The sequence below is a fragment of the Hermetia illucens genome, chromosome 2 (genome assembly GCF_905115235.1).
Source record: "Hermetia illucens chromosome 2, iHerIll2.2.curated.20191125, whole genome shotgun sequence".
Lineage (NCBI taxonomy): Eukaryota > Metazoa > Arthropoda > Insecta > Diptera > Stratiomyidae > Hermetia > Hermetia illucens.
The window spans coordinates 25995050-26061999 of record NC_051850.1 but is presented as its reverse complement, the minus strand read 5'-3'; the positions used below and the strand labels follow the sequence as shown (position 1 = coordinate 26061999).

Sequence of the window (66950 nt, the reverse complement as noted above, 5' to 3'; positions counted from 1 at the left end):
CTTTTTCTTCAGCCTTTGTCCCGTTCACAAGCGGGGTCGGCTCGTCGTGATCGGCTTCGCCATTTGGCTCTATCGAATGCCTGATCTGGGTGCAATCTCGAGGCTTTCAAATCCCCATCCAGCGTATCAAGCCACCGTTGCTTAGGTCTGCCTTTTGGTCGTTTACCATCGACTTCGATGTTCAGACCAATCTTTGCAAGTGAATTCTCGTTTGCACGAATTGCGTGACCATACCATCGAAGACGCCTCTCTCGCAACTTTTCCACGATCGGTGCAACCCCATAACGATCGCGGATATCCTCATTTCGGATGTGATCTAAACGTGTGACGCCACTAGTCCAACGTAGCATCTTCGTCTCCATTACCGCGAGACGCCGTTCATTGTCTTTTATGGTCGGCCAACACTCAGAACCATAGAGAGCGACTGGACGGACAACATTGCGGTAAATTTTAGATTTGAGACGTTCGTTGATACGTCGATCACAAAGGACACCAGTTGTGGAACGCCACTTCATCCAGGTTGCGTTAATGCGTGAAGCAATTTCATAACGCAGCTCTCCATTGGCTGATAGCGTTGACCCGAGGTATTTAAATCGCTCAGATCTGGGCAGATCACTGCCGCTGACAGTGATTGTGCCTGTTTCATGGGGATCGGTCGTCAAAAATTCAGTTTTGTTTAAATTCAATCTGAGACCGTGTCGCATGAGGCGATCATTCCATTTTTGAACAAGTTGCTCGAGATCATTTTTGCTATCAGATGCTAGGAAAACATCATCTGCATAAAGCAGTGTGTAGGGCGCTGGACGTTGGATATCCCGTGTGACGGTGTCCATAACAAGGACAAAGAGGAGTGGTGAGAGGGCACTTCCTTGATGAACTCCAACAGAGACACGAAGCGGTTTTGATACACCCGCCATACTTCGAACTTTACTTTTCGGATCGTGGTAGAGCAATTGAACCCAGCGCACGAGTTCTTCTGGCACGAAGTGTTGTCGTAAAGCATACCAGATGAGTTCGTGTGGTACACGGTCAAACGCTTTCTCTAGATCCAGAAAGGCAATGTAAAGAGGGCGATGCTTCTCACGGTGTTTCTCCATGAGTAACCGTGCAGCGTGTATTGCGTCAGTAGTTCCGCAGTTCTTGACAAATCCGGCTTGATTCACGGTTATTTCAACGATTTCGCGAATACGGTTGTCAAGAATGCGTTCAAAAATCTTCATGGTATGGGAAAGTAACCGTATCGGACGGTAATTTGAACATTCTGCTGGGCTACCTTTCTTTTTCCATATTGGAACAGTGGTACTTTCTTGCCAGTCAGATGGTGTTCTTCCTTCCTGAATAACCCGGTTAAAGAATTCACTGAGCCACGGTGTTGGGTCCCAGCTCTTCGCTTTCCAGAGCTCAGATGCGATGTCGTCAGGTCCTGTTGCTTTCCCCGATTTCATTTGTTTTATTGCCTCCTCGACTTCAGTTGCGCTGACTGGTGGAACTGCTCCAAATGTCGGCAATGATTGTGGAAGTGGAGGATGAGCAAATTCTTCAGTTGAAATCTGCTCGAAGTATTCTCGCCATCTATCCGTCGCGGCTCGACGATCAGTAAGCAAAGTACCGTTCTTGTCATTAACACAACAGAAGTGTTCGATATCCTGTGTGCGTTCATCACGGCTTTTAGCTAGTCGGTACAAATCTCTCTCGCCATCCCGAGTGTCCAGTTTATCGTAAAGATTTTTGAAATGGTTCGCTCGGGTGACAGCGACCGCTTTCTTTGCTTCCCGGTTGGCATTCTTATAAATTTGCCAATTAGCAGGCGTTTTATCGTCGAGAAATTTGTGGTAGAGGCGTTTCTTTTCACGGACCTTCATTTCAACATCATCATTCCAAAGCCAAGTATCTCGGTTGATGTACCGCTTACCCGGCTTGGTGACCCCGAGGGTTGCAGAGGCCGCTTTGTGGATCGTGTCTTTCATTTGGTTCCATGATTCTTCCACATTCGTAATGGTTGGCAATCGTATGAGTGAGACCGTTTCTTCGTTCTTCTCACCAAATCGCCACCATTTAATGCGCGGCGGGCCAGTGCGTTCCTCACGCCGTTTTATCGGTGGCTTAATTCGCAGGACAGCAATCAACGGCCGATGTTGAGGTGCGATGGTCTCATAGGGAACGACTTTGCAATCAGTGACAGTGGTAAAATGTTGACGTCTTATGAGAATATAGTCGATTTGCGTTTTATTGTTCCCACTATAAAATGTGGGAAGATGAGACAATCGTTTGATGAACCATGTATTCATAAGTACAAGGTCATGGGTGTCCGCAAAATCGATTATACGCTCGCCACCTTCGTTGCGCGCTCCGAACCCCTTTCCCCCATGGCACCTGTTACCGTCTGCCTTTTCACCCACATGACCATTAAGGTCGCCGGCAATGATTATGTAATCGTCAGCAGGCACGTGACAAGTCTTTTCATCGAGAAGTTGCCAGAAGGCATCTTTCTCGGCATCAGGTCGGCCTGTCTGTGGTGCATACGCGGTGAAGAAGTGAATAGTGCGATCAGCTGATATAATGGTGAGCTTCATCAGCCGATCATCAAATCGTTCGACTTCTTTAATGGCATCACGGAAACCCTCTGAGATGGCAATGCCAACACCATATTGAGTGTGTGGGTTACCAAAATAGAGAAGTTTGTAGCCATTTTTACCGCGTTCGCGTTCAATGTCGCAGCTTTTGGAACCAGACCATCGGGTTTCTTGCAGAGCGCAGATGTCAATGCACCTTTTCCGAAGGGCTCTTGCGAGTTCCTCGGTCTTTCCAGTTAGGGTACCAACATTTAGCGTGCAGACACGTATTTGTTTTGTTCGTTGTGTGCGGACTAACTTGCTTACGTCCTGACGCCGTCCATGCGTCAAGAACCCTTGCCCATTTCTCGACAGGACCGGGGCCCGTCCTGCCGCGTCGACTGAGGTGGACGCCCTAGCATTTCTCCGAGGCCTGTGACTTAATCCGATCATCATGTTTGTAACGACATTCTATGCATTTTCTTGGTCGACCTGTCGCGGGGCCTGTCACCAAGAGAGATCAGGTAGGATTTAGTATAGTAGAATAACTCCAACTATACTCTATTTATCCCTTTCCCTGATCTCAGCATTTTATTTTTGTTTTACTGAGGATAGTACAGAGTACGTTGCCTCAAACCCTCCTCCTTTACCTGGGCTTGGGACCAGCATACTATGTTAATAGCATGGCGGAGTTAGGATGAGAAATTGCAATATTGCAATATTTGATGAGAAATTGCAATATTTCTGATTATTCTCTGTTGAAGATATCATTAAGGCATAAAATTATTTCTTGGATAGGAAAGTTATCACAGGAACTCCTTTGAATTACAAGTATAGCTGAAAAGAAGCGAGGGTGATATTACACATTTTTAAAAAATAATTGTCAGTATTTATTCATGAATAGCAGGTGAACAGGAATTCGTTGTGCCCAGCTGTATTCAGAGAAATATCAGTAGTAGTAGACCCCCTCAGGGGTGATCAGCGGTTTTTAACGGGTCGCCCACGATACGAAGAGCGAGGTCATGAGGTGCCCGAGTAAATAAGTCTGACCCCTTGGCTGGCAATATACTTGCATCCTAGGTAGTAGCCTCACAATGCATCTTTGTGAAGAGCGTACCGTGAATAACAGGTACACGTCGAGAAAAACTGGGAGTCCTCGGAGCCATCGTTAGCTCTCTGCCGACGTCGATGGATTGATGTGAGCCAAGGTTATAGTTGTGACGTCCATCAATAGCCAGCCCCTTCGGGACCCAAGTCGGGTAGTGTGTACTTACCCGGTATTAGTAGACTGCGTTGCCCTGAGCGAACGCTGATCAGTCAGGTCTCAAGGAACTGGGGTAAGGACTTTTTCTCCGAGGGTACTCGCATTTTTGACTATTGCAATTGAGAAAATAATTAAAAAAATCGACGAAATATCAGGAAAGGAGGAAAAACAAACTGCATTTTGACGCAGCATGAAAATACGTCGCTCATCCTGCAGTGTCTCTGTTCCGGAAAAAGCTCATTCAGAATCGCTAGTCCTTAGCAGGTGGATTCAGACATGAACCGAGTGGAAGTGCAGTCGACTGTCCTAACTAGAGCCGAAGAGAAAAGGTTCATCGGAAAATGGGCTACAGTATTAAAGTGTATGCGGTCGGCAACGTTCTTCCAGAAGAACGTTATGGAACTGGAGGGATTAGTGGACCGCATCTCCTTCTACAGGCAAACATGTACAGCAGCGGAAGACGCTCGAAAAACGGAAACAGCCATACTTCCTACTGAAAATACTGTAAGCGCCAAACGGATCGCAGATAACCCACTGCAAAGCTAACTGGTGAAAAAGCGAAAAGACGCGATGACGCGATTGAAGGAGACTTTATCCAAGTAGTTTCCAGAATTCAAAAAAAAAGAGGCGAGAAGAACACAAGGAAAGAACACGCTACGCCGCCAAAAGTCCGTCTGTCCAAAGACAAGGAGACTACAAATAGAAAACCAGTAACAGAGAAAACGAGGAAACAGAAAAGGACCAGACCGTCGGCTCTGCTCATTAAGCAAGGCGTTTATTATAATGAAACCCGACAATGGAGCAGAAGTCTTCCATACGGAAAACAAAGAGTGGCGGAGTGCCCGTTGAATTAGGCACTACCATTGATCTGAGCCGGGGCGGGGGAACAAAGGGTTAGCACGTGACTAGTATAATCTGCATACGACTAGGTAAAGGCTTATCTAGCGCTATCCAGCGAGCAATACCGGTGTCAGGATCCAGCTTCAGAGCACCTTAACCATCTGGGTTCGGGACGGGATTCGATTTCATGTACCCGCCCAAAGCCGAGGGAATGGCTTTGTCTGGATTCTGCGTTTAGGAATAACGTGTTTTAGGCGCAAGCTCGATACTCCGGAGGACGCCATTCCGAGCATGAAGGGCGAATCCTAGTAGGCGGTACCTTTAATACCACGGCCGAGGCTCCAGAGGAAAACCGGGCTCGTTATTTTAAAAACCTGACCCACGCAGGAAGCATTCCTGATATGATAATGATACTTTTCATGGAAACACATAATCCAAAGCTTTGGCATTACGATCATCATACACCTTCCATTCGTGCAATCTTCGGGTCTCCTCAGCTAATACAAACTACAAATACTGGTTTGTCTGACGTTGTTTAAAGTACACTAGCAACTGTTAACGCGTTCAATCGACATACATCATATTCCATCGTAATGGACATAATACCGATCTTTGAGGTACCCTTCCCGGTTACCAAATATTCAACTGGACTTATGACAGTATCATAGAGGAGCTTCGTATCTGCGAAATGATGGTTCGGGTGTTGATATGGCAATATTTTTCGTATCGCCCTGATGCCTTTTGCTTGCAATTGAGTCCTTTGCCAAATGGACCATTGTGGCAACTATAACGTTGCCTCAACTATCATAAGATTAGGAACAACATTTTATATATAACGCGCTTCAACAACTCTCCAATACTGTCCAACCAAGAAAGAGGGTGGTGCGAGGATAGCTCATCATGTCGTTTCTCACTCTTTGGTAGCAGCACCAGCGTTTCCCTTTTTGGCTGACTTGGGAAGACGGCCTCGTCTAAATAAGTATGTGAAGCAAATGAAATACTCCAGTTTTGCTTTTAAAGCCACTGTCAGACCTTTGTTAAATATTCCATCTAACCCAAGCGCTTTGTTGGCTCTTAACGATGGCAGTGATAAGCTCGTCCTTTGTCACAGTTGGAATATCCTCTGGACGATGTTGTACTAAAATCGTAATAGTATATCAGCGCGAATTTTATATATGCTCCTTCTTTGTATGTTGTTGTTGAATGTTGACTTATAGGCATTCACAACACAGTCGCCTGATTTTGGAATTGCACCAAGATTTTGGTGTTCAGTTGCGCCTCCGCATAGAGGTATCACAAGCAGCACGTTGCTGACAATGTGCCAGATTTTTCTTTCTTTAAATATGTTAGTGAACATTTACATTATCAGATCTTGCGCCATTTCCGTCTGGTCTGTCTATCACACACCCCTTTTTCAGAAACAGTAATACCTACTGACACGAAATTTGCCCCTTGACGTGAAATATTGTGAAACAATGTCATTGTCCCACGCTGAGCAAAAGTGTTGCCCTGATACTATTACTAACGAAAAACGTGGTAAGCGCACAGGTCAGTTGCCCATAGACGATATGATCAGAAGACAGACATGGCAGTGAATAGGTCACACATAAAGGAGTGGCGATAATTACATTACTAGCTACACCATGCAGTGATTGTAAGTGGAACAAAAACAAGGTCCTGGGAACAGAATTATCTCAGCATGGTTGCCTCTAACAATTTTGACATCAGAACGCAGGCCCTCATTCTCGAAGATCTTCCATCGAAAAAGATTCAAGACCCCTTGACCCATGGTTCTTGAACCAGAAGTATATAAGGACAGTCCTGCAACTTTGCCAGCTTTGCCGCCAGTAGATAGGAGATAAGTGCAGTCTAAGATGAAAACCGCCGCTAATTGAAAAGTCTGCTGCATCTCACCGGGGTTACCAGCTTGTCTTCACGTTGCTCCGAAAGTTCGGCTTTCTTGCGTCCGATTTCTCTAAATATCGTCACACTTGGTGGTGTAGCAACGTCCATGTCCTCATTCCCAAGAAAGTTTGCCTTCTTTCGTGGTGCCTTCCGTTGTCGTCGGCTGGGAGCCCTCCCCCCAGGTTCACGGTGTCCGGGCTGCTTGGATCTGTTTCTACATACCAGCGTCAGACCAGTTGCGTCCACATCACCAGCTCCCTTTTCTGCGGTTTTTCCTGGTACAGGCGGAGGAGATGGTTCTGACAGTCAAGTGTGTAGAGTTTGGCAACAGTGTCACCGACAGGTCGATCGTAGTTAGGTTTCCAGTTCGTTTCATTAAGGGAGTTGTTGTACTCTCCTTTCTAGCTGACCGCGCCATAAAAGTACATATGAGCTACATGTTTTTCACAGATTTCTCCGTGCGGATCATCAATTTGGTGAGGACTCCAAAATTAGTGCCTCGGCCACGATCTGATTTCTAAAAGTCGCGGGTGGATTCGAAGTCTGTGACTTCTTACTACTTGGAGAGTTACAATCCTTTGTTTCCATCTTCATGTGTTTTTGGACACCCTTAGTGTAGTAGTAAAATACCACAGGTTCCCTCACTACAACAATGTGGTGTCCGAGGGGGAGCTCCACGGTAAGCACCTAGCAATCTGTGTGCAAATCAATGGATTGTAGAATTTCTAAAATAATTCACTTCAGAACCTTCTACCTCTCCAAAAGGTTTAGCAATGAAGAAGGAAGCAAATAATAATAACACCACACAACAAGCCTGACATGCCGTTAGTTAACGCGACGGGTCGCTCCACGTGTATTATTGATGTCGCTGTCCCCCCATAATAGCAACATTGAATGGAAATACGTGGACAATAAGGCGGACAAACAGCCACTGGCTCGGGAAATCAAACAAATTTAGCGTCTCAAAAAGATGGTTGTGGATCCCATAATATATTTAGCTACAAGTATCAACAAATCAACCACGGCTTCCCTTGATGCCCTGGGACTTTCACACAATCTGGTTCAAACCATGCAAATGTACCACATTCTGCGAACGTGCTCGATGTTGCGGCTAGTTCTTGGTCACCACCACCAGAGCCCCTGTATATTTTAAGTAGGTAGGGTCGTCCTAGCCTAAAAGCTTGGCATTTAGTGTTAGTATTAGGTCAAATCCGGCATCTGCCGAGATTGTGACAACTAGGAACTATCAAATTTTAGCAAAAACAGGAAACGTCGTCGTATGATTTACATTTAAAAATAAACTAACAAATATTTATTATATACACCATCAGGGGTTGTCAGCGACCTTTAACGGGTCGTTTACGATACGGGGTGTGACGTCCCCGAAGTGCCCGAGTACGTAGTTCTGACCCCTTAGCTGGCAGTATACCTGCGTCCTAGGTAGTAGCCTTGAGAACGCCTCTCGATGAAGAGCGTACCACGAATGACCGGTACACGTCGGGACACACTGGAAGTCCGCGGACCTGTCGACAGCTCTCTGTCGACGTCGATGGGATGATGTGAGCCTAGGTCTGCCAAGGTGATAATTGTGACGTGTATCAGCAGCCAAAGACACCCAAAGAAAGAGTAACCTTGTCAAGCAGCACGACTGACGGTGCGGGGACGGCAACTCCAATATCCCGTAGTGCCCCTATTCCGAAAAAACGCCCAGCCACAATCGCTAGTCCTGAACAAGTGGATTCGGACACGAACCGAGTGCAAGTGCAGTCAACCATCCTAGGTAGAGCCGAAGAGGAAAGGCTCATCAGGAAATGCGTGGCAGTGGTGAAGCGTATGCAATTGTCAACGTTCTTCCAGAGGAAAGTCAGCAAATGCATCTATATCGGGCTGATAAAACTGGAGGAACTATTGGATCGCATCTCCTTCTACAGGCGAACATGGAGAGCAGCGGAAGACGATTGGAAACCAGAAACAGTCGCACTCCCCGATTAGAACGTTGCTTACGCCAAACAGACCGCAGATGGTCCACTGCAAAGCAAACTGGAGAAATAGCAGAAAGAGGAGGATGTGCCTGAAGGAGACTTTAATAAAGTAGTTTCCAGGGTCTCAAAAAATAAAGCAAATAAGGATAAAAGGAAATAACTGACTACACCACCAGGGACCCGTCTGTCTACAGACAAGGAAGCTACAAAGGCCAGTAGCAGAAAAGACGAGGAAACGAGGAAGTACTTGACCGTCGGTTCTGTCCATTAAGCTGATGGAAGGCAAACCATTTGTGGAAGTCCTTAGTGAAATCCGCTACAAGATCAAACCCGAAGACAACGGGGCAGAAGTATCTTCCATACGGAAAACGTGGAGTAGCGGAGCCCTCGCCGAACGGGACCCGAACACCGTTATTGGGGGAGAAGGCTCTTGTTTCTAGCCTAGAGCGCATGTGCTTCCTAGAAATCTGGGATTTTGACTGCCTCACAGAAAAGGTCGAAGTGGAGGAGGCGATAAAGTGTGAATTTCTAGAGGTAACCAATGCCCGGATAGGCATCACCTCAGTAAATGCTCGAGGATAAAAATTCGCCGTGGTGGAAGTCCCCGAGCAATATGCGAGGAAACTCTATATTGTATCGGTAATATGCAAGGTACGAATGTGGATAATCCCTGCCAAGTGCTTCAGGTGTCTGGACTATGGACACACGCCAGCAATTGGTAAGGGACAGGACAGGAGGATAGCATGCCGGAGTTGCAGCCAGGTAGGTCACCAAACGAAGACCTGCATGAAAGCGAAAGTTGCCTTCTCTACAGGGATCGTGGCGGAAGACCCTCGCACACATTGCGGGCTCGGGAAAGTTTCCAATCGTTAGGGCGGAACTGGAAAGGGCTAGGACGCGAATGACATGATCTGCATTTTACAAATTAGCATACACCGCAATGCAGGCCCTCTCCAGTTGGTAGCGCAGTTCGCTGTAGAAGTAAATCCTAATCAGCGAGCAATACCGAATCAGAGACTCGGCTCCATGGTATCTCGGCTTCTGGGTTCGGAACAACGTTCGACTTCGTGTTCTTGCGAACGCCGAGGGAATGAGTTTGTCTGGATTCGGTGTTTAGGGATAATGTTCTTAGCGGCGTTTTCCTGACGCCGAATGAAACGATGCTGGACTTTCGGCGTCGGCTTGATGCTCTGGAGGACGACATTTCGAGCACGGAGGGACGAATCCTGGTTGGTGGTGATTTTAATGCCAAGGCCCTTGAATGCCTCAATCAAACTCCAGAGGAAAGCGGATTTTAAAAATTACTGCGAGAACCGGGCTTTTAGTTTTAAATACTGGATCCGCGCCAATGTTTCATCGCCCAGGCTGTGAAGGAAGCATTCCTGACATCACTTTTGGATCGGAATCTCTGGCATCATCGGTGAACGGCTGGCGAGTCCTGGAAGACTTTTCGGCAAGTGATCACCAGTACATCGAGTTCGAAGTGGTTGACGTTACTTGCTGGCGAGCATCAACCCGACACTCCCCCTGCCTGTGGAATGTCGTGAAGGTGTGGTGGTGGTGAAGTCAGAGTTCCCATTTGCATACCGACCGCTCTGTATATTTGATACGGCCGGGAAAGTGCTCGAAAAATTCATCAAGAGTAGACTCGCTGAAGCCATCCATGCTGCCGGGGACTTATCCCCAAGTCAGTTCGGGTTCAGATCAGCGAAATCCACAGTGGATGCTATTATGGAGGTCGTATATGCGGTTCATCGAACCAAGACACACAGCCGCCGATCTCGACGGAGAGTGCTCCTCATAACACTTGATGTCAGAAATGTCTTCAATTCCAGAAGATGGACAGATATGCTAGGCACATTAGAAAACTCATTCCACCTCTTGCCGAAATTGAGGGATTATCTTGCTTTATGAGACGCTAGAGGGCCCGAGGAGGATAGAAATGACGTCGGGAGTAGCACAGGGATCCATCCTAAGGCCGGACCTCTGGAACGCTTTTTACGATTGTCTGCTGAGACTCAATATGCAGAAAGTGTCGCGCCTGATAGGTTATGCAGACGACATTGCGGCACTTGTTGCCGGACGAACTGTTGAACAGGCGTAAAGTAGACTTGGCATATTGATGCAACGGGTAAACAGGTGGATGACTGCCCATGGTTTTAGCCTTGCACTGGAAAAAACCTTAACCAGAAAGATAATCCCGACCCTGTGTCCTATTCCGATCGGCGAGTTGACTATAGAGTCAAAACCAGCGGTTAAATACCTTGGTTTGATGCTTGACTCGAAGATGAAGCTGGTGGACGACGCTGAATACACATTTTTCTCTTGCAAAAGGTGAGGCGGCTTTCGTCAGCAGCTTTATGCAGACACAGGGGACTTCTTTCCAGACAACATTGTCAGAGAGATGTTGAAGAGCGCTGGCAGCTGGAGTCGTGTTGCATATTATGTTCGAGCTGTTCTGATTGCGAAGAAGATTGAACTCGACCGGCGGAAGGACCGGATGGAAAGGGGTTCCTTGAACTAACAACTCCATTCCTCCCATTGGCGAAAGGGATTCCCTGACTTGAAGGCTCCCAAAGCCAGGAGGGCGGGAGGGCTAGCCCGAAGTAATGTATTCTCTGATGACAGGGAGGTGTTTAGTTGGTAGCCCGACAAACAAAAAAAAACCATTGTTAGTTATACCGGCCGCGATTCCAAGCGGGTTACTTGCTTGGGAAATGCATGTAGAAAGCAAATGGCCTAATCGACAACGGGTGGACGACATTTGGGTGTAGCAAAAATGAAGCAGTGCAACCCCCCGTAAATATGGTAATCTTCTTCTTTTTCTTCAGCCTTTGTCCCGTTCACAAGCGGGGTCGGCTCGCCGTGATCGGCTTTGCCATTTGGCTCTATCGAATGCCTGATCTGGGTGCAATCTCGAGGCTTTCAAATCCCCATCAAGCGTATCAAGCCACCGTTGCTTAGGTCTGCCTTTTGGTCGTTTACCATCGACTTCGATGTTCAGACCAATCTTGGCAAGTGAATTCTCGTTTGCACGAATTGCGTGACCATACCATCGAAGGCGCCTCTCTCGCAACTTTTCCACGATCGGTGCAACCCCATAACGATCGCGGATATCCTCATTTCGGATGTGATCAAAATGTGTCACGCCACTAGTCCAACATAATATCTTCGTCTTCATTACAGCAAGACACCCTTCGTTGTCTTTTATAGTCGGCCAACATTCAGAACCATAGAGAGCGACAGGACGGACGATATTGCGGTAAATTTTAGATTTGAGACGTTCGTCGATACGTCGATCACAAAGGACACCAGTTGTGGAACGCCACTTCATCCAGGTTGCGTTAATGCGTGAAGCAATTTCATAACGCAGCTCTCCATTGGCTGATAGCGTTGACCCGAGGTATTTAAATCGCTCAGTTCTGGGCAGATCACTGCCGCTGACAGTGATTGTGCCTGTTTCATGGGGATCGGTCGTCAAAAATTCAGTTTTGTTTAAATTCAATCTGAGACCGTGTTGCATGAGGCGTTCATTCCATTTTTGAACAAGTTGCTCGAGATCATTTTTGCTATCAGATGCTAGGAAAACATCATCTGCATAAAGCAGCGTGTAGGGCGCTGGACGTTGGATATCCCGTGTGACGGTGTCCATAACAAGGACAAAGAGGAGTGGTGAGAGGGCGCTTCCTTGATGAACTCCAACAGAGACACGAAGCGGTTTTGATACACCCGCCATACTTCGAACTTTACTTTTCGGATCGTGGTAGAGCAATTGAACCCAGCGCACGAGTTCTTCTGGCACGAAGTGTTGTCGTAAAGCATACCAGATGAGTTCGTGTGGTACACGGTCAAACGCTTTCTCTAGATCCAGAAAGGCAATGTAAAGAGGGCGATACTTCTCACGGTGTTTCTCCATGAGTAACCGCGCAGCGTGTATTGCGTCAGTAGTTCCGCAGTTCTTGACAAATCCGGCTTGATTCACGGTTATTTCAACGATTTCGCGAATACGGTTGTCAAGAATGCGTTCAAAAATCTTCATGGTATGGAAAAGTAACCGGATCGGACGGTAATTTGAACATTCTGCTGGACTACCTTTCTTTTTCCATATTGGAACAGTGGTACTTTCTTGCCAGTCAGATGGTGTTCTTCCTTCCTGAATAACCCGGTTAAAGAATTCACTGAGCCACAGTGTTGGGTCCCAGCTCTTCGCTTTCCAGAGCTCAGATGCGATGTCGTCAGGTCCTGTTGCTTTCCCCGATTTCATTTGTTTTATTGCCTCCTCGACTTCAGTTGCGCTGACTGGTGGAACTGCTCCAAATGTCGGCAAGGATTGTGGAAGTGGAGGGTGAGCAAATTCTTCAGTTGAAATCTGCTCGAAGTATTCTCGCCATCTATCCGTTGCGGCTCGACGGTTGGTAAGCAAAGTACCGTTCTTGTCATTAACACAACAGAAGTGTTCGATATCCTGTGTGCGTTCATCATGGCTTTTAGCAAGTCGATACAGATCTCTCTCGCCATCCCGAGTGTCCAGTTTATCGTAAAGATTTTTAAAATGGTTCGCTCGGGTGACAACGACCGCTTTCTTTGCTTCCCGGTTGGCATTCTTATAAATTTGTCAATTAGCAGGCGTTTTATCGTCGAGAAATTTGTGGTAGAGGCGTTTCTTTTCACGGACCTTCATTTCAACATCATCATTCCAAAGCCAAGTATCTCGGTTGATGTACCGCTTACCCGGCTTGGTGACCCCGAGGGTTGCCGAGGCCGCTTTGTGGATCGTGTCTTTCATTTGGTTCCATGATTCTTCCACATTCGTAATGGTTGGCAATCGTATGAGTGAGACCGTTTCTTCTTTCTCCTCACCAAACCCCCACCATTTAATGCGCGGCGGGCCAGTGCGTTCCTCACGCTGTTTTATCGGTGGCTTAATTCGCAGGACGGCAATCAACGGCCGATGTTGAGGTGCGATGGTCTCATAGGGAACGACGACTTTGCAATCAGTGACAGTGGTAAAATGTTGGTGTCTTATGAGAATATAGTCGATTTGCGTTTTATTGTTCCCACTATAAAATGTGGGAAGGTGAGACAATCGTTTGATGAACCATGTATTCATAAGTACAAGGTCATGGGTGTCCGCAAAATCGATTATACGCTCGCCACCTTCGTTGCGCGCTCCGAACCCCTTTCCCCCATGGCACCTGTTACCGTCTGCCTTTTCACCCACATGACCATTAAGGTCGCCGGCAATGATTATGTAATCGTCAGCAGACACGTGACAAGTCTTTTCATCGAGAGGTTGCCAGAAGGCATCTTTCTCGGCATCAGGTCGACCTGTTTGTGGTGCGTACGCGGTGAAGAAGTGAATAGTGCGATCAGCTGATATAATGGTGAGCTTCATCAGCCGATCATCAAATCGTTCGACTTCTTTAATGGCATCACGGAAACCCTCTGAGATGGCAATGCCAACACCATATTGAGTGTGTGGGTTACCAAAATAGAGAAGTTTGTAGCCATTTTTACCGCGTTCGCGTTAAATGTCGCAGCTTTTGGCACCAGACCATCGGGTTTCTTGCAGAGCGCAGATGTCAATGCACCTTTTCCGAAGGGCTCTTGCGAGTTCCTCCGTCTTTCCAGTTAGGGTACCAACATTTAGTGTGCAGACAAGTATTTGTTTTGTTCGTTGTGTGCGGACTAACTTGCTTACGTCCTGACGCCGTCCATGCGTCAAGAACCCTTACCCATTTCTCGACAGGACCGGGGCCCGTCCTGCCGCGTCGACTGAGGTGGACGCCCTAGCATTTCTCCGAGGCTTGTGACTCAATCCGATTATCATGTTTGTAACGACATTGTATGCATTTTCTTGGTCGACCTGTAGCCTGGCCTGGCCTGTCACCAAGAGAGATCAGGTAGGATTTAGCATAGTAGAATAACTCCAACTATACTCTATTTATCTCTTTCCCTGATCTCAGCATTTTATTTTTGTTTTACTGAGGATAGAACAGAGTACGTTGCCTCAAACCCTCCTCCTTTACCTGGCCTTGGGACCAGCATACTATGTTAATAGCATGGCGGAGTTCCCCGTAAATATGGTAATGATATAATGATAATAAGGTCCAAAGAGTCAGTGGGCACAAAAAGCCATCCCTGCATTTATGGAGTGAATTGAGCATAGACTACAACGCAATTCCTGACAGGCCATGATGCTCCAGATTCCGGGCTCAGAGGAAGAGAATGAACGAGATATTGAAGGCGAGCCTATCTCCTGAGAGCACGGTTGTGAAGCCAATCAAAAGAGGAATCAACTGACTTATAAGTTTAAGTGCAACTATAAGAATTGAGGACGAAATGTTAGTGGAATGAGAGATGAGACGAACTCGGAATTTCGATTTATACTTAAATAATGGTCCCGATGAAGAAAGGTCGGAGAGACGGGAGTGATTTTACCTGAGTGCCCCAAGAAGTCAAAACACTTCTTAAAGTTTCGAAAAGTGGAGAAAAGCGGTCGCACAAGATTCGGACCTTTTATTGGATTGACGGCGGCCTTTTATTCTTGAAGGTCTCTATGTTAGCCATATAAGTCATTGCTCCTGGTGTACTAATCCTCAACCATATGTGTTCATAAATATATGAGTGGAAATGGAATGATTTCTTCTCGAGAAAATTCATTAACCAAAGCAAAAGAAGTACAAAACAACCTGCTGGGAAGTAGCTTGACAAACTTTCATTATTATAAAAGTTTCTATAGGCATCAGTCCAACAAGGAGGCAATAAACGATAATCTCCAACTTGATCTCGCTAAGAATTATTTGCATAAACACTAAGAGTGTTGTTTCATTTAATCTGTCCGAGCGTTACGTTATCATTGAGCAACACAAAAAGCCAAAAGTCATGAAAAAGTTAAAAACAGTCGGATGTCCTTTCATGAAAGAAAAAATGAGAATTCCAGACGAAATAAAGAAGTAAAGTGAAGCGTTAAATGTCGTCCGGTCTTATTAACGTCCTTTAGATATCATCTCAAAATGAAAATATTAGATTAGATGTGAATGGGCTCGCTTGGTTATTTCAAGCATTTCATCGTCTCCATAAAGAAAAGCACGCGAATATCCTTCTTAATGTTTTGTCCCTTCGAGGACAAGTAGGAAATATGCTTCACGGGACTTTTCTCTGGCCGCGATGACACTGCTATGAAAAAGGTGCGGGGGAGTTGATAAGAATGCCAGCGATCCCTTTTTTATTGTCGCGCTAGAATTCACTAAGTGTCCTGATAACGCTCAACAGCCCCAATTTATGACTCGAGGCAAAATTCTTATTTCGTTTTAATTAAAACGTAAAAGTAACTAATTATTTTGTTGAGGGTTCTCTATGCTAATCTAAAGTCATCGATTTTTAAACTTGAAAACCATGTTGTGTCGCCGAGGGAGAGGACGATGCAGGATGCCACTGCCCGTGGAGACGACATCGACAGACAGACAATGCTGCACGTCATGTTGTGTATATCGCGGTGGAAAAGTAGGAGAGATTCACCGAACCAGGAAAGGTCCTGGAAGATATAATCGCTGATACCTCTTCCTTGAGCCTAGGGAGTTAAGATGGTCTTGGAACATTGCTCCAGATTTGATATGCCCTCTTCAAGAAAAGTGTCTTCCCTGCATAGTAGACAGATTTTGAAAAAGAAGCGAACACCACACAGCGCAAGGACACGTTACCCTACACCTCAGAAAGGATAAAGCAAAAGTTCGAGCATGGCAAGCGATTCAGTTATGATGTTATGATTGGGGATGATGCCCCACTGTTTGACATTAGTGAAATTGCCAGCAATTTCGTCTCCTTAATTGCGGTGTACATCTGTGAAGTACCATTTCAGATAATGTGAGCAAACTTATGGCGCGCGAAGTGCAACAGTAATTTAGAACTTGTGGAATTTATTTAGTCGAATCGTAAAGTTTGTCTCGTTTTGATCTCTCGCTAAATGATTTTGAACCACCTGAAAACAATGGTGGCTCTGATGGAATGACTTTTTGCATCAGCTATTCTGGGTTGTACGGACACCTATGGAGGTATATTGCCCGAATACTCGGTAAATGTCGCAAAAACAAGGTGGGAAACATCTCGCCTTACAGCTCAGTTGAGGCTTGCGCCTATCTAGCCAAGCGGCTAATTACCTCGGGGATTAACGAGCTGAATAAAATTAAATGGAAGCTGGAGCGATTTCAATTGTCGGTTACGTTACCAGCGAACGGACAAGTAATTGTCGAAAGACATATGAATGCTGAACTAATTGCGCTAATGAATGTAATTTACGGTTTTTGATTCATAAAAATAAATGGAATTGTGAAAGTAATAATGCTAAGAAGTTGAGGTACTCAATGGACTGTGATTTGGAGTTTATACGAGTATTCCATGAAATGACCCACTTATTTCTTTGCAGCAGCAAATATTGGAACTCAAATTGTGGTGACTTTTACTAAATATCGGAACGCGCTAATAAAGAATAATTCATACGAACCGCCCACAAGCTTCAAAATGGTTTTGATCATTATTAGGTCCTGAAAAGGTTTTTAGATACAATTCTTATCGAACTATAATTGCATTTTGGAGTCCGCATAAAGCCTTGATAAACTTGTCAAGCTAACTGAGCAAAAATTGCAAACGTTCATATAGAACTTTCAGGGTCTCAATTGTGGATAATGACGAAACTCCTGAAAGGGCTCTGGTAAGCCTCCCTGTAACGACTAGTGGTAGTATACGGTATCTAAATTACTAGGTAGCTTTTTATTAAGGTTTTGTGTAAAATGAAACCTTATTAAAGTCGTTTTACTGTTTGTCTGTCTGTCACACGCATTTTTCTCGGAGACGGTTATAGCGATCGAGGGGTCAAGCAGGATAGACTGACGCGTAATATAGCTCCCTCAGGCCAACCTATCTCTCTTTGAGGGTGAGCTGTCTCCGCTCTAGAGCAATGTGTGGGTTTTCAGGGCCCAAGTCTCTCGTCTACCAAGACCGTTAGTGAGTGGTGATAGCCACACCCTGTACGAGGTGATCATACTATTAACAAAACGCTATGGATCTAAACTGGCGAGTCGAAAAACACCTCCCCCAATCCAGGGTGTAATGCGAATGGTGCCCATTGGATAGTTTGCAGTCAAGGGTAATTGACTGTATTCGAATGGAGCCTCACTGATACCTGGTCGCTTCAGTGAGTAAGTCAGAGCTTACCGTGCTACGGGGGGCTCCTAACCCCCATACTCGTGGGAATCGAATGACTACCCGTATTAAAATAAAAAAAAAACTACAGGAAACCGCACACAACTGGTTAACCTGGCAGAGGCACATCTCCAAAATACTAACAGCCAGGTGATTACACCCAAGAAGGGAGAAGTTGGGATGTCAAGCAGTGAATCCAAGGTCAACATTGGTATGCTGCGTGGACAGCAACCAACAAAGGCCAGTCCTCAAAAAGCAGGGACCAACAAAAGCACGTCTGAGATAAATATACCAGACATCAGACATCAAAAAAGAGACAGGTCTCAGTGGCGCAGCTACTAAACAGTACCTGTGTTACCTGAAGGAAGGCCTGAATCCAGAAAAGGCCTTTAAGAAGGCTCAGGATAGACCTAGGCCATCTTCATCGGAGCCAAGAAAGCGGGGAGCAGCAGAGATTAGCCCGCATGAAAGGAAAGCTCCCAAAAAATTCAAACCGGAACCCAAGAAGGGAGAAAACTCGAGCAGGCCAAGGACAAAGGCAGAAATCAGGAAACCTGTCATTAGCTATGCTAGTACTGTCAAGGGCATTCGACTGGCCATGTTGCCAAAAATGTTTCCCGAGCAAATACTCACCCGTGAGGAGCAGGAAACCATTAAAGACCTTGTTGTCAGACAGATGTGGGTGGATGGGCTGCGAAACTTGTGTTCAAGGGGCACACTTTCGACCAGATCATATACTGATGGACTGCGCGACGGAAGACACTACAGGCTAGGACCATAGTTACTAAATTGTCAGGCTGAAAAGGAGCAGAACTGTCAACATGTGTTGGGGATGACAAACCAGGAGCACACATCGTGACAATTTTTCTCGAGAAAACCGCAACAATAGAGACGGAAGATCTCATGGACCTCCTAATCGCTCAGAATAAGGATCTCCATACGTCATTATTGAGAGTCTTCAGATGCAAGGTGGAGAGCAAGGGTAGACTTCTCATGATCAGGGATGACCGATCCCTGCAGGCAATCAAACGTCAGAATTGCCATATCAACTACCGATTTGGCAACATACGTGTGCACCGGGTGAAAAACATACCGAGGTCTCGGAAGAAATCTCGAAAACCATAGAGAAGGACTGGATCAGCTAGGAAAGTAGACCTGCTGCCCAGTGAAGAGCAGAGCCTTGACGACCTAGACCTAGGACTTCTAGAGCTCAGAGTGGATAACGACGCGCAGAAAACCGCCGTGTCGGAAAAGGAGGGCGATACTCCGACAGTGGAGAAGAGCTCCAAACAATAACGGAGTCAATGGCCAGCACTAAAATATCCCAGATAAGCTTCCAAGATGCGAAAGCGGTATCTGCGGTAATTGCAAGAGCAAGTTCCAAGGAGAACTTTGGAATGGTGTTGGCTCACTGGGTGTACCGAGGGCAGATTCGCGATCTGTAAGGAGGAAGTATGCAGGTAATTTGGGACTCTTCTCGTGAAAAACCAAGAGCTTGCATAATTCTTAAACGTAATTTAATATATATATGTTTTTCAGAGTTCCTGACCGGGGACCTTGTGACTATCCAACACCCTAGCTTTCTGGATGGGCAAAATGCTGGAGAGTAGGCAAATAGAAGTACCGACAGGTATAAATTCTATTGTCATTAATAATACTCAAGGTTGTCCACATGGCGGGGTACTATCACCGCTTATGTGGAATATATTAGTGGACGAACTCCTGGACTTGTTAACAAATACTGGAATGGGGGTCCAGGGTTACGCGGACGACATTGTTTTAATCTGTAGGGGCAAATATGAGGATGCTATATGTGATAAAATCTAAACTGGACTAATGATTACTAGTGCCTGGTGCAGGAACGTGTACCATTCACTAGGAAACTTAAGCTTGATCACCTGAGAGCCTTATGGCTTACATGAAATGGAGGTGAAACGAGAACCAGAGGTCAAATATTTGGAAATTACGGTAGACTAAAAATTACTCTTGAAAACACAGGTAGGTCCATAGCAGGAAAAAAATAGGGTTGCAGCCCGAAGATATTACTTTGAATATACACTGGAAAAGTAAGGACAATGATTACCTATGGGACGGTAATCTGAGCAGAAAGAACTGAACTCAGCACACAAGCCAGGCAGTTACACAAACTCCAAAGACTGGCTCGCGTGTGGATCTGTGAAACAATGAGGACATCCCCAATGGCATGCCTAGAGGTCCTTTCGGAATTAACCCCTCTCCATCTACACATACAGATGCAGGCAAGAAGGGTAATATTCACGATGGCGGGGAGTATCAGTAAGACGTGGAGCTGCCTTAATCGAAGGAAGATTGATATTCTTTCTAGGCGGTGTCCCGAATTATCCATGCCAAGGGATAACATGACACTTCGTTAAGGAGTTTGAAATACGTTGAAGTAACAAGGCAAACTGGGAGAGCGTGGCTGTGACGTACGGGTTAAACCAGCAGCTGATTACATGGTTCACTGACGGATACGTCCCAGGGCGAAACGTGGATTGGTACCCACGATGGAGCATAAAACCTGGGAAACGCCTGCTGAACCAATACAAACAGCTCTACTACTAAACCCTATCTCTACCTCTACGTAGTAACCGCTGGGAGCTCTTTCTTAACGAAAAGCTGCAGACGGAGAAACTATACCAACTGATAACCCTACATGGAAAACAACTTGTTACGAAGCCACAACAGGAGCCTCGGACTGGACGGATAACACAACGATGAACGTACTTTCTTATGGATCGTGCTCTCCCTATACAGACCGAATGCTGCTGAGCAGTTAGCCGATACAATGTCCCAATATAGGGCTGATGTAACAGCGTTACAGGAGATGCGTTGACCAGGGACCGGTTTCCTGAAGAACAGTCGCTCCACCATATATTATAACGGCCATCCAGTAAACCATGTGCTCGAAGTAGGTTTCTTAGTCAGCCAAAAAATGAAACCTGTTGTTATCGGCTTTGAAAACATAATCGAACGGCTATGCATTCTGCGTTTGCGAGGCAAATTAACGTTCTCGCCCCTACAGAGATGCCTGCAGAGTCGGAGAAGGATATCTTTTACGAGGCAGTAGAACGAACCCTCGAAGCCTGTCCCAGATATGATATCAAAATCGTACTCGGGGATTTTAACAGCCAAGTAGGGACGGAGCCCGTATTTAGGCGATACGTTGGCTTTCATAGCTTACATCAAAATACAAATTATAACGAACTGCGGATTATTCAATTAGCAGTGTAACACGAAATGATTGTTGGAAACACCTAGTTTACGCGGGAAGCGGTCCACAAACAAACGTGGGCCTCTCCAGACGGGACCACATTCAACCAAATTGACCACGTATTGATCGAACGCCGCCACCTCTCAGCCTTGATGAATGTCAAAACATATAGGAGGCCAATATAGACTCCGATCACTACCTCGTTGGCATAGCGCTCCGAGCTCGAATAACAACACCACCCAGAATTCCCTCTGACAATCAGGTTAGAGTTAACACTGAAGCCATCCACAACACAGCCCTCTGCAACACCTATAAGAGGGAAATGGATGCCGCAATAACCGCAATCAACAGAGATCCTGGAGATGAGGCATCAACAAAAGATCTTCACAATCTCCTGAAGAACGTTATCATAAATACGGCCACAAACATACTTGGCCTCGGCTGCAAAAAGAGTCGGAACGGCTGGTTCGATGATGAATGTAAGCTAGCAACGGAACGGAAGAATGCTGCATACCGAGTGATGTTGCATTCTCAAATGACGCGGGCACGCGCGGAGACTTATCATGAACTCCGTCGAGCGAAGAAGCGACTTCATAGACGGAAAAAGGAAGCCTAGAAGAACTAACAGGTCTGTCAACTCGGAAAGCACAGAGAGCACCCGCACCAGGCGTGCAAGTTAACAAGTCAGTAGGATAAAGCCTTATACACCTCGATGCTCATCCTGCCGAGACCAAGAGGGAAATCTGATTCCCGACAGAATGGGCATATTGGAGCGATGGATCTCAATCCATCGCTCTTTGATGAAGTACTGAACAACTAGAACATCAGCGAGTTGGAAGTTCCGCCAACTGAGGACGACAGACAAATACTGCTACCACCAAGTGTAGAAGAAACACTCCGTGCATTCATCGGCTTAAAATTCATAAGTGGCTAGGAGCCGATGGAATTACAGCCGAATTGGTTAAATATGGAGGTAACCAAGTACACCAAGTGGTTCATCAACTTGTGCTCAAGGTATGGGACAGCGAATGCCTGACGATTGACAAAGAGGCATTATCTGTCTCATACATAAAAAGGGAGATATCACATAGGGCAGCAATTATAGAAGTATCACGTTGCTGAGAACCATCTATAAGATATTATCCGCTATCTTGCTAGGCCGGATAGCCCCATACGCTCAGAACATCATCGGCCCATACCAAAGAGACTTCACTCCACGCAAATCAGGAACAGATCAGATTTTCTCTCTGCGGCAAGCGATGGAAAAACTGTTGGAATATGGACATCAGTTGCACCATTTTTTCATCGACTTTAAAGCCGCCTAAGACAGCATAGTCAGGGTAAGACTATACACGACCATGAGAGAATTCGGATTCCCGACGAAATTGATAAGACTGACTAGGCTGACCCTGACCAATATGCGAGACCAGATAAAGGCAGCAGGATTACTTTCAAGACCATTCGACATCAACAACGACCTACGACAAGGGGATGTCCCATCATGTGTTCTCTTTAACCTGACCCCGGAGAAAGTGATCCGTGATGCTGTGGTAAATGCGGGGGGTACGATTCTCTTTAAGGCCACCCAACGAATGACCTATGCTGAAGATACCGACATCATAGGAAGAATGACCCGAGACTTTATCCAGATCGAGCAGGCGGTGATTGGCGCGAGATCTTGGGTTGCACATCAATTACGGCAAAACAAAATCTATGGTGGCGACGTCAGCACCGAAAACCAACCAACCAACAACACACAATACAACAAACCGCACTGGTCAAACGGGAAAAATAAAGATGGGAGACTACAACTTTGAGACCGTTGATAATGTCTATAGTCGAAAATCACAACCGATAACAGCTACGAGGATGAAATTCGCGCACGGTTGTTCGCATCCAGCAGAGCCCATTTCAGCTTACAAAAAAGCTCTCACTGTACAATGACCTTGCCAGTTCTCATGTATCCCTCGGAGACTTGGGTTCTTAGCAAGAAAAATTGCGAACTCTTGGCCGCGTTCGAGAGAAAAATCCTCAGAAGAATTTTGGCCCCTTAAATGAGGATGGACGATTCCGTAGCCTACATAACGATGAAATCTATGAGCGATACCATGACCGTCAGGTTGTGGATAAAATCCGGCTCAATAGGTTACGGTGGGCGGGTCACTTAATCCGTATGGATGAGGATGATCCAGCCCGGAAAGTCTATAAGGGCAGTATCTATAGTAGAAAAAGAAGACGAGGCAGACCCTGCCTGAGATGGAGCGATAGGATGGGTCAGGACGCTAGGCAGCTTTCAGGGATATCGAATTGGTGGACCTCGGCGCAAACCGGGATGTCTGGAGTTCTTTATTAATACAGGGCTAGACTGGATATCGGTTGTTGCGCTGTTGATGATGATGATGATGTGCATTAATTAGATACGTTCGAGTCAATATTAGCATTTACAAAGCGGCAATATTAACTAGAATCTGGATCATTTTGATAAAATTCCTGAAAAATTTGAATAGCATGGGAACAAATTAATTGGCTCTCACCTATAATGAAGAACGGCATCCACTTGAATCACAAGGTTTAAAGAGCAAACCTAACCCGGCAGGGAATATTTTCGAAAACATTGCTACATGTATACAAACCAATTATTAGAGGAGCAGATAATATAAGCCACGCGGAAGTTTATCTGATTTAATAGAAACATTACAAAATTCTGTCTCATGCCGACATAAAACCGCAATATCCACTTTTCACGGTGTGACTGCAAAGCAACAAATAGACGAACTTTCCCAACTAACTTCACCAACATGTTGCTTCTAAACCATAATGAGTGTACGTGTCTAACAAACCACGTCCTTCCTCCAAACGATACAGTACATTACAGACTGAAATTACCGTTCTCTAATTCAAATTAATAAATTAGTATTTTAATATCTAAATTGGTTCCTGACAGCATCCAATACGCTTCCATCCTACTTCCTGACTAATGCGGTACGTGCTTGATCCATGTGACCAGAATTAATTAGGGCAGACTAGATGACGCGGAAAAGAGAGTCCAATGTTTTTTACAGCTCTTTACCACCCTTACTCTAATGCGGTTTGCTCCAGCATTCTAAACGTCGGTTTGCTCTGCAATTGGTGAAAGTCTGTTCCTGTGAAGTTCGTAATCGCAACTAAAACGAGCGTAGCATGTGGTCTATTTAAAACAATGTCAGCTTCTGCATATTACATTCAACACCACGAGAACAGCAACACAATCCGAATTTTTCCTGTGTCCTGTTGTAGGTATGCCCGGTGAATATAAAACTTATTTTTGTGTTAACATATGCTCGTCGAGACGATTGAGGAAAAACGAGAGCGAACAAATGTCATCCAGAATGGAGCATTGTAGGTAACTAACAGCGAGCACGTTGTTCCTGCTTTTTTGAGGCAGGAAAGGGGGCTCATGAGAATGGGACTGGATGTCCAATTTTTATCTTTCATTTTCACAAATTTTGGATTCTTTTTCCATGACATGCATATTAAAGATTCACCCGGCATGTCACATGCAGAATGTAATACAAACTGAATAACATTTTTTACATGTGCAACTTTTGCAACACTTTGAGAGTGGAAAAAAAAATGCAAATTATCCCTAAATTGAAGCCCATTAAGTTCTGTTGATGGGTGATGTTAAATTAATTTTATCTAGATGCCAACATGGAATTATGATTTGATGAATTTAATGGTGTTGAAGAGTTGAATGGCACTTCAGTCTCTTGTTAACATACTTTTTTCATGGCTGATGCCGTATTCTGTTCCTTGAAATCTGTTCAGGTTGAAATCATTATATGATTTGGTAAAGGAGGAAAAGTTGCTATTAGCACACATAAAATTAGTTCAGAACGTTGTGCGAATAAACGGTATCAACAGAATAGCCAGTAAGTAGAATGCAAATCACGCATTGAGTGGACGCAGCACTAATCAATCGCATTAGAACTGTATAAATGCGAGCATATAGTATATAGGGTAAGTTTTACTCTATCTAACTTAATCTTCAATGAAGCTTTCAATTAAACAATAGCTACAATCCTGAATAGAGAAAAAAGTGAGAAACAAACGACAATGTACCAGCCTCCTTGTTATATTGAGTGCTTTTGTACTTTACACAAAAAGATACAAATCCATTTTGATCCACCTCATCCATAACTCCCAAGAATAGAATAAAACACCAAATTTGAGCTTTTTAAATTTCAATCACATTTCTATATTAGAGTAACTTGTTTCACACGAGTCAACCACTTATTCATATTCTCTGTTAAATTCTTCGCGGCGGCTGGCATCCTCCTTATCGAACTGCAAACGGCAACATCGGCAATGGATAGTTGATCACCAGTGAAGTACTTTTGCTTTTGAAGTCGGTTATTTAGTGAGCGCAGTAGAGGTTGCATTGACTTAGCTGTTTGACAACGTAACAGTTGGTAGCAAATATCAAGGATAACATCAATATCATTGCTATAGGTGGTATCCTCGTATCGATAATCCTGAGGACCGACGCGGGCTAAATATCGAATTATGTTCACCTCACCGTAGATGGGGACGTACATTGTTGGTGAACTTATCATTTCAGTATGTTCGGCTGGAAAGTGAAAGAGAGAAAATTAGGAGTAAGTACCTATGTTCTTTGTGAAACTATCCTAAATCACTAAACTAAACCCATGAAATTTTCTGATATTAATTTAACGACAAAGTGAAATTTAATTTAGCCTCGTAGGAGTAACATTACACTTATGTGCCTACACTTATAGGCAATATCTCAATAAATATCCACTAAACGATCCTAGGCCTAATTTTTGAAAGTGGAAATTGTCGAAGTCACGCGAAGCGGTTGACTCTAGAGAAGGAAGCAACATGACCTATATCTTATTTACTTACTTAATCTAGCTAAAAAATGAGTAATTCTAGTCTTCTTCGCAACTTTGCTATATACGGGCGATCTTGGGAAGTTGGCGTACAATATTGGTGTGACTAGCAAAGCTCCGCCCAACATTACTTTATCGCTTGATGTTTAAGTAATAACACCAGGTGCTCGACTCTAATTGATTTCTGTTGTATTAGCTGATTCCCAAATTGAGTTTGTTGCCGAAGCCGGGGAAATGCACTATACATGGGACCTCAGTCTACATAACGACGAAATCTGTGAGCGATACCACGATTGTCTGGTTGTTGATAAAATCCGGCTCAACAGGTTGCGGTGGGCGGGTCACTTCATCCGTATAGATGAGGATGATCCAGCCGGAAAGTCTATGCCTGAGCGATGGCATAAGCCAGGACCCCAGACCGTTTTGAGGAACGTCAAATTGGTAGAGCTATGCGCAAAACCGGGACGCCTGGAGTTCCTCCTGGAGGCCTAGACCAGATACCGTTTGTTACCCCGTTGATGATGATGAATTTGTCCTTTATTCAAGTAAGTAATACAGGTTAACTCTTTTCAGTCACCTCGACAGACAAGTAATATTTATCTGAGTGTAATTACGCGGTATTTTTAGCGATTAAATTATATGAAATAATTAAAACTTGCTGTTCCTATTTGCTAGTGTTATTTATTGATATCGCAGAGAGATCGAAAAACACTACATTATGGACACTGCAAGGAAGAATGGGTACATCAGCACCACCATAGATAAGATGATCAGGAACGTATTAACCTCACTACACTGTGCAAAAATCGACTCCTACCACATTAAAAATGTCAAGCGTCTTTCTCCAATCTGTCCAAGCATATAAAACGCACATTAAAAAAATTCAATATACAACTGGTAGGATCAAGTCGTATCTACTAGCTAAAATCTCAACTTGCTAGAGAGAATGACCGAAAAACGGTAGAGGAGATGCGCGGTATTTAGAAGATCACTTGCTCAGATTGTCCGAAGCTGTATACCGGACAAACGAAAAGGCTAGTAACCACTAGATTTAGGAAGCATACGAAGGAGGCAGAGTTGGCTATCAAACGCTCTCGAAAACCCACAAAATCTATGGTGGCTAATCATATGGTGTAATGCGGCCATAAAATAAACACCGACGATCTGAAAGCATTAAAACAAATAAGAAAAATTAATAGCTGGGCGCCCACGAAAGCTTATTCATTAACAAACAGTCGGTAGATACTAGACTGAATTCAGATCTAGGTATTGCTTCCAATAACATACATCGCAACATGACTTTCAAAATGGAAAAGGAAGATGACCAACGAATAGCGCTTCTTGACCTATCAATAATAAGAAACAACAGTAAACTCAAGTTCGACATATTCAGAAAGAAAACTCATGCACAACGTACCATACCGAAAGCGTCAAAACACACATATGAGCAGAAACTGGCGGCTTACTACAGTTTGATACATAGATTGCTAGAGACACCATTGACGGAAGAGCACTACTACTACAAACAGTAAAAAAGGATAATCCACCTATCAGAGCGAGCGTTACATTTTCATCGTTAACGAGCAAAATAAGAAATACGCTTCCAAAACACAACATCGAAGTAGTGAGTTTGAACGCAACAGACAACTGAGGACTAAGCTAGGTTCAACGAAAGACAAATTGAAACCAGTCGGGAAACCGGAAGCTTGACGCTTCAGATATAAAAGGTTTGGTGTTTCCCTATATGAGGAACATAACGCACTTCTTCATTGGCCGGTAGCAATGACTCGAGATATTTAAATCGCTCAGTTCTGTCAATGGCAGTAACCTGACCAGAACTGAGCGATTATATATCTCGGGCCAATGCTATCAGCCAATGGAAACTGCGTAATGAGATTGCTTCACGCATTAACGCAACCTGGATGAAGCGGCATTCCACAATTGACGTTCTTTGTGATGGATGTGATCTATGTCGTCCGCCTGCCGCTCTCTATAGCTCTGAGTGTCGACCGACTAGAAAAGACAATGAACGGCGTCTTGCGGTAATGGGAACTAAGATGTGGCATTGGATTAGTGGCGTGAGACGTTTTGATCACGTCCGAAATGAGGATATTCACGATCGATATGGGGTTGCACCGATTGTGGAAAAACTGCGAGTGAGACGTTTTCGATGGTGTAGTCACGTAATTCGCGCTTTAAACTCAACCTAAATTTATGTCACTCACTGCATGCGTGGGATTTCATAGTTCTCATCTATCCACCAAATTTCGTTCGTATCGGTTTAGCCGTAAAGTGCGTGTGATAGACAGACAGACAGTGAATCGATTTTAATAAGGTTTTGTTTTTATACATCGAGAAAAGTTTATAGGAAAGCTCTTGTAAGTGAAACAACGTATCGTGATTGGTTCCGTCGCTTCAAAGACTGTGATTTCGATGTTGACAACTGTCGGCATGAAGGAAGAAGGTATTGTTCGATGAGGATCTATGCCAAACAGAAGAATCGCTTGTTTCAGGATTAGGAGTTACCCACCAAACTATTTCTAAGCAATTGCATGCATTGAGAAAGATTCAAAAGCAAGGAATATGTGTGAGTGTATGAGGTGAGGGAGAGGCAAAACCTATGAGCATTCAAGCCCTAGTGGTCTAAGTACTCGATTCCCCTGAATTTACGTTAGTGGATGTAATGCTACCCGCTGCAGTTGGAGCACATCACCATCAAAAATCGAATGTCTGATGCGCCCATAGGTGGGGCACACTAAAAAAAGGAAGCAGATTGGATTATGATTTGAAACCAAGGGATGTTGAGTGTCGTTATTCCACCTGTGGACAACTGCTTCCGCAGCAAAAAATGGAAGGGTTTTCTTTATCACATCGAACCGATTGATAGAAAATGGATTCATTTCAACAACCCAAAGATTTCGTGGGAACTGCTCCAATGTTCACGCTGCGAAAGTTATGCTGGTGTTTGGTAGAACCAGGTCGGTGTTAGTTATTATAAGCTGTTGGGTCCGGACGAAACCATCACTAGTGAAAGGTATCGACTTCCAATTGATGCGATTGAACCGAGTACCACGCGAAAAACGGGCACAATAGGAGTAGAAACACAACAAAGTGATTCTCGAGCATCACAACGCTCGGCCTTACATTGCCGAAACCATTAAATCCTATAAGGAAATGCTCAAATTTGAAGTCCTGCCCCACCCACAATATTTCCCAGATCATCATTACTTAATCTGTTGGGTGACACATGGTTTGGCCGATCAGCAGTTCCACTTATATGAAGACATGAAAAAATTGCATGATTCGTGGATAGCCTAAGAAAATGGACAGTTTTTTTTCGAGCTTATTAGGACGTTTTCCGTATTAATTTTTGTCCTTAGCTCATTCAGTTTTACATGGGCGATAGTCAACTTATTGTGACTGGGATTAGACTTGTAGATTGCTATATATTTTGAGGCTGGAAGATACTTCCTAGTTGCGAAGAGATCTGCTTCATCTTTTACAGAGCGAACCCAGGCCCTGTTCAATAAATGGGATTTGTTGTCAAATTTTTTTTAGACTTTTCGCAGAATTGCATAAGGAATTGTCTACATCTTTTTGTGCTGTCAGTTTTACAGCATGTCTGCTGAGGGACCTTCTTTTATATTTGCTTAGCAGAAAGTTTACGATTTTTTCATTTCTGGTGTGCAATTTCTTTGCCAGCGCTTACTTGTATATTTTTTATTTTGTGTTTTTCTAAACCACCTCTTGTATTTGTTGTTGTTCTTCTCTCGAACGCAGCTAAGAGTTTGCAATTTTTTGCTAACAACTCCAAGTTTTCGAGGACTGGCAAGATCATTGTTTTGTAGGCTGAGCTTACACGATGAGTATTTAATCAGTCTGGCGTCAATCAATGGCAAAATTATGGTAAACTGATGATTTAAGGTGTTTCTATTGCAATGAATGATGAACTGATATTTAAATTTTTAAAAAAAATCTGTAGTGCAACTGTCATTGTATTGTTAATCGAAACATGGTTTCCAAATGGTTCGGATGTTTAAATGCATTCAAGAAAAACGGTTCTTTATCATCTTCTTTATACTAAGCACGTCAATCCATCAGTTTTTCATCAGTCCATTTTCAATGGATGAAATACTGATCATATAATATCAGCCGTACAGTAAGAGTTTTGATCCTATGATGAGATGTTTCGTGTGAGATAGTTTTTCTTGGCTGAAATAGGTTTTGTTGGGTGCCAATAACCTAGCGCGAATTTCACCGTCGAAGCTTTCGACCCTAGATAGAAGAAGTTTTCAACCGCGACAAAGTTGAAGACTCTTTATATTTATTGGTCTCATTTGACCAGTGTCTTTAATGATTTTGGTGCTGATGTTACCACCATATATTTCGTCATACTTTCTTTAATTGGCAGCCCAAGATCTGGCGCTTAACGACGTCTGCCCGATTGGGATGGAAGTAGTTTGTACATCTCCGATTATTCTTCCCGTGATGTCGATATCATCAACATAATAATAATCGTTGGCGCAACAATCCATGTTGGATCAGGGCCTTGAAGTGTGTTAGAGCACTTCATTCAAGACCGTAACGGTACACTAGGAGGCAATGTGGTCAGCATTGCGCTCGCCCGAGATTATTACCCTGATTTGACTCAGGTACTCATTCACAGCTGAGTCGACTGGTATCCGACGTCAAATCACGATACAAATTCCACTGCCACCAGTGAGATTTGAACCGCGACCTTCCGTACGACAGCCTTGCGCTCTAACCACTCAGCTATCCGGACACATCAACATAGGCCAGCGGTTAGGTGGACATGAAGAGGATAGTGCCTCTTGGATCATATTTGAAACAAATATTGGAGTGATCGGCTGATAAAAACACTCCATACTCCAAGATGACAAATATCGATGTTTTTGTTCGGTAACTTCTAATCCAGAAATCGATATTTGTTCGATGATGTCGCAGCTCTAACGCAAAGTATACTTTGTCAACATCTATCGGAACAGCGAAATTCGTTAATCAACAAGTGATTTTTTACTATAACTGTCAAAGTGGACTCTGGGTTGTATCAAGTAACAATCAGCGAAAATTGTAAACCACGTCACCGGGTTTATCCTCCCGGCTATTACAAACTTTCAAACAAATACCTCCTGGGTTTGTCTGGCTTTTGCCACATTTCATAGTAAAAAATGATAGTTCCAGTAATTAAAGATGGTACTTACTATTTTTCCAAATAAGTGTGACTTTAATACCAGGACTCTTCACAGATGAGTTGTTAGCAGTTATCTGCTTTTGAAATTCAATTGCCTCCTGGTCCAGACTAACAATTGTTGAATGTGAATAACATTTCACATCAATATTGAAAACATCTTTCCATATATTTTTAATAGCGAGTAATGCATATGGTATGAATTTCGGATGCGCATTAATAACTATATCTGGAAGCGATTCCTGTTTTGAGTTAATAATAGAAAGTAAATCAGTCGAGTCCTGCAGGGAATAGGAATAGTTTTATAAATTACATAAACTTCGCCCCTAGGTTGAGTATGTTGTATAGTTTTGCCGCAAACGTTCAATGACGATCGCATCGATTGAAGCTGATTTCGTAGTTCGTGTAGTTGTTTTATAACTACTTCTTGTCGTTCTTCCAATTTAGTCATAGCGGAAGCGTTTTCGGCCTGGAATATGGAAAAATATTATTTTTATGAGTTGATTTGCTGCATGTTAGTATACAAACAGAAAACTGCACGTAACAGCTTTGGCAAAAAAAATTAAACGGGAGAAACCAAAAATTTAGACGAAGCTAGCAACAGATGTTATTACTCAGAATTTTTCAAGGAAAACAAACAGTTATTGTTCCAATCAAATCTCTGATTTGTTGGTATGTTTAAAATGTAATAAGCTCAACCAAAAACAATTTTATTAGTACACAAATTCACTGCTACAAAACAGTCTTTTGAATATAACATTCATGTTAGTTCCTCCCTAATATATTGCGCGCATATTGAGGGAAGTTAAGCCGTTGGATATCACTTTTCTTCAATTGTGGTTTTATTTACAGTGTCCTGTATAGGAAAAAATAGCAGGTTACCTTAGCCTAAACAATGCTGTGAAAAATTAGATTTTCCAGAAAAAATCTTCTTTGTAATGAAATTTTTCCAACATATATTGTGAGATGCAAGTAATAAACCAAATCAATCGAAAAGTACACCATTAGAGAAGGGAAACATAGAGCTTTCAACCGAAGAAAAATATTCAAAATGGCCGCCGCTAGCAGCTATACAGGCCCGAAGTCTGTGAGGCCATGCATCGATCGCTTCACGTACAGTATGAAGCAGCATTTCTCGAGCTGCACGCACGATGCGATATTTTTTACCGGGAAATCATTGCAGAAGAGCAGCACACCGAGTTCGCCGTATTTCCTTCAGTTTTGGCGTTCACATATGGCTAAGGCACCGCCGGTACGCACCGAGTTCGAGATCTACTCGTAAAATACGACTCATACTTCGAGTTGAAACGCCCATTTCCGCCGACATTCGTTTCTGCTTGCGAAGAGGATTGCGACGAACACGCTCATGCACAGCATGCATGACCTTCCGGCGACGTACGAAACGCAGGCGCCCTTACCGCGCCCTGTCCACCACATTAGCTGTTTCGCGGTATCGAACTATTGTCCAAAAAAACGAATCGTTCGTTCATCGGCAGCTTTTTTAACAAACTAAGAATCTTTTTGAAAGTCTAACGGAAGTGGAAGGTACTCCAAGTGGAAGTGGAAGTGATTAGGTACTCTCCGTGCGCAGTGTTACCAGTTTCGGTGGCCTAATATTTCTCGCTATACGCATCGACTGATAGCACTTATGGCTATACTATGTATATACACAAACCTATCTTTCTTCCTCATTATCTTCAGCCTTTGTCCCACTCACAAGCGGGGTCGTCTCGTCTTGATCGGTTTCGCCATTTGGCTCTATCAAATTCCTGATCTGGATGCAATCTCGAGGCTTTTAAATCACCATCCAGCGTATCAAGCCACCGTTGTTTCGACGGGCCTTTTGGTCGTTTACCATTGACTTCGATGTTCAGACCAATCTTGGCAAGTGAATTCTCGTTAGCGCGAATTGCATGACCATACCATCGAAGATCCCTCTCTCGCAACTTTTCGACGATCGGTGCAACCCCATATCGATCGCGGATATCCTCATTTCGGATGTGGTCGAAACGTGTCACGTCACTAGCCCAACGCAACATCTTCGTCTCCATTACCGCAGGACGCCGTTCATTGTTTTTTTATAATAATAATAATAATAATCGTTGGCACAACAATCCATATTGGATCAGGGCCTTGAAGTGTGTTAGAGCACTTCATTCAAGACCGTAACGGTACACTACAGAACACTGTAGGAGGCAATGTGGTCAGCATTACGCTCGCCCGAGATTATTACCCTGATTTGACTCAGGTACTCATTCACAGCTGAGTCGACTGGTATCCGACGTCAAATCACGATACAAATCCCACTGCCGCCAGCGAGATTTGAACTGCGACCTTCCGTACGACAGCCTTGTGCTCTAACCACTCAGCTATCCGGACATAGTCGGCCAATACTCAGAACCATCGAAGGCGACAGGACGAACGATATTGCGGTATATTTTAGATTTAAGACGTTCGTTGATACGTCGAAGAAGAACATCCGTTGTGGAACGCTACTTCATCAAGGTTGCGGTAATGCGTGCAGCAATTTCATAACGCAGTTCTCCATTGGCTGATAGTGTTGACCAAAGGTATTAAAATCGCTCAGTTCTGGGCAGGCCACTGCCGCCGACAGTGATTGTGCCTGCCTCATGGAGATCGGCTGTCAGAAATTCAGTTTTATTCAGATTCAATCTGTGACCGTGTTGCATGAGGCGATAATTCCATTTTTGGACAAGTTGCTCGAGATCATTTCTGCTATGTGATGCTAGGAAAACATCTGCATAAAGCAGTGTATAGGGCGCTGGATGTTGGATGTCCCGTGTGACGGTGTCCTTGATGAACACCAACAGAGACACGAAGCGGTTTTGATACACCCGCCATACTTCGAACTTTACTTTTCGGATCGTGATAGAGCAATTAAACCCAGCGCACGAGTTCTTCTGGCACAAATTGTTATAATAAAGCATACCAGATGAGTTCATGTGGCACGATTTAGCGAATACGGTTCTGAAGAATGCGTTCAAAAATCTTCATGGTATGGGAAAGTAATCGGATCGGACGGTAATTTGAACATTCTGCTGGGCTACCTTTCTTTTTCCATATTGGAACAGTGGTACTTTCTTGCCAGTCAGATGGTGTTCTTCCTTCCTGAATAACCCGGTTAAAGAATTCACTGAACCACAGTGTTGGGTCCCAGCTCTTCGCTTTCAAGTGTTCAGATGCGATGTCGTCAGGGCCTATGGCTTTCCCAGATTTCATTCGTTTTATTGCCTCTGCGACTCTAGTTGCGCTGACAGTGAAGCCCATAGTGTTTTACGTAGGCACCTGTCGTGAGACTTAATCCTACGGTCCTCTTCAGACACGGATTGATTTTGTGACCACAATAAGAGCCCCGCTGAGACAAGTCACAACGGTACCAGTCTACACCAAGTGCATGGCTTAGCATGCATACTGGTGGATGCAAGAATTACCTAAATTTCTACCGAACTAAGGAGAACGGCACCCGTGTTGATACGCAACACCACGTCGAGGCCCGAAGGTCTCTTCTCGCTTGAGCACAACCACAACCACCATGAAACTCCCACTAGGGGGGCCAACCGCAAATAACCGAGCTGTCCTCACATACCACAGGAGTTCACCCGAAGTATGTGAGTCCAGTGGCTTTCCCGGTTCCCATGGTACCAGTATACCCCTGGTAAGGTTTCGTGACCAATTTGCCACTTCAGATGAGTCCCCGTGCAGACTCGGGTCTGATCGCCCTAATTAGGTCTTTGGAGCATTCGCCTACTGAATCACGGCCGGCAAACCAAAGTAATTACAGCGTCTCCCGGTGCCACCACTATGGAGGTTCTCCTCGACCACTTGGTTTTGGTTTGGCCGATAGGGTTGCCGCCCCATCTTCCTCACCGCCACCTCTGAGCACCAAGTTGCGCTGACAGGTGGAACCACTCCAAATGGCGGCATTGATTATGGAAGTGGAGGATGAGCAAATTTTTCAGTTGAAATCTGCTCGAAGTATTCTCGCCATCTATCTGTTGCGGCTCGGCAGTTGGTAAGTAAAATACCGTTCTTGTCATTAACGCAACAGAAGTGTTGTGCGTTCGTTTCGGCTTCTGCAAGTCAATACAGATCTCTCTCGCCATCCCGAGTGTCCAGATACAGACACACTTCATTTCAACATCATCATTCCAAAGCCAAGTATTTCGGTTAATGTACCGCTTACCTGGCTTGGTGACCCCAAGGGCTGCAGAGGCTGCTTTGTCGATCGTGTCTTTCATTTGGTTCCACGATTCTTCCACATTCGAAATGGTTAGTAATCGCTTATCATCTTCTCCTTTCTTCTCACGAAATCGCCACCATAGTATTGCTTAGAGTACTCTAATCTCTAATAATTTATGTGCATGAAATAATAGTAAAGTGCAGCAGAAAACGGAACGGACCATAATCCGAGCTATCGAGCCCCTGATCTCTTTGTGTTTTGTGTAAAACAAAACCTTATTAAAATCGATTTACTGTCTGCCGGTCAGATGCATTTTTCTCGAAGACGGTTATAGCGATTGACACCAAATTTTGTAGAACTAAGGAAACTGTGAATGCTCACGCATACAGTGAGTTACATCCTTTTACGAGGGGGATATTCGCAAAAGAAACTTTGATGGAAAAAGCTATAATATGGAGGTCCGCGTAATTTTCTCTCCGGACCGCATGTTTCCTTATAACTTTTGCCTTGGACCCAGAATATTTCTCTATAGCGCATCAACCCGCTTCCTCCCAGAACTTCCCAGGAACTCTCCATTTTCCCTCTACTGCTCTGCGCCAAGTTTTTATGGGTAAAACATACTTCTCCGCTATTCTGAGAGAATGAGTTACATTGCATAGCGTAGCCAGCATAAAAACGGTCGCACCTCGGCCATACGTAGCTGGTATTGCACCGACCAAGTTCTTTGTTTGAGGTAGTAAGACTAGCGTACATTACCTAGACAAATGTTGACGTAGGCTTGGAGCTTTAGAGTAGTAGTGGTGGTTACTTTCCATGAGCTACTCCCAAATAACAACGTAGAAAGAATATTAGCACAGAACAGCCTCAACTTGATCTTGGTGTTGAGATTTCCAGATTATAGACAAAGCAGCGAAGGTGAATTTAACGCTGTTAATGCGACGACCGGTCCGGTGGAACCATGAGCATAAACCACGCTTCCTAGATATATACAAATTGATCAACGCCTTGGATACTCTGCCCATGAATGTAGATAGTGAAAATGCCATCGTCAGATTGAAAACCTTGATTTTGGTTTATGTCTTGTCAAAACTTTAATGATACTGAAGCGTCAATAACTCTTTCAATAGGGACGAACCTCTTGATAGCTAAGATAATGATTCAAATATCGGCCGATTCCACCGAAACAAGTCTACAATTAAAAATCCAGAGCCCCACTCTTTTCTCAGGCGACATTACGTGGCCATCTAGATTAATAGAAATCTTGTCTCTTCCTCTTGGATAGTCTTTAAAAACGCATCCAAAGAATATTTAACACTTTTATGAAATTTGCCTTCAGTTAAGTACCAGAAGCAGTTGACATCCTTAAAAACCGAAGACATAATTGAATTAACCTGGACTTTCGTAGAAGGCAGACGAGAACGGAAGGAACTTTCTGGTGAAAAGCAAGCGGAAAAAGCTAAGAGAAAAAAGATGGTGAGGCAAGAAAGAGGATTGAATAGCTGGAAGCAGACCAAATGGAAGCAGAAATTGCAAAGGATGTGGAAAAAGCAGTGGCATATATACATGAGGAAGAAAATTATGCATGAAATATCGAATACATTGAACTGTTGTTCATTAATTTGAACACAATTATTAACCATTTGATTAGACCACTTTACAGAATCCGGCTCGCCCGAGTTTTTGGTGGACAACAGAAATAGGAAAATCGTTTTCCCCGACCCATTTCCTGCCACATAAGCAGTTTTTCTTTTCAGACAAAAATAGTGCAGCCATCGGCACCGCTCTGCACACCTGCTCTAGGTTATTAACCATAAAATTGCTGACAGGCAGAGCCCACTCATTTTCTTCACAGAAAACACAAAAGACACTAAACATGCTAAACTGAAAATAACTCAGCCCAAGAGGAACGTTAAATAACCTTCAAAACCATATCAATTTGCCGACGTATGCTCTGCAGGATAGGATCTGTTGAGGAGCAAATCGATGAGCCACTTACTTCTGGCGTTCCGCCGTCGCGCTTCAGGGCCAGGCTCTTCATGGCGTACATGCACTTGGGCACGGTAATGTCGAAAGCAGGCAGAAGCGTTTTCAACTCGTACATCTCGAATTGTCGTGGGTCAAATTAAAAAGGAACAACAACCAATAACAAGCAACACAACGTGCAAATCAAAACTATTCTCTGAGTTATTTTACCGAGTAACCTCCACGAGAAGCAAATGCGAAAATCCAACTGGGGCCGTCAACTTTGAGTAACATAACCTGGTTTCGGGGTGAGTGGGAGAGGTCGAAATGTCATTCGCAGAAGTGGCGCACATGAGCGTTCTTGGCAAGGAGTGGTTTGTGCTCTGGCTAAACTTATTCGCGGAACAGGAAACTGCTGTGACAGTTCCGCTGGTGATTTCCGGGAATTAATGTCGCCACGTAGAATAGTTTATTGATGAAAAATGAAAGAGGAATCGCAAATTGCTTGTTCAATTATTTAAGAAATATGGTAATATTCGATTTAAACTTGAAATAAGCTGGCTAAGAATCAAAGTAAAAATGAAGGATTTTCTCTGTTAAGAAGAATACTGACCACATTGCCTCCTATAGGGTACTGTAATCCTGTAGTGTACCGTTACGGTCTTGAATGGATTGTTGCGTATAATGTAAAACTATAGGAGCACACTATGAACACAACTTGAAAGGATCAAAAATTCAGACAGAATCAATAATATTTTTAAATGTAGCTCGCATAAGACTATTCAACCGGTCCTTCAAATAAGAGGCAAAGAGTCAATACTTGCAATCATTGAGCTAGGGTTTAAGAACAAGTGAAAGTATTCTTTGCTTGTCGTAAAAGATGACTAAAAGGAATAGAAACTTGTAGGCTAACAACTTGCAAATTCCGAAACTTTATTGCTGCCGCAACGGTTACAACCTTTGACAATAAAAAACCGTCTAAAATTGGTTTCAGAACTGTGTGCACGCTCCTTGATTATGATAATGAGAATTCCCAGAATATTTACTACCACCAACTGGAACGCGAATTTCGGCGAAGTTAAATGGCGGGATTTTGGAGTGAACTGCTCTACTTCTTTCAATACTGCACTTTTGTTGACAAGCCTAGTGGAAGCAGTCGCGAATTCGGAAAAAAAGAGAAAGGCTTCCTATGAACCATTACATGTAGTCCACGAGAGGCTGTGTGTGTGCCTTTAGTGAGGAGAAGCTATAGCCTCTGAACACTCAGGCCGTGGTGGTCCCATCTAGCGGAATATCCCGGATTCATCGATCCCGTCGCAACTGGGGAACATCGCTCCGAAGACCTTATGCCTGATGCGTTCATAGGCGGGGCATTCACATCAGAAATGCTCCGTGGATTCCGCTTCCCCATTACAGGAGGGACACGTATCATCTTAGCTAGAGAATTATGGAATGTCAGAATGCCTACAATACTCCTGCAAGTCCTCCTGCTTTTCGAGAGGATAAACTTTGCGTTACGTAGGTTCGGTTCTGACAGAAAAAGTGTGATGTCCCTGGCAGCATTTAGACTATGCCACCTGTCATTATGGGGAGCTTATTCCTAGTTTTTGAAGACAGAGTTAGCCAATGCCACTGATACCTCAATTACTGGTTCCGGTCCTGGCATGGGGAAGATTAAACCCTCTCTTGCTAAAACATCCGAAACCTCATTTCCCTATACGCCACAGTAACCAGGTACCCAGAGTAGTTCCACCGTGTTGAATCTAAAGATAGAGTTCAAACGGTTTCTGCATTTTTGAACGATTTTCGAGATGATCAAAGGACTACTCAGCGCCCCCAATGCAGTCTGGCTATTACTGCAGATTGCGATGCACCTTCCCTTCAACCGTTCGTCGTTTGCTGCCCTTAGGATCGCATATACTTCGGCTTGAAAACCCGTTGTATATTGCCCCAAAAGAAAAGCCAGTTAACAAAAAAAACGATATTTGTTTTATACTTTTTTATTCATTCACGAGGGCCACAGTGCTTACGCTCTGGTAGTACTCGAGAAACTGCTGATCTCCGTTTCTACACCTCCTTAAATACTACGTCTTATTTACTAATGAATCGACAGGGAAATATACAACACATATTTCCTTATGACCCATGGTTCTTAACTTTAGCACAGGGAAACTATACAAAACATGTTTCCTTATGACCTGTGATCTTTATTACTATATGGGTTAAGACTTTTATCACTCATGGTGATAATGTTCCAGGAAGGTCGGGGATTTATTTACCTAATGTGATATTATCCCAGAAAAGTCGGGGATTTATTTACCTAATGTGATATTATTCCAGGAAGGACTACAGACATTGTTATCTATTGAATTGTTTGATGGTGGTCGCAGATGGTTGGCATCTGCTTCGTCGACTATGACTAGCCCCCTTTTTATTTTTATTCGAGAGGTAGACTCCGGCTCCAGAATCCTCTTCTGTTTTTGAGCTGTAGAAGACTTCCGTATATCCCACCATGCATTCCTCTGGGATTTCCCAGCTCTCTCTACGTTTCAGCAGAACTTCATATCTTTTACCAAACAGGTTTATGGGGACCCGAGAGAATCGAAAGACATTGTGAGAACTAGATTCATTACTCCCAGTAACTCTTCCAATGCTGCATTGCATTGCTGAATAGATGCCATGTTCAAGGACAGTATGGACTAACACTTTTGAAGTTCAGACTGTTAGGTCAATTTCTTCACTTCCTCTCGGTCCCACAAACGTGGGCGTGTACCCGACGTTTGCAGTCATGAGACCAACAGAATTGATGAAATCAAATAGCTTCTCTCGTCTTGGATTGCATTTGCTACTGGCCCAGCAAATATGTTTAGCTTTCGCATTGCAACCTATTAAGAATTCGAGACTACTTGATTTTGCATACACTACCAAATCCCTTAGTTCTTGCGTCGGTGGAGGATACAAAGAATCGTAGGGTAAGTGAACGGAGGCAACTATGATGTTTTTCCACTCGCCATTAATCTGATATTGTACGATGACGGTAACTAAGTCCTGGGAACAGAACTGTCTCAGCATGGTTGCTTCTAATCATCTTGACATCAGAACACAAGCTCTTAGTCTTATGGATCTTTCACCGTAGAAGATGCTAACTCCCTTTACTGATCCAGGAGAGGCTAGTTCGCATTGTGATCGTGATGGGTGATCTGAATGTGAGAGTAGGGTCTAATAATACCTTGCTCTGGCATGAAAACCGTCATAACAATGATGAAAGGTTTGGAGATTTCTTTAGCTTTCACTGCTTTGCCACTGGTGGCGCACTGTTTGAGCACAGGATTAGAGGATCAGTTAGGTTTCAACTGACCAGTAGCGTATATCTGATCAGTTCAACCATATCGCGATCCGTAGTAGATTTAAGTGTTAGTATTTTACAAGATCTAGCGGGAAACGCAGCAACACCCGGCTGACCACGGAAACGTGACTGACATTTCTGTTAATCATTGCGAATGCGCACTTAGCACTTCATTAGTGAGATTGTTTCCCAGTGCGAGAATTGTGGCGTATAGTGCGCTATGGCAAAAGGGAATTCCACCATTGCGTTGGTGAAGAAAGCAGGAGCTGCTGCGAACAGCAACAGTTTCGATACAGTATAAAGCAGTATAAAAGAGTTCCTGTGGCGATAATGACCAACTGAAAAGATGAAGGGATCATCCGCGTCGATTGTACATCGTACAGCATCTGATCAAGTTCTAGTCTTTATGGATGATATGACAAGTCGCCGTAGTATGGAGATACGGACTTCTCCTTCAAACAGAAGCAAACGAAACTGTTCCTCTGTAGAGTTCCTATTTTCACTTTTCTGCAAGTCCTGGGAATTAGAGGTGTTCCCCTTGAGGACTACCTGCTCAACGATTGCAAACTAATACGTCCTGGATCGATGCAAAATCTCAGGGGAACTCAGAGTCCAAAGTGAAGTCCACCAAGACTGCATTTTGTCATCGATACTTTTTCTTCTTGTTACCGATGATACCATTCATGCTGCCTTGGCTAGAAGACATGGAGCATTTCAATGGATAATGTTATCTTTTCCCAAACACCTCGACTAGAGTGATGACATCTGTTCGCTCTCCTACCGAGTCATGGATCTTGACCAAATAGCTCTAGATTTGGAAAAAGAGGTTTTTCCAAATCAATGTTTCCGCTGTGCTGTTAAATGTAAATAGTACATGGAAAGTGGCCATCACCATTATTCGGAAACTTTCATGATCGTATATCTTCATAGTATTATCATTGTTCTATGGCCTGAAACAATAACAATTGAAGAACTTAGTCGCTACCGTCTAGGTACCCATAGATATCTTTAGAAGACGGAAAAAACATTACATGAAAAGTATAGCACCACTGCAGCGAAAATATGGGGAGGAGCACAGAAAACACATGATTCAAATGAAATTAAAGACTAGAATCTAAAGGGTTGGTAAAATATTACAGCAATTTACGTTTGAAATGGAAGGATACATTTGGCGTATATAGAACGTTCAGAGGCGGGGTCGGCTTCTACCGATCGATTGCGTCATTTTGCTCGGTCCTAGGTCTGATTTGGGTGGAGTCTAGAGAATCTCAAATCACCATCTAGTGTATCACGCTAACGTTGTTTCGAACGACGTTTAGGTCGTTTCCTATCGACTTCGGTGTTCAGGCAAGTGAGTTGTCCATATCATCGAAGGCCAATTTTTCCACCATCGAATCGCCATATTAATCGCGAATGGCCTGATTTCAGGGATGACCAACGCTACACCTTAGTCTCCACTACCGCGTCCTATGGTCGCCCAGCACTCAGAACCATAAAGAGCAACAAAGCGGATCACATTGCGGTAAATTTTGGCTTTGAGACATTCGTTGATGCGTCGGTCACAAGCAACGCCAGCTGTCGCTGCTTTATTGGCGTTGGTGGTCATAAACTCCATAACAAGACAAGAGCATAGAAGGAGGTTTTGATATATGATCCGCCCCTCGGTGCCCAAGAGAGCGTCCTTCAGAACATTAAGCCTGCAACGACAGTTCGGCATCGTTTAGTTCGGTGTTAGATAGACACTGAAAAACATTATCTCTAAACACCGAATTCAAACAAAGCCGTCCTGAACCCAGATGGCAGCAGTACCTGATATGTCAGGGCACCATGAGCCTAGGTCCTTGTTTCGGCACTGCTCCGCTTGCGCTAGAACTTGTGAGTGGTTGCACTTCAGTACAATTTGATTTGTAGGATGCGGCATTTGCGGCATTTGTGGCATGTTGCCCTTCTGTCAGGTCCCAGACAGGTTGCAGACGTGTGCCCATAATACAAATTTCTGTATCATTTGGTTGGGGCGACTAGGATTCGTATCTTACACACTAGCCAACTATTGTGATTTTCTCGCCGTTTAGAAGCTTCCTCTCGTATTGCTCTGGAACTTCTACTACAGCGAGGTTTTGGCCTTGAGGGTTCGCAGAGATGATACCAATCCGGACATTGGTTCCCTCCGGACATTTGCGTTTGATGGTCTCTTCTACCTCCTTCTTTTCTGTGAGGCAGCCAAGGTCTTGGATTTCCAGAGAACATGTGGGTTCCAAGCTGGAAACCAAAGCTTTCTCACCCAGAAGCTCTTTAGATTCTGCACAGAACGTAACTTTTTTTGTTGTCCTCGGTCCTAATTCGACTAGGACTCCACTACCTTTCGTTTTTCGAATGGAAGACTTCGCTCCGCTATCTTCGGGCTTGATCTTGTAACAATTTTCACTGAGGGTTTCCGCAAAAGTCTTGTCTTCCGTCGGGTTAATAAGCAGAGATAGCGGTCTAGTCCTCTTTCGTCTCCCCACCTTTTCTTTTGGTGCTCCATCGTCGGTGTCCGCCTTAATTTTGAATACAGGTTTTTTTGATGATGCGGCGTATTGTGATCTCTTATCCCTCTTCGCCTCCTTCTTTTAAGCCCTGGAGAGTACTTGAGTAAAGTCTCCTTCAGATGTAGCTTCCTCCTTTCGTTTTCCCAAGTTTGCACTGCAATGGGGTGTCTGCGATCCGTTTAGCACTCGCGGTGTTCTTATCGGGACGCGCAGTTGTTTCTTCTTCCCGCAGATTTTCTCTTACTCTCCATGTCCGCCTATAATATGAAATTCTGTCCAGGGGCTCCTCCAGTTCTATTAGCCCATTTTTAACCCCTTTGCTAACGTTTTTCTGGAGGAACGTTACAAATCGTATGTGCTTCATAACTGCCGCGCATTTCTTAATAAGCCTTTCCTCTTCAGCTTCCGCCAGAGTAGTCGACAGCGCTCACACTCGACGCAACTATAGAACTGCGTGGTATTGTTTGGGTTGCCGTCTCCGTTGTACGTGCCGCATCTCTTTGCGAGTCTTCCTCTCTCGACCCGTTGAGGATCGTTGACGACCCCCGCGCTACCGCCATGATAGGATCCCAAATAGCTCGAGCAATTGAAAGCCCAGAAAAATAGGGCCTCACACTTTGTAACTTTGTAACAAGTCGGGAAACCGGAAGCTGGACCCTTCAGGTATGAAAAGTTTTGTGTATTTCTTATATAAAGACGTTTGACTGTGCATTAGCCCCATTAGTAAGTAGCACGCAATATATGCATATATTATGTGGAAGTATTCACTCTTTTTTCAGACTTTTCGGTTGAGTAGTTTCTGAGGATGGATCTGATAATCACTTTCGCCCCCTGCACTTTCCACCTTTCCAACAAATGTCAAAACTAAGGCTTCGGAAAGTACTTATCGAGACCTTTAATTTGATACCCCACATGACTATATTTGGGGAACAAAAAAATGACACCCGCCTCTTGCTTGTATGGAGACCCTCCCCTTTACATTCGATCTAAAAACCTTAGAAAAGGAGCAATACATTGGGTTTGGATAAACACCTTTTTTTCTTGATTACGGGGCCAACACCCTTCCGATCTAGCGGCATGTCTTCACTATCAAAGCCCCAGTGACTCGGACTAACGTTAAGATATTAGAATGCCAGCTCCAAATATAGCAATCATAAAATATAATAATACTTTATTTCTGCAGAATTCCAATAATTTTTAATTAAATTCATTTGTCTTTTAATTTCCCTAAATAAAAACAAAATTACTTCAAAAGAAATAAATAATAATTCTTGTAAATCAATGGAGTTTGATGTTCTGATACAAAATTTCGTTCAGGACGTTGAGATCTGAAAGGATTCACTATGGCAGGAAGTACTATCTCGAGTGGCCGTTCAGATTCTCGTAGAAACGTTTTGAGATCAAGTACAGATTCGTAATCTGTATAAGATGTTATAAGGACTGGACATTTCGCACGGGAAGTAGCTTTGATTGTCTCTGGCCAAGTATCAGTAATGTTGAAACCTGTTGATCGATAAAGGCCAGGATTGAAATAGCAAACTGGGGAAGAGAAATAAAGAGTAAAGTTTGGGAGTTAGGTTGGATTTTGAATTGGTTTGGTTTCTGAAAAGGTATAATACCTAGGGAAGGCTCCCTATAGGATGAAGATGAGGTGTAGCTGTGATACAGCAAATTTTCAAAATGATAGTTGACCTCCTTCTTTTGTTTCTGGCATTGCTTGCAGAGTCTGAAATGAGAGGTTAAATTTCACATCTGTGATCTATTATCTATAGATTGGATTGGATTTAGATATTATATCGAAAGTTAATAGTAAATAGCGCAAATTTCCTTTTTCGGGTAATCTATTTGTTTATTCGGGAATCATTTGTTCTCCCCTTTAGTGAGAGTTCCTTATAACAACTGGTTCCCGAAATACGGTGCTCGCGACATAGAAAAGTATTTTGCCGAAAAAGAACATTTCCTATTTTTCTATCTAAGATATTAGATTTCTATATCCAAGTCCTAGGAATTGTTCTAATTTCTTACCTTTGCTTTTGTAAAATTGACGATTGCATCTCTGATATATTCAACTCCGGACCGACAAATACAACATCTAATTTATTAACCTCTGGAAGCAGATGCAACAAAAACGACTCCCACTTTTGTAAGGTATCCACTTCAAAATTTTGTTCAGCCCCTAAAATGTTAGACCTCGTTAGGACCTCCTAAATACATTCTTTTTATGAAAGAGCATTACCTATAACGTGGATTACCAGTTCTGGTGATTGTATCAGATCAGTGAGTTTCAGAGCAAACCATGTCGTCAAAGCTGGACTTGCAATTTGGGTTAATTCAGCATAAAATATAAGATTGCCAATATCTAGAAGATCAAATAATGGTCATTTTCTCCGCGGGATGAGAAGAATTTCTCTGGTTGACAGTTAAAAGGACTTACCACTCAATTTCTCATAAAGCTGCCCAAAAACTTGAGTAATTGTACAAAGATTCTCTCCTGAGTTTGTCAGGATCTTGGAAGGAAGAGTTGGTTTGATTTTCCCAAATTTCGATTGATGAGTGATGATTTTTTCAAAGAGTTTAAGTTGTTTGCACCATTCCTTATGGGTTTCAGGTAGATGATCTGCATGTAAACGGCAATATGAGACCTATCGAAGGATCCCATAAAGTTGAAATAAATATTTAGATCCCAATGTTACGAATACAACCTGTTTACAAAAACTGCAATCATCTAATTTCTCATGCCTCCATTCACGGCAGTCTGGGTTGCTACATAATCGAGGAAACAGAAGGACTTCCTTTTCGAACGGCTCTAATGGACGCTTTAACATGTTTTCGCAGATATTGATAGTACTCACACGTAAAATTTGGAAATCTTCGTTGGTTGCCCCGTGTACATTGTTGTAAACATGTCCTCCTGTAAATTGTAAGATTCATGTCAAGCTGGGTGTGTTCCCATGAAAATGAAAACTTAGACCTCTTTGCATAGCTACCATTTTGAGGGTGGCGCAGAAACTCATGTGTTTAATTTTGTCTTCGTTCATGTGCTTTTCGGAGCAGTAAAATACCATTTGGCAGACGTTGCAGGGTAGTAATGTTTTTGGGCATTCCTTACAAACCTATGATTAGAATCGAATTAGCATGGATCATCATTATATGAAAGTTCTAATTATATCTTCCAATATATGAAAAAAAAAATCCATCGAATCAGTCTGTCTTCAATGTAGAAATGAGTAGGTGTTGTATTACAAAAGTAATGCCACTTTAAAGTATGATATTACATTACCATTACCGAGCGCGATCCAAATATTACATCATCTAACATTAACGCATCACGAAGCATCATCGCATTACCTAGCATCAATGCATTCCCTAGCATCATCCCATTACCAGGTATCATCCCATTACCAGGCATCTTCCAATTACCAAGCATCATTCCATTACCAAGCATCATCGCATTACCTAGCATCATCCCATTACCGAGCCTCATCGCATTACAAAAGTGATGTTGCAAAAGAAGCACCTAAAATGATGTACGAGTCGCGGTAGTGGATGGCTGAATATCGGGTTGGCTTTGGGCTTGCTTTAGGTTGGCTCCGGGCTTGCTTCGTGCGAACATTGGGCTAAGTTTTGATCTGGTTTCAGATTCGCTCTGCACTTGCTTTAACTTGGCTTTGGGTTGGCTTCGGACTGACTTTTCGACTGGCTTCGGGCTTGCTTTAGGTTGGCTTCGGGCTTGCTTTAGGTTGGCTTCGGGCTAGCTTTTGGACTAGTTTCGGGCTGGCTTTAGGCTAGAAAATGATTTCGGGTGCATGTGCATTTGGGGATGCAGATTCTTGGCTTTAAGTTATAGACTGTAATGTTACTGCTTGCGAATCTGTTCCCTCGGGCAGCGTTGATGTGAAAAGGTGATTTTGGTTTTGTGTGTGATCTTCTGTTCACAAGCGAGGTCAGCTCGTCGTGATTGATTTCGCCATTGGGTTCTACCAAATGCTTGATCTGGATGCAATCGCGAGTCGCCCATCCAGCATATCAAGCCACCGTTGCTTCGGCCGGCTTTTTGGCCGCTTACCATCGACTTCGATGTCCAGATCAATCTTGGCAAGTGAATTCTTGTTAGCGCGAATTACGTGACCATATCATCGAAGACGAACCGATACACGCCGGGAGACACTGGGAGTCCCCGTAGCCGTCGATAACTCGTTGTCGACCTCAATGGGGTGATGTGAGCTTAACTCTGCCAAGGGGGCAGTTGTAGTGTGTATCACGAGCCAACCACTTCGGGACCCTGGTCGGGTAGTGTGGATTGAATCGGTATTAGTGGACCGCGTTGCCTCGAGCGAGCGCGGGATCAGCAAATCGTAGGTCAGGTCTCAGGGAACTGGGGTAGGGGCTTTGTCTCCGAGGGCATACCCGTTCCTGACTATTGCGGCCCGCTCCCTTGCACAAGATGCACAGGTAAAAAACTTAAATGACGAACAAAAACAAAACAAACGAGAAGATAGTGGAAATGGAGAGTGAGCTGGCTTCGTTTATACGCAGCATGAAAATGCGTCGCTTGGCCCAGAGTCTAGCGAAGGACGCAGAAAGGGTTGAAATACCCGACGAGAGATCGATATGCGCAGACGGAGAGGAGGACTCACAAAGTGATGCGACACCTGCAACAGAGACGGGAACCCAGATAGTACCACGCAGTGCAATAGTTTCGGAAAGAGGCACAGTAGAAACTGCGGAAACTAACCAAATGGTTTCGAATATAGGCCGAGTGGGAGGGTTGTCGATTATTCTGGCGCAAGCTGAAGATGAAATTATTAAGAAATGCGTAGCCGTCCGAAGCCCACGCGATCTGCGATGTTCCTCCAAAAATGTCAGTGAAGAGGTGGAAAACGGGCGGATGGAGCTGGAGGAGCTCCTGGACAGAATTTCATATTATAGGCGGACATGGAGAGAAAGAGAAAGTCCGCGGGAAGTAGAAACAACCGCGCCTCCCGATGAGAACACTACGAGTACCAAACGGATCGCGGACAACCCATTGCAGAGCAAACTAGGGAAAAAACGAAATGAGGAAGGGGCTGAAGATAACAACAGGCCGTCGTCAGAAAAACTTCAAATTAAGACGGACGCGAAGGACGGAGCAAAAAAAGAAAAGCTGGGGAGACGATGGAGGACCATCAGCTCTGCTTATCAAGGAGGCAAGACTTTTGCGTCCTCAGTGAAATCCGTTACAAGATCAAGACCTCTGGGAGAGAAAGCTTTGGTTTCCAGCCAGGAATCCACTTTCTTCTCTGGAACTCCGAGACCTTGATTGCCTCACAGTAAAGAACGAGGTAGAAGAGGCCATCAAACGTGAATGTCACAAGGTAACCAATGTCCGGATTGGTATTACCTCTGCGAATTCCCGAGGCGAAAAACTCGCTGTGGTGGAAGTTGCAACTTGTCGGTGACCTGACAGAAGGGCAACATGCCGTAAATGTGGTCAGTCAGGCCATAAAGCGAACACCTGGAATGAAAATAAAAGCTGCATCCTATGCAGAGACCGTGGCGCGTCTGATGAGAACGTTGCGCACACTACCGGCTCAGGACGGTGTCCAATCTTTAGAGCAGAACTGGAAAGAGCTAGGACGCGGTCAACATGATTCGCTGCCATATGGGTTCGGGACAGCACCCTCCTTAGGGTCCTTTCCCAAGCCGAAGAAACGGCTTTGTCGGGATTCGGTGTTCAGGGCTAACGTTTTTCAGTGTCCATTTCAAGCCGAGTGAGACGATTCCGGACTTTCAACGCAGGCTTGATGCATTGGAGGACGCTATCTTAGGCACGGATTGGCGGATCCTGGTTGAGGGTGACTTCAATGGCGGGGCACTTGAATGGGGCATGCCTCAGTCAGACTCCAGAGGGAAATGAATTCTCGAAATGACGGCGAGAATAGGACTGATAATTCTGAACTCCGGATCTACTCCAACGTTCCGACGCCCAGGCTACAAGGGAAGCATTCCGGATGTAACCTTCGCGTCGGAGTCAGTAGTGTCGCTGGTGGACGGGTGGCGAGTTGTGGAAGATTTCTCGGCAAGCGATCATCAATACAACAGCGGGAGGTTTGTCGAAACTCTTGGAACAGGTGGGGTGGCGCTGGAGGGTACTCACGCACCTGACACTGTCGTAAATTCAGTCATGAACCTTATAACGACAACCTGCGGGGCCTTCATGCCCAGGAGGGCATTGAGACGTGGCAAACCTTCTATGCATTGGTGAATGATGGAAATTACAAAACTCCGAAAGAAGTGTCACAGATTCCGCGCTTAACACAACATCTAAGCGACCGGGAGGAGGCATGTACCATAATGATGGAGTACAAATCAGCCAAAAGTAGACTCCGCCGCGCAATAAACAGGCGCAAAATTTGCTGCTGGCAGGATCTGTTCGACGAGGTGAATGAGGACCAGTGGGTACTCGGTTACAAACTGGTAATCCGAAAAATCGGGGCGGTGCGGAAACCCTGTTCACTTAAGGCCGAGCAGATGTACCGCATTGTACGACACTATTCCCTGTGCACCCAAGGCATTTTCCCTGATAGTTGGAAAGTGGCGAGGCTTGTGCTGATTCGCAAAGGGAAAGGCGACTCCGATTTGCCGTCTTCATACCGCTCAGTTTGTATGCTCGGCACTGCCGGAAAAGTGCTGGAAAATCTCATCGACAGTAGATTCGCTGAAGCGGTACGCGCTGCCGGAGGCTTATTTTCACGGCAGTTCGATTTTAGAGCGGGGAGATCCACAGTTGATGCTGTCATGCAAGTTGTGGATGCCGTTCGACGAATGGAGGCACATAGCCGCCGAACTCGTCGGATGGTGCTCTTCGTAACACTTGACCCCAGAAACGCCTTTAATTCCGTAAAATGGACAGATAAGTAATAGCACAATATGAATATTTAGGGTATACATATAGAATAAATATTATTGGGTGCAGGCATAATGTATTTTATATTGCCTGTACCATAGTTGTAGACATATTCTTATCTTAAGATAATAACAGGACCTTGTTCGAAGAACGCATCTTGTTTTGTAACATGTGTGAACGGGCCTGATAATCAAAATGGTACAAGCATAATGTTATTTTTATTGCTTGTACCATATTTCGTAAGAAATGTGTGTTCATTAATGAAGACACTTTGACCTACGCATTGTAAAATGCAATATGGACATGTGCGCGACACATGATAAAGATAGGATAATGTTTACAAGATAGGTTACTTTGTAAGAAATATTGTAAATAGTCTTTAGTCTAAATTTGGAATTTAAATAAAGTGGTCATACGATCCTTCCCAAACGGACTCAAATCGAATTTTATTTTAATTGATATGCTGGGCAGATTAGAAAACCCATTCCACGGGCCAAGGTAGCACGTCGAGGGTAGTACAGGGTTTCATTCTAGGGCCGCACCTCTGGAACGCTTTCTACGAAAGTCCACTGAGACTCGTTATCCCCGAAGAGTCGAGCCTGGTCGGTTATGTAGGCGACGTTGCGGCACTTATTGCTAGACGCACTGTTGAACAGGCGCAAAGCAGACTTGGCATATTTATACGTCGGGTAAGCGGACGGATGACTGCTTATGCTTTTAGGATCTTGGCCAGAAAGCGAATCCCGATCCTGCGTACTATGTCCATCAGCGAGTTGACTATAGAGTCAAAACCAGCGGTTAAATACCTTGGTTTAATGCTCAACTCGAAGATGAGCTTTTTCGAGCAAATCAGAGTAGTAGCGGACAGGGCTGCAACTGGAGTCGGCTAATGGCGAATATTGGGGCCCATGTATCTACTAGGAGACGTCTTCTTATGGGAACAACGCAGTCCGTTTTGCTCCATGGCGCAGAGGTATGGGCTAATGCCCTCGGCAAGGAGGTACATCGTAAGCACCTTGCTCAAGTGCAGAGACAGGGAGCTTTGCGAGTGACGTCTGCTTATCGCACTGTCTCAAAACCAGCCGTGATGATGATCGCGGGAGTGAATCTCGTTGCCCTCCTTGCGAAGGAGCATAAAGCTATCTACAGCCCTACGGACGAAAATTTAAGAGAGAAGAACCTCAACGCAACCTTACCGAGTGGCAACTCTCTTGGCAAAATGAGTCAAAAAGTAGATGGACTGCGTGGCTCATCGACAATTTCGATCCGTGACTGAACTAAACGTACGGTGAGATTGATTAATTCTTTACCCAACTTCTAAGTGAGCTTGGAGGTTTTTAGTCCCGTCTGCACAAAATTGGAAAAGTGCGATCTCCTGATTGTACGCTCTGCAATGGAGTGGCGGACGATGCTGAACATACCTTTTTCACTTATGAAAGGTGGAACGGCTTTCGTCAGCAGCTTCATGTAGACACAGAGAAGCTCTCTCCAGACAACCTTGTCAGACAGATGCTGAGGAACGATGGAGTAGTGTTGCGCATTATGTTCATGCGAAGAAGATTGAACTCGACCGGCAGAGGGACCGGATGGCAAGGGGTTCCCTGAAGTATCAACTCCCTTCCTTCCTTCCTTCTCCTTCCGTTGGTAATAGGAATTCCCTGACTTGAATGCTTTCAAAGCCGGTAGAGCTGGAGAGCTAGCCCAAAGTAATGTGTCCAGGCTAGTTCTCTGCTGACAGGGAGGTGTTTAGTTGGTAGTCCGACGGCTTTCTGCTGCGGGAGTCCAATACTCTGTGGGTAAACGCATTCAGCTACCCACTCTCAAAATAAACCACCGAAAGAAGACAATCAATTGTAATGATTACAGTTCCGGCCATGTTAGATGTACAACAACTCAAAAGGCGTTAACTTTGATGCGAAAATCTATGCTTTTGATTTCACTAAACTGTAATATCTAATAAAGACCAAATATAGATTTTTGCTTCTCATTTCTAAAAACTAATTTCTCTCCATGACCGCACTAAATAGCAACTGCAAAACATTACAAGTAGTTCGCTCTGACGCTTGATTTTCACGCGATTTATCGTGTTCGTTAATTGGAAATTCGCCAAAACAGCGATCAATCAATTTTGATAGGTGTTGAACCGGATTTGCGTAAAAACCCATGTTATGTTACCCAATTTACCTGACATAGCGACTGCAAAAAATACTTCCGTGGATGGAACACGTACTCTATATATTCCTCAAACTCTTCGTCTGTATCCTCCGAACATTCAGTGTCAATGTTCTCCAGCTTCGATGCACCAAATATAGCTTTCAATTTTGGATTATTCAACAAAGTATTCAGGATAAGGTTGCTATCATTCTGGCTCGATTCATTGGTATCACAATGATTAGCAGTAACTTCACTGATTATACCTAGGAATTTTTTCACAATAATTTCAATTATGAACGGTTATTGATTCGATTTTATTTATTATAAAAATTACCGTTTAATTCAAAATTTTTATCAGGACACTTTTCGATTTTTAGATTTTCCAATTTCTTATAGGATTTTGCTCTAATTTTATTTCTATTAATTGTTTCCATAATTATTGTTAATCACTTCAGTACTTTTCGAAGCTTATACAATACTCGGTGATTTATTTAAAAATAGTTTAAGGTTCTTGAAATGCCCAGGACTGAGCGATACCGTGCATTTGCTTTGTTGTACTGATAGTGTTGACTAGTTGCGCACTGTCTGTAAGGCCTCGTTCACAGCGCACATTTCATCCATCTATGCCGTGGGGTAGTGAAGGCATGTGAGAGTCTACCGGGACCAGCATATTGGGATCCAAATCTGTGGAGTCGTAGGATCACTTAATCCCTTCAGAAGGGGAGTGTCATTCCTATTTTTAAAAAGTGACCTTAGGAATGGTTCCAGGACTCAATGGGCCCACTTATGTCATCTGGAGTCAAATATTATGTCTTTAAGCCTTTGTGGTCCTAAAAAGTGCACATTAGATATTCTACTGCAAATCTTCGCTAGTGCATCTAGATGTGCACTAGTCATAAAATTGCATCTTGACAAACACATTGTTTTAAGTTCATTGTGTGTCTGCAAGAAGATGAGCTAAAATAGAACTGATCACTGTATCTATGAAAGTGTCGTGAATGACTCTGGTCGCATGGGCGAGGAGAAAATTGATGCTCACAGAATACATGTGTACCCAGCCCATGGAAGTACTATCGACATTTGTCTTCTTCGAGTAGTTTAACTAATGGACTGTGTATCTCTTAGATGTTTGTTCATTAGCAATTCTTGGCAAGTTAGTCTGTTTTGTTTGGCGCATTGGATAGTTTTTGAAATATTGGGATCTCTAGCATGCTCGAGTTATCATGGGTACATCATGAGATTTCAGCAATAGGAAGTCATTATGCGGATTCGTAAAACTAAAGAGGCCAGTGAACACGGAACAAGATGTACAAACCACTGAGACTAATCGGGAGCAAACGAACTGATAAGCAGAAATTTTTCAAAATTTATGTCGCGCTATTTCCAGAGATCAAAGTAGTTAGCGGGAGAAATATTACAGAATGACGTTGCCTTCGCTAATAAAGTTTATTTTGGTACCGATGGTTTGGGAACAACTTAATCCCTTCGTCAGTGCTGAGCTTCGGAACAGACTGAACAAGGGATTAAGTTGTACCAGCCAATATTTATTATCACAAATTAGAGAATCATAGAAAAGATTGGGTTTTTTGAGTCAATTGACTCCTCGTAACGATTTGGTCACTATCCCGGTGTTCCTTTGTGAATTCTTGCGTTTTCCATGCTATGCACTTAATATGGTCAAGCATTTCTCTCATTGGTTCTAGTATTGTTTTTCAAATGGAAAGTCTGAGTTTGTGTGGAAACTCTGAATCAGTTCTGCTGGAATCTTGGCAGAGATCTCACCTTTATTCACTGTCATTTTGACTATTCAACCCAGCTTTTGTGAAGTGCAGGCAGGGCTGACGAGAGAAGGTGGAAAGGGCCTGCATTTTTGTCGAGGGTCCAGAATAGAAATTTCAATGAAAATAGGGAATAATATCGGGCCCGCCATAATTTTTATCTAAGAAGCATATAATTTTCCCGCGGGATAAATTTTTTCTCATAATTTTCATCCCGGGCCTACCGCCCTGAGTGAGAAGTCTGATCTATATCACTTTATATATATATGGTTGCCCTTCATCCCGTGGTGGGGTATAGCTCATCAGCCACACCTATGCGCCATCGCTCGCGGTTACCTGAAATACCTTTCAATTCCTCCCACGTCTACTGTTCTACACCAAGTGCCCTTGGGACGACCCACTTCTCGGCCATCTTGGAAGAGTGGATTCCACTGCATGGCATAGCCCGCAATGTAATTGTCGCCCATCCTCAATGTGTGAGCTATCCACTGTCACTTCCGCCTTCCTATCACATTGCATACGAGTGCCAAGCCTGTGCGCCGAACAATTTGTTCGTTTTACATAGTGTTAGGCCAGTGTACTCCGATTATATGACTCACAGTTCACTTTCCATGTGATACTCCCATATAGAAACGCGGGGAGAACACTAGCACAGAACAGTCTCAACTTGATCTTAGTGTTGAGGTAACTGCATTTTTAGACAGGGCAGCGAAAGCGGATATAGTGCTAGTCTAGTTCGGCGTCGCTTCCTAGATATACAAATTGTTCGACGCTTTCGATGTTCTACCCTTTAATGCAGATCCGAGAGTGCGATGACAAGTGAGACTGAAAACCTTGTTTTCGTTTATGTTTACTTCAGTCCAACTCTACTTGTCTCTTTTTCTAAATGCAACCCTGGTGGACTCGGTTTTGGACCCCAAAATCTTCCAAGTTTTTCCTCTGGTGCAGCACGTGGCATTTTGTCCCATCATGTGTCGCTCTGATAATAGCTATTAGTTTCTCCGGAATGCCCCTACTGTGTAGAGTACTCCAGATACACCCTCTGTTCACATTATCGAAAGCCTTCTGGAAATCGATGAAGAACAGGTGCAGTGAAGATCTGTTTCAAAATGATCTTTAGAGGGTTGATGAGGTCAATGCAGGAGGGTCTCGATGCATTCCCGATGAGTTCCAAAATAATTCGTAGGGTATTGATGTGATCATTGCAAGAGAATCCGCAGTGGAAGTCAGCCTGCTCTCTGTCGATCTAGCTTTTGAGATGTTCTTTGATGCGTTCCAGGATTATTTTAGTTATGATCTTTGCGACGGCTTCCAATGTCATACTCAAAACGTGTGCCTTAACCCCTTTAACGACCACCCCCTTCTTCCACTCTCTAGGAAAGGTCTCGGATTCCCAAGATTTCCGTACGAGTAGAAGCAGCTGATCTGAAATAATTGCAGGAGCAGCGATAAATAACTCTGCTATGACACCGTCGAATCTAGCGGTTTTATTCCATTTGAGTGCATTGATGGCTCTTCTGCTTGAAGAAACATGGTGACTAGCCACTTCATTCCCAAAGAGGAAGAACCTCACCGGGGGGTTGTTTATCATCGTCAATAAGAAGTCGAGCGTTGACGTCCTTTACAGGACCATCGAAAGATTTGCGGCCACATGCAAGCTCTTTCATGATGCGGTATACAGTTCTGAAATCATTGCAATCTGCGGAATCTTCCGCTTCCCTGGTCAGAGTAATAGCAAATTCTTTCGTCACGGCGTACACTACCCTGGATTTTTCTGGATTTAGCTCGGTATCGGAGTTCGAGTGCTTCACGCCCGCTATCACTTGTAGCGGTCAGTAGAGCCTTCAATCTTTTCTGTGCATCGATTCGCTACTACGATTCCGTAATCAATCAGATCTCATGACGCCCCTTCGAGACATGGCCGATGACCTGTGTAACACTCAAGAAAAAAGCATTTTTGATTGCGGCCCAATGCTCATCGATATTCTCAGGCGTGTAAATCTACTGAGTAAATCTGCGACTTAATTAGCAAGATAGTTCCCTCACTGTCGAGCGATAGCTGGGTCGTACAAGCGGTCGATGTTGAACCCACAGGGGTCGCATCTCCCCAACCCTGCGAGAAGTTGCGGACGCAACACACAATCGCACGTAAGCCATCAACAGATGGTGATCCTTTTTGAGGGCGTTGTCAACGTCTCTCTTATTACGCACATCCAGAAGACAACTCCTAAATCTACTGCTGATCACGAGGTGTTCGATCTGATTGCTCGTAAGCTGTCGATCAGTTGAAGACCAACTGCCCTTGGCTCTGTGCTCGAACACTGTGCCGCCAATGACGAGGTGGTGGAAGCTGGAGAAATCCACGAATCTCCCACCATTACCGTTACGGTCGCCAAGACCGTGCTTCCCGATTACATGCCCGAGCAAGGTGTTGTCAGATCTTACCTTGGCATTCAGATCAGCAATCACGATCACAATGTCACCTTTAGCAAGTCTACGCTGAACCGCATTTAATTGATCGTAGAAATTACCCTTCTCCACTACATGGGAAGTCTCCGTTGGTGCGTAGCATTGTACAAATGTGACGCTCCTTAACCTGGACCGAAATCTTGCTGTTAGAAGTCTAAGAGAAAAGATATTTTCTGCTATTTGTAGTTGACGGTCAAAAAGTAGTATAGGTCCCAGGGCGAAATGTAGATTGGTACCCACGATGGACCATAAAACCTGGTAAACGCCTGTTGAACCAACACCAACAGCTATACTACCAAACCCTGGTCCACGTGGTGATCGCTGGGAGTTCTTTCTTCATGAAAAACTGCAGACGGAGAAGGATGAAGGCGAGTCTCGCGCTCCTAAAAACAGGACAAAATGTACCAACTGCTCTTCCAGGTTAGGGGTTGGGTAAGGCTAACAACCCTACACGGAAAACCGATGTTACGAAGCCACGGAAGGAGCCTCGGACAGGATGAATTTTTCAACGACGAACCCGGCAACGACAACGGATTGACGATTTGCACATTTTCTCATGGAACGTGCGCTCCCTGTACAGACCGAATGCTGCTGAGCAGCTAGCCGATACCCTGTCCCTATATAAGGCTGATGTAATAGCGTTGCAAGAGATGCGATGGACAGGGACCGGTTTCCTGGAGAAGAGCCACTACACCATATATTATAGCGATCATCCAGTAAACCATGTGCTCGGAGTAGGTTTCTTAGTCACCTAAAAAATGAAACCAGCTGTTATCGGCTTTGAAAATATAAGCAAAAGTCTGCGTTTGTGAAGCAAATTTAGGAATATAAGCCCCGTAATCGACTTCACAGACGGAGAAACGAGGCCTGGGAGAACCAACAGATCTGTAAACACGAAAAGTAGAGGGGCCAGCCGCACCAGGCGCCCAAGTTTTACCAAGTCAGCAAGATGAAACCTTATACACCTCGATGCTCATCCCATCGAGACAAAGAGTGAAATCTTATGAATGGGCATATTGAAGCGCCGGGTTGAGTATTTTGATGAACTGCTCAACAACCAAAATATCGACGAGTTGGAGGTCCCGCCAACTGTAGACGATGGACAAATGCTGCCACCAAACATAGAAGAAACAGCCCGTACAACTCATCGGCATAAAAAAATTAGTCGCCAGGAACCAATCGAATTACAGCCGAATTGGTTAAATATGGGGGCGTCCAATTACACCAAGCGGTTCATTAACTGAAGCTCAAAGTGTGGTACAGCGAATCATTGTCTAACGACTGGCAACAAGGCATTATCAATCCCATGCATAAAATGAGGGGTATCTTGCAGCACAGCAATTATAAAGGTATCACGTTTCTGAGTACCATCTATGAGATATTCTTCACTATCTGGCTAGGCCGGATAGCCCCAATCGTCTAGAACATCATTGGCCCATACCAAAGAGGCTTTACTCCAGGCAAATTAGCAACAAATCCGACTTTCTCTCTGCGGCAAGCGATGGAAGAACTGTTGGAATATGGTCATCAGTTGCACCATTTTTTCATCGACTTTAAAGCCAGGCACGACCATGAGGGAATTCGAGATGTACAGTCTGCCTTCATCCAGGTCAAGCAGACGGCGTGAGATCTCGGGCTGCAGATTGATGAAGACAAGATGAAGTACATGGTGGCAATGTCAGCGCCGAAAACCAAAGAACGAACAACATCGAATAGTACTGGTCAAACGAAAACAATAAAGATAGGAGACTGCAACTTTGAGACCGTTGAAAATTTCTCTTATCTAGGGTCGAAAATCACAACCGATAACAGCTATGACGATGAAAGCCGAGCACAGTTGTTAGCTAATTTCAGGTTACAAAAACTATTCCGCTCGAAACGTCTCATCATAGGGTCAAAGCTCTTACTGTACAAGACAATGATCTTTCCAGTCCTCATGTATTCCTCGGAGACTTGAGTTCTTAGCAAGAAAAATTCCGAACTCTTGGCCGCGTTTGAGAGAAGAATCCTCCTGAGAATTTTTGGCCCCCTACATGAGGATGGACGATTCCGTAGTCTACATAACGACGAAATCTATGAGCGATACCATGAACGTCGAGTTGTGGATAAAATCCGGCTCATTAGGTTACGGTGGGCGCATCGCTTAATCCGTATGGATGAGGATGATCCAGCCCGGAGAGTCTATAAGGGCAATATCTATGATAGAAAAAGAAGACGAGGCAGACCCTGCCTAAGATGCGGCGATGGCGTAGGTCAGGACGCCAGACAGCTTTTAGGGATAGGGATGGTGGACCACGCAAAACTAGGATGTCTGGAGTTCCTTACTAAGGCAGGTCTACACCGGATACCGGTTATTACGCCGTTGGTGATGATGATGAGTGTAGTTGGACCGTCATAAATAATATACAGTTTTGTTCGCGTACAATTATCCAGTATGATGTTCCTCGGCTCAGAATGCTCGCTTCTTCCAACTCGATCGACAATTCCAACGATATAAGCTGGATATTCTAGTCCTAAATGAAGTGAGATGGTGAGACTTTGAAGATTATCTCTCTCGCCCTTGCGGCGTTGCGCTTTTGAGTTTTGTAAAGCCAAGCGGCAGCATTTACAAATCTGGTGTTGAACAGATTGTTACTGCAACGCCTGGTCTTTTGACCTGGCGGCCAGTTTGTGACAGGATTTTGACTGCAAGATTCCAGGCTTAAGGTGCATCACAATTATGCAGTTATATGCACCAAACGAAGATTTCCGATATAGAGGAGCAATAACACACAGTTCAGAAAAGGCTTCTTAAAGGTGACATTGTAATCATGGTGAGTGATCTAAATGCCAAGGTGGGATCTGACAAAATCTTGCTCGGCGCAAGGTCAGTTGTGTTTTGTCTGACTGGCGCCAAACTTCTAATCAGATCGACCATATCATGATTAGCAATAGATTTAGGAGTTGCCCTCAAAATGTGTGTATTAAAGGGGTGCTCACATTTGCCACAATGGGGACCAACGTCCCATGGTCCTGAGGGTTTAACGTGAAGTACCTGCCGTGTAGGCATAATCCCGCGTCCTCTTCGGACACGGACTGATTTGGAGACCACAATCAGCCCCCGGCATGACTAGCACAGCGGTACTGTTTTATACTAAGTGCAAGCTCAGCATTCATACCAGTAGATGCAAGGTCTATCTATCATCTCTGCTGCAACTAAGGGGTATGGCACCCGAGTTGTACAGCGTAACTCCACGCTTGAGCCCTTGTGAGCTCAAGCTTGGCTTGTGATGTAGGTATAACCACAACCACCAGGAAACTCCCACAAGAGGGCCAACTGCAAATAAGCGAGCCGAGAACACATCCTCCAGGAATTCTCCTGGAGCATCAGTTTACATAGACTAGACCAGGTAATATCATCCGAACATCATACTCGCCATTTTTTAATTTGGTGAGGTCACTTGGGTCGTGATTATCGAATAGTTCGTTTCGGTTTCAATTTCTGGTTTTAATTTTTCTATTAATAGTGTTTGAGGCAAATTGTGCAAAATTGAAAATGGTGAGGTGCGCGATAAATGGTTGTGATAGTTATCAAGGCAAAAGAGGAAGCACCTTGAGGTTCTTTCGTTTTCCGAAGAATCAGACTATTCGCGAAGAGTGGAAAAAAACTTTGCGAAAAGTGTAGAAAGATCGACTTCTAAAAGGCTGGTGTGTGATCAAAAGATTTTGGGCAAGACGATTATAAGCTCCAAGCCATACTTCTGGAGACTTTGGAAAGCAAAACGCAGTTAAAGGACGACGTTGTTCCGAGTCAGTATTTAAGGCAACAGATCCAAAAGAGTCAAGGTCAGGAGACAAAAGAAGGTGGTACAAGATGCTGTGATGAAAGAAGTCTTTAGGCTGTCACGGTCGCCATGTGATGTTGCCAGTCCACTGATAGTTCCTCTGATCTCAGCCTCTTTACCTTACCTTCTCTCTATTAGAGTTTATGGAAAGTCGGAGCAGCTAAAGTGCCAAACTCCAGGCTAACCGACTTTGGGAGCAGCAATTGCTTAAACTCCACAAGAATTAAACACGTCGTGATTACCTTTGATAGTTCTGACGAACTATGTATTTCTCAATTCATGTTTCCAAATTTATACAAAATTTACATATACTTAGCAGGCCTGTACTTTTAGATACATATGAATGTACAGTATATGGGAGAAAATGTTACGTAGTAATGTGTGGATAAGTTTTACAGTATTTTACAATGCTTTATAATCTTTTGAGAGGTGAGGTATGTTATTCAATTTGAAGATGAAATAGGAAAAGTCTAGATGTTGCCATTCAAGATGGAGGCATAATTCATCAGGCGCTACCTGGTCTCCATCTTGTCAGCAGCGTGACCGGAAAGCAATAGCAGGTATTGTATTATGTTTATGTTTATTCGGTGTGCGTCCTTCTTTGACGAAACATTCTAGCCTTTCCCCCTCTTTTTTTCAATGGGTTCTTACTTGCCAATGAACGTGGGGTATGCGCATAAAAAGTGACAGCAAGTTGCTGTAGACTTAATGTAGTCTACCACTCCTCAAATACATAAATAAACAAACCCAAATTTAATTTTCGTTAATCATATTAAAGGCAAGAAGATATTGCAAGTTGTCAAAGCGAAGTAGAAAGTATTTCGCCTGTTCAACCGACTCGAAAAGACATCGAGGTTCAACTATATGGTTAAATTTTGAAGCGGTCATATCACAATCGTAATCGTAATATAATATATGATTTGCTTCCAATTTTTATAAATACCACTAATCATCGCCACTTGCACATATTAATATGGATGCAAAACACAGTCGTTGGTCTTATCATACTCAAAAGTACTTCTGATCTTCAGCTTGTCAAACGATAAAACACACATCATCATTATCAACGGCGCAACAACCGGTATCCGGTCTAGGCCTGCCTTAATAAGGAACTTCACACATCCCGGTTTTGCGTCGAGGTCCACCAATTCGATATCCCTAAAAGCTATCTGGCTCCATCCCAGGTAGAGTCTGCCGCGTCTTCTTTTCCTACCATAGATATTGCCTTTATAGACTTTCCGGGCTGGATCATCCTCAGCCATACGGATTAAGCAAGCTGCCCACCGTAACCTATTGAGCCGGATTTCATCCACAACCGGACGGTCATGGTATCGCTCATAGATTTCGTCATTGTGTAGGCTACGGAATCGCCCATCCTCATGTAGGGGGCCAAACATTCTTCAGACGATTCTTCTCTCAAACGTGGCCAAGAGTTCGCAATTTTTCTTGCTAAGAACCCAAGTTTCCGAGGAATACATGAGGACTGGCAAGATCATTGTCATGTGCAGTAAGAGCTTTGACCCTATGGTGAAACGTTTCGAGCGAAACAGTTTTTGTAAGCTGAAATATGCTCTGCTGGGTGACAACAACCGTGTGCGGATTTCATCATCGTAGCTGTGTGATTTTCGACCCTAGATAGGAGAAATTATTAACGGTCACAAAGTTGTAGTCTCCTATCTTTATTCTTCCCGTTTGACCAGTGCGGTTTGATGTTGTTGGTTGGTTGGTTTTTGGTGCTGACGTTGTCACCATATACTTTGCCTTGCCTTCATTAATGTGCAGCCCAAGATCTTGCGCCGCTTGCCCGATCTGGATGAAGGCAGTTTCTACGTCTCGGGTGGTTCTTCTCATGATGTCGATATCGTCAGCATAGGCCAGTAGTTGGGTAGTCTTAAAGAGAATCGTACCTCTTGCATTTACCTCAGCATCACGGAACACTTTCTCGACGGCCAGGTTAAAAAGGACGCATGATAGGGCATCCCCTTGTCTTAGACCGTTTTTAATGTCGAATGGTCTTGAGAGTGATCCTGCTGCTTTTATCTGGCTTCCCACATTGGTCAGGGTCAGCCTAGTCAGTCTTATCAGTTTCGTCGGAATACCGAATTCTCTCATGGCCGTGTACAATTTTACCCTCGCTATTCTATTATAGACGGCTTTAAAGTCGATGAAAAGATGGTGCAACTGGTGTCCATATTCCAACAGTTTTTCTATCGCTTGCCAAACAGAGAAAATCTGATCTGTTGCTGATTTGCATGGAGTGAAGGCTCTTTGGTATGGGCCAATGATTTTCTGGGCGTATGGGGCTATCCGGGCTGGCAAGATAACGGAGAATATCTTTTAGATGGTACTCAGCAACGTGATACCTCTATAATTGTTGCACTGTGTGATATCTCCCTTTTTATGGCCTCCTTGCCAACTATGGCAAAGATTGCCGAAAAAGTCTTCCACTCCAGCCTTAAAGACACCCTTCCAGGAAGGAAAATCATCCCGGAGGAGCAATTCGGATTCAGACTAAAACGCTCATGAGAACTACAAAATTGTACACTAAAAGCACTACAAACCAAATCCCTAATCAAGAAAGCATATCCCAGTCTGAGAAAGGAAATGGAACAATCAGACAATCGATAAGAAGAACAGAAGGAAAAGACGGTTATCAACATTGCCGCAGAGAAAAGAGGAGCAAAGGTGGAATTCACCAGCTCCAGGAATCATCGAACTCCAAGCCGTCTAGATTACGGATGTCACAGCACGCTGGACAGACACAGAGGACATAGATCCAGTCCTCTGGATCTGCGCCACACGGAACACAACCCTGACTGGAGGCAATGTTCCGCGAGAAGAGAAAATCGTGCAAGCTACCACGCCCCGTAAAAGAGTCACGTTTTAACTCCATTCGTCGGACACGAAGGTCATTTTTTGATAATCGGTGAATAAATACCATTAAGTAGAAGTACTAACAAATTTGTTTTCCTCTGTAAACCTGAATTAAAGATAGAATAATTCTTAACGGTCGGAAGTTAGCCTAACTCACTTCCGGTTGAAATCAACCAATACGTGTTCACAATGGACATTTTATCATTCAACGGATTGAACGTTTTGTATTCGTTTCCAAAAAGATTTTATTTGGCAGAGAAAAAGCAATAATTTACGTAACATTAAAACTCAATTTGAAATTAAAGTAGTGGAATTATTAATCAACAAAATAATTCAATTTCCATAGAATGCCATGAGAATCATCCGCGACAACGTCACCGGCCCACCTTTGCTCCGATAAGATGGCAGCACTCCAATATTTACCTCTACCATTCGCGCAAAACTTCATATCAGTAATGTCAGTGACATGACGTGGAGTAGAATTTGTAACTGAGTTGAACAGATTTTTGTGATGACAAAATCGAATGGAAAAATAATGAGGCAAACGATATTGCAGTAGTGCACCTTTTTTTATTAAGTATTTACAAACCTATCTACAGTTAATGTAACATATAGAAAAATTAGCAGTCACGGCAGAAGCAAATCGCGAGAATGATGAACGAGGAAACTACCAGCTCGAGTGGCGGCGTATCGAAATATTTCATCCGATTATCGCAAGTACGTTCGGAATTGCCGTGTTTGTGCTGGTGCGGGCCGAGTGACGGGGGCCGGTGTTGAGCGGCGCTTGTCACGCGGGCCCGGACCACCGACCCGTGCATAAATGGCCGCTAAATTGGCTCGTTCTTGTGTTTATGTTTTAATTTTGCTCTTCTTCCGGTTGCAGACGTACCAGTCGTTCCTGGACCGACTGACACCGCACACGAAATTCCGATGGGTTGCGGCCGTCGTCCTCATACTGGTCTTTCTCTTGCGGATATTCATCTACCAAGGATGGTACATCGTTACGTACGCGCTGGGCATCTACCACCTAAATTTGTTTATAGCATTTCTAACACCCAAGATAGACCCGGCCCTTGATTTCGATGGTGAGTTGGAGTTTCTGTGCGGACGAGTGATTTGTGTTTTGTCGGAGGAGGGCTGAGATATGAGTCAGGCGGCGGACGGCTCGTCGCGAGCGGGATTCGTTCAGATGTAATTCGATTATGGCAATTTTCTGTTAATTGTGAAACGCGCACTTGCTCCAGTGGGTTTTTATCGATGGAATTTGGAGGCTATGAGAAGTTTTTAATATGCCTTGCATGAGCTGAGTGCTCTTAATTTGGCATCTTGAAGTAACGAGGTCAGTCCTCCAGGATATTGTTTGAGTTGCTTTCAGCGCGAAAGTCTTTGCTTGTCTCACTCCAAAACTTGTGAATCGATAAGTCCTCCTCCTCCGTGTTCTGTGGAGAGAAACTTCCACTGTTTATTCGCTGCAGTTTCTACCCTCCGCCCTGCAGACCATATATGTTTTTAGACCCAATAAAATCCATCACCTCCCATTTCTGTGCTAACACTTCCTCTTTAAAATTGTACTCAGCAGATGAAGGCGGGCCCGAACTACCCACAAAGGCGAACGAAGAGTTCCGACCGTTCATTCGTCGTCTCCCTGAGTTCAAATTCTGGTATGCTGTCGTCAAAAGTACTGTGATCGGCTTAATATGCACTTTCTTTGAAGTTTTCGACGTTCCGGTGTTCTGGCCAATCTTAGTCATGTATTTTATCACACTCTTCTGCATAACAATGAAGCGGCAAATAATGGTAAGTGGCCCACCCCGAGTGGCTCATCCTTCCGCACTCTCACCTCTGTTTCTCCTTCCTCTTCCAGCACATGATTAAATATAGATATCTACCATTCACACACAATAAACCCCGCTACCAGCGAGTGAACGACGCCAAGTGACAATTAGCCGCACAGACACTGCCCCAGGAGAGGTCGGCGAGGGATATAGCGCCGACTCATACCAATAATAAGGACGCGGAGGATCCAAAAAGTTCAGTAGAACAATCTCAAATTATAACTGTTGTTTAGAGAGAGGAGGAAGATAGCGAGGAAACGAAGGGGACGCGAGGGAACCAAGTTCATCTCGCAACATTATCCTGGAATATTAATTACATACCCAACACGTTTCAGTTATAGTTTTCGTATAATTTGTCCGGCATTATTATTGGGAACGCAGTGTTCTGTGCTAGTAGCGGGTTTACCTTTACTTTCGCCCTAATCATTTCGTATTTTGAGTTACTTAGTTTTAATGTGAAACAAAGCAAGAAAATGGTATTTATGTTATTGATTATTTGTACTCAATGTCCTGTTTAATACAAGATATATCGTGTACAAAGGGATTGGCGTTTCGGTTCATTACTCCCCGTCTCTAGGTCCGGAATCAGCGCAGTAGCTGAGAGATTAAACCTCCTTAAGGCAACGGCTATCTCAGCATAATCTATAAGCGGTTGATTAGTGCCGCAATCGGACAGACTTTTGACTTCACTATCTAGTTCATGCTTGGTCATGCAGTTTTTTCTATGAAGCTGATAAGCTGCTGATAATAGCTGTGCCGGCTAAACAAATGAATGGCTTTTGATTACGGAGATATACACATTGGAAGAAAATTTACTATTCACTGATTCCAGTGGAATTAGAGCATTCTGCAAAGTTAATTTACTATCATAAATGTGAAATAATAGCCTTTATCCGGAAAAATTTTGTTGTTTCAAATAAAGGAATGCGGAAGTTGATAAATAGCAGAAATAGATTGTAGCGAAGAGCGGTCATGGAGTCCAAATCCTGGTAAAATATCAGAAGGATTCGATCATCTCTTTGCAGTAACATTTGGATGTAACTCCGGAGAAATCAACCTTTTACCTTGTTAATAGGATTGGGATACTGCTGCGTTACCGAAGTCTGAAACGGAAGATTTGGTGCAAATTTTGATAGAAAAATTTTCAATCCTTGTATTTCCGGAGGTGTGCAGTAAGCTCACTTCAAATGAAAACTGGCAACCTATTGCGTGGTTGCACGAGACTTAGTTATTGAGAAATGTATAGTCGCATAACAATAAATCAGTTGACAAACATGATAGAGCAGCTGTCAAACGCGATACAGATTACTTCTTAAAAATGAGAATAAGTATTTATAATTTTGAATTGAAACTTTCTTGACAAGAAAATGGTAGTTGAAACACGCCGTGAATGCATGGATATGATGGTTAAAATTCTCCCTTAGCTATGACTTGCGGAAAGTACCCGGTACGTTTTCAGCATGGAAATTTGAATGGGGGTGATAAAAAACATGGAGAACTACCAAAATAATTGAATATAAGACTTGGAAGCTTACCCATATGCTTCGAGTCATGCCGGCTAGGACATTACTATTAATGGATGCTTTTATGCCATGGACATTTAAGGAATAGATTACTGAGACCGATAAAAGATAGTATTACGCCGTGTGATTAATAAACTTGCGGCTAAACGCATTAAGTTATTTTTAACAATTTCTTAACATTTATTAATTCTTCATCATAAGCCTAAAACATAATTACAAATCTTCATTTATTTTCAATTCAAAAATTCTCAAATCTCAATTCAACTTTTTCCTCTCAAAACTTACTTCCACGATTGCTTTGCCGGCTTCGTAGCTGTTACCCCACTGTCACGGTGTCCCAGAGCAAACACAAAAGCCCAGTGGCCAAGTAAAACGAAAGGCATGAATGGGATCACAAGGAGTCATCGTGTGCCGTCATAGCGGCCTTGAGTGTCCTATGTCAGCGTTTGACGCCCAGGAGTTTGCCCAACTCCGATAACAGGGTAGACTCGAA

The 66950-nt window shown here is 43.9% G+C and overlaps 3 protein-coding genes across 6 annotated transcripts; 1 reads left to right on the top strand and 2 right to left on the bottom strand.

Annotated features, from left to right (window-relative positions):
• Nucleotides 1–25182: 25182 nt before the first annotated feature.
• Nucleotides 25183–37553, bottom strand: LOC119648180 (probable aminoacyl tRNA synthase complex-interacting multifunctional protein 2). 3 transcript variants are annotated; one of them, XM_038049766.1, is made up of 4 exons: nt 37472–37553; nt 31391–31546; nt 31091–31319; nt 25183–25585 (listed from the first exon to the last, which is right to left on the bottom strand). In XM_038049766.1, the coding sequence occupies exons 1-4, from the start codon at nt 37532–37534 to the stop codon at nt 25212–25214; spliced, it is 822 nt and encodes a 273-aa protein (XP_037905694.1). In that variant the 5' UTR covers nt 37535–37553; the 3' UTR covers nt 25183–25211. The 3 variants fall into 3 exon arrangements, with proteins under 3 accessions (XP_037905694.1, XP_037905692.1, XP_037905693.1); XM_038049764.1 differs by having other exon boundaries at nt 37197–37536; XM_038049765.1 differs by having other exon boundaries at nt 37275–37535.
• Nucleotides 37554–44283: 6730 nt separating this feature from the next.
• On the bottom strand, nt 44284–52977 carry LOC119649041. Its single transcript, XM_038051013.1, has 9 exons — nt 52489–52977; nt 52185–52417; nt 46086–46227; nt 45817–46025; nt 45549–45756; nt 45351–45473; nt 45140–45290; nt 44734–44840; nt 44284–44653 (listed from the first exon to the last, which is right to left on the bottom strand). The coding sequence occupies exons 1-9, from the start codon at nt 52586–52588 to the stop codon at nt 44358–44360; spliced, it is 1569 nt and encodes a 522-aa protein (XP_037906941.1). The 5' UTR covers nt 52589–52977; the 3' UTR covers nt 44284–44357.
• A 10562-nt stretch (nt 52978–63539) lies between these two features.
• On the top strand, nt 63540–65475 carry LOC119649640 (protein RER1). Of its 2 annotated transcripts, none has more exons than XM_038051893.1 (4): nt 63540–63816; nt 63983–64184; nt 64679–64896; nt 64964–65475. In XM_038051893.1, exons 1-4 carry the CDS (start codon nt 63751–63753, stop codon nt 65036–65038), a joined length of 561 nt encoding a protein of 186 aa, XP_037907821.1. In that variant the 5' UTR covers nt 63540–63750; the 3' UTR covers nt 65039–65475. The 2 variants fall into 2 exon arrangements, with proteins under 2 accessions (XP_037907821.1, XP_037907820.1); XM_038051892.1 differs by having other exon boundaries at nt 63543–63816; nt 64676–64896; nt 64964–65463.
• Nucleotides 65476–66950: the final 1475 nt, after the last annotated feature.

What these genes read in the sequence shown, in the direction of transcription:
- LOC119648180 (XM_038049764.1), bottom strand. Translation starts at nt 37,379, where the DNA reads ATGTACGAGTTGAAAACGCTTCTGCCTGCTTTCGACATTACCGTGCCC. An exon ending in AAATTGATATGGTTTTGAAG is followed by an intron (nt 31,547 to 37,196) that starts GTTATTTAACGT and finishes TCCATATTCCAG; the next exon opens with GCCGAAAACGCTTCCGCTAT. An exon ending in CACACTTATTTGGAAAAATA is followed by an intron (nt 25,586 to 31,090) that starts GTAAGTACCATC and finishes TTCACTTTCCAG; the next exon opens with CCGAACATACTGAAATGATA.
- LOC119649041 (XM_038051013.1), bottom strand. Translation starts at nt 52,588, where the DNA reads ATGGAAACAATTAATAGAAATAAAATTAGAGCAAAATCCTATAAGAAA. An exon ending in AATGGTAGCTATGCAAAGAG is followed by an intron (nt 46,026 to 46,085) that starts GTCTAAGTTTTC and finishes TACAATTTACAG; the next exon opens with GAGGACATGTTTACAACAAT. An exon ending in CTATAGGGAGCCTTCCCTAG is followed by an intron (nt 44,654 to 44,733) that starts GTATTATACCTT and finishes TCTCTTCCCCAG; the next exon opens with TTTGCTATTTCAATCCTGGC.
- LOC119649640 (XM_038051892.1), top strand. Translation starts at nt 63,751, where the DNA reads ATGATGAACGAGGAAACTACCAGCTCGAGTGGCGGCGTATCGAAATAT. An exon ending in ATTTCATCCGATTATCGCAA is followed by an intron (nt 63,817 to 63,982) that starts GTACGTTCGGAA and finishes TTCCGGTTGCAG; the next exon opens with ACGTACCAGTCGTTCCTGGA. An exon ending in CAATGAAGCGGCAAATAATG is followed by an intron (nt 64,897 to 64,963) that starts GTAAGTGGCCCA and finishes TTCCTCTTCCAG; the next exon opens with CACATGATTAAATATAGATA.